At 38.1% G+C, this 72089-nt stretch overlaps 2 protein-coding genes across 5 annotated transcripts in view; both read right to left on the reverse strand.

The window, feature by feature from the left end:
* Positions 1-2626: 2626 nt before the first annotated feature.
* LOC149784844 (uncharacterized) lies at positions 2627-56385 on the reverse strand. Of its 3 annotated transcripts, XM_089931150.1 has the most exons (14): positions 56250-56361; positions 54592-54679; positions 28478-28861; positions 27324-27458; positions 26307-26498; positions 25941-26083; positions 19635-19809; positions 16534-16678; positions 13099-13263; positions 12739-12832; positions 10463-10657; positions 9721-9982; positions 5053-5211; positions 2628-3092 (listed from the first exon to the last, which is right to left on the reverse strand). In XM_089931150.1, exons 3-14 carry the CDS (start codon positions 28827-28829, stop codon positions 2788-2790), a joined length of 2322 nt encoding a protein of 773 aa, XP_089787276.1. In that variant the 5' UTR covers positions 28830-28861; positions 54592-54679; positions 56250-56361; the 3' UTR covers positions 2628-2787. The 3 variants fall into 3 exon arrangements, with proteins under 3 accessions (XP_089787277.1, XP_089787276.1, XP_089787275.1); XM_089931149.1 differs by lacking the exon at positions 54592-54679 and having other exon boundaries at positions 56250-56385; XM_089931151.1 differs by lacking the exons at positions 10463-10657; positions 54592-54679 and having other exon boundaries at positions 2627-3092; positions 56250-56385.
* A 12583-nt stretch (positions 56386-68968) lies between these two features.
* The window catches only part of LOC149784845 (putative methyltransferase-like protein 15 homolog), a 22959-nt gene continuing 19838 nt past the window's right edge, over positions 68969-72089 (reverse strand). For both annotated transcript variants that reach the window (XM_089978410.1, XM_089978409.1), the window contains exon 6: positions 68969-69426. In XM_089978410.1, the coding sequence (XP_089834536.1) occupies positions 68985-69426 (442 nt within the window). In that variant the 3' untranslated portion in view covers positions 68969-68984. The remainder of the gene's footprint in view (positions 69427-72089) is intronic.

The raw sequence follows: 72089 nt of genomic DNA on the forward strand, positions 1-72089 counted from the left end.
CAAAAAATCATTTCAGACAGCGTGGTTAAAAAAGTTTTCCCATGATCACAACCAATCAGTAAAGAGAATACTGCACAATAATTTCATGGGCTTATTTGGACCAAACAAAATCACATAAAGTGATATGTTCACCTGTTATAATATGAAATATATGAAACTGCACACACTATAGGTAAAGCGTACCGACTATGTGATAATTGCAGGTAAATAATTCCTTACTCTTTCCTCCTACGTATTTCGATATGTCTTCCCTTTCCGCGCTAAAGCCATTGTAGAGAAAAAAACAATTGCAGAAATCCACTCTAAATTGAGTGTGATGCAGTTATAAATGCGTAGTTTTCTCCAGGTGGCATTTTCCGCAAAATGACAATGTTGTGGCAGGGCAGTGGATTTATCTAACACACTGTGAGAAGTATGTCCCAATCGGAACATCTTTGATTTTCTTCGTCAATCCGAGAAAAAAACCTCAAATATTTTATTTCGTCGCCATTGTGAACTGCCTTCGGTTTACATGGCACAAAGAGTTGGATGTAGGAGGCAAAGTCGCAATCGGACTATTGTCGGCCTTTTATATCGAAACATGTATGGCATACTCTGTTGGAGGCGAATCAACAAAGCCATCAAATTTAAGTGAATCTTTGCAAATACATCTGAGGTTATTTCTCGACTTGACGGAAATGGCTGAGTAATAAATATTTCAGCTGGAGTATGTCCAATAGCGGCTAATTTGGAAACTCCCTGTCTCCCACAACTGTAACGATTATAATAATAATAATAATAATAATAATAATAGTAATAATAATAATAACTTTATTTTCTGAGGATAACACATTTCCTTCTAAATCAACCAGTCTTACATGTCCTCGATAACATATATTTAAAACTATAAATTCAACATAATGTACAAACACTACTCTGTTACAGTGTCTGATATATTCACATGTGATCATAAAATATCCACACATATACATACATAACATTAAACTGAAACATACATAGGTTGCTAGCTTCACATTGGCACGGTGCATGATGGTAAAATGAACTCAATTCATGTACCTATTTCAAGTGAGATGCATTAGTTAGCGAAGTAAAATGCTTTATTGCTCAAAGTAACCGATAGAAGGCGCTTTGGTCAAATTTTTTAGAAGCGAAACAGCTGACATTTTTCTCCATCTAAACATTTACATAAATATGAGTTCTGCAATCATTTAGGTTAAAATTCTTTTGTAAGCCAAGACAGATATCAAACAACAATTTGGAGATAGACGCCATTGCAGGAGGCGTGTCACAATCAGCCAAATAAACCGTTCTTTGTTAATGTGAAACATGCCGTAATCTTAACATCACGATGACGTATAACGTCACCTCATCGCATCACCCAATCTTGTCACATTTTTTTTAAAATTGGGACGGTCTCGCACTTTTGTTGCAAGAATGCTTCGGTTTTAACAGATCTCCCTAAGCCGATCGAATGCCATTTCTATTACCGTCTCATTCACCTGCAAAAAACTGCCAGTTGGAATTTACCTCCGGATTTTGCAGCCAATTTAAAAAGTCGAGGTTCAAGATATATGGCAAGAGGAAGAAGGACAAAAAATCTAGCTCTTCTCGATCTCTGTGGCCGTAGTTGATTAAAACAACAGAAAACCCTAAATGATTAACCTTCTGTATTACGAAGAAATAGCAAGTAGAAAATGCATTTTAATACAAGGAGAACATAAACACAGTGTTGCACCATAAATTCACATAAAACCTGTGACCCTGAGATTTAATCGCCATTTTGCAATAAGTTGTAACTTAATTGATAGGACTTTTAAAACAGACATACAGACTTAAACCAGGGAATGTTTAATAGCCCCAGTACAGACATACACAGACTTAAACCAGGGAATGTTTAATAGCCCCAGTACAGACATACACAGCCTTAAACCAGGGAATCTTTAATAGCCCCAGTACAGACATACACAGACTTAAACCAGGGAATCTTTAATAGCCCCAGTACAGACATACACAGACTTAAACCAGGGAATCTTTAATAGCCCCAGTACAGACATACACAGACTTAAACCAGGGAATCTTTAATAGCCCCAGTACAGACATACACAGACTTAAACCAGGGAATGTTTAATAGCGCCAGTACAGACATACACAGACTTAAACCAGGGAATCTTTAATAGCCCCAGTACAGACGTACACAGACTTAAACCAGGGAATGTTTAATAGCCCCAGTACAGACATACACAGACTTAAACCAGGGAATGTTTAATAGCCCCAGTAAAATGGTATAGAATCTTTTAAGGAAACTTTATTTGCGAGAATATCATTCACCCCATCATAACGTAATGAATATATCTATCTAATCTAGGGCATAGTAAACGCAATTACAAATTAAGCAAAACATATCTGCGAAAAATGTTATGTCGAAAATATGTTCCATTTTTATAATTCGCATTCAGTAAATGACCAGAAAGTTAACAGTACTATTTATTTACTAACATAATGTAATTAAAGCCCAACCTACCGTAGCTTATAGTTGACAAAAGGGCTTAAAAATATATAACAATGACCCATAATATATAACAGTGACCCATAAAATAAAACAGTGACCCATAATATATAACAGTGACCCATAATATATATTAGTGACCCATACTATATAACAGTTACCCATATTACATAACAGTGACCCATACTACATAACAGTGACCCATAAATATATAACAGTGACCCATAATATCATTATATTTAATATGTGACGAGATACATTGTATTTCATATGTGTTACTCTCATTCATAATACACGCTGTCACCTTTCGTTCCCATGTATCCGCCCCAAGTTTGTCTTTCGTTGGGAAGGAATTTTAATGTGGTTATCCGGTTTTCGTTTTGCAAATATTTCATCTTGTCGTGTATCGTGACGTTAATTGGAGTATACAGTTCATTTTGAATGGCGCTTTCCAGATTAATTTTAAAAATGTCCACATCAAACTTCATTTTGACGTATCGTGCTTTCTCGTCTCGCAGAATCCCTACTGAGACCAGATTTACAATGACATCAAGAGATCCATCACGATCCACATCTCCAATTGCTCCTAAAATAACGAAAAGAGATTTACTACTTCATTAATCGCATATTATCATTCCTACACAGTTTTAAAAAATGTTGCCGGTTTACGAATTTTTGTGTACTAGCTCGAAATATATAGGTCATTCTCCACTCATTCCATCATATAATATGTCAAGATATATTGAATGAGACTTCACTTACCCGTATCAAATACGTAAAACAAAATTAAATTCGAACTTTTCTCAGTTTAAATCATATATATATATATATATATATATATATATATATATATATATATATATATATATATATATATATATATATATATATATATATTGTTACGTTTAGGCTCTTACAAGACGTAACAAGAAAAGAGTGAAGACAAGAAGCTTTGTAAAATTTAACAAATAATTTATTTCCCTAGAAAAACAAAAAAACAAGGTAACAATGAGAAAAAGAACTTACCGTTCTACGAATCAAATCCAAAAATAATCCAAAAATAATCCATGAATTAAAAAAATAGAAGTTCTAGTAATAAAAAGTACCTAATGAAACTGAGTTCGGATCCCGATGAAATCCAAAATGGAAGGCGATGTGGTCAGGATCGTACTGATGTGTCAACAGTTCTTTGTTGAATCACAAAAAATAGTTTTTCAGTGCTTGCATTCTGTGTAAATTTATATAACTGTCCTTGTCCAAGAATTAATTTAGAACACATGTATTTCCAGCGGAAAATAATCTCTTGGATTCCAAATAATTTGAAGAAAACAAAACAATTAGCCCCCAAAACTGGTCACAACATGAAGAACTTTGACTTCTCCAGTGTTAAGGTGGCGCTCACCAGATAAAATGTACTTTTGAGAGAGTGACGTATGTAAGGTGAAGTAGTTCGCATTTAAAACATGCACAGTGGAGAGAACGTTTGCATACCTCTATGCTACATTAATGTAATGTGGATGATATTTCTTTGGATATTGTACTTTTGGAAATTTTACATGCTTTAAGCACACTGCTAACTAAAATGACTGCTCCCTTTTGTTAAAAAATCAGCCTGAATTAGTCTAAAGTACACTATACATAGCAGCTATTAAAATAGGGAAAATGAAATTTGCCAGACTAGACAATACCAGCTTCTGAAAGTGCAATGAATGAATTACCAAATATATTAAATGTAAAAAAAGTTATCGGCTCTTTTTTATACAATTGACCTCTGAAGTTCAGGAAGTGAAAATGACCAAGTAGAGCTAGCACTTTTTTGAAAGGTGCACATTTGAAGTAAGGCCAAGCTGTATACTCTATAACCCATAGTACACCCATCAATCATACACCAAAATAAAGGGAATTAAAGGTTCTTTGCATTATACCTAAGATATACGAGGTCTTTTTTAAATAGCCAGTATAACCAGTGAGGAAAGCCGGGGACATTCTTTTTCTTTAAATTCCTAACCCTATGCAAAATGCGAAACTGTATAGCGCCACCTAAAGCACAGAATGACAATTCTTTCTCAATACATCAATAATAAATCTAGCTACGGCGCAAAACATATGCCCGGATGTGGGTCAGTCCACTGGAAAAGCCAGAGTTTGAAACAATTGCTACAAGTTTATTTCATGTACTCCATTATTTACCTACAGTTGAATTTACAGAGTTATTTTGTATTCTTCTCAATGGCGGTACCTATGTTTCTCTCAGAAACGTACAAGCTACTATGTACCGCCCGGCTCTGCGTGTTTGCATTGTGTACGTGTGCGCAAAGTTATGCGACTATCTCCATGTTGTTTAAACTCTTTTAAGATCTGTAATTTTGATTTTGATTGGGATCTTATATGAATTACTTATCAAGCCGTAAAATCTTCATCTAAAGCCTCGAAATAAAACCGAGGGGAATCACTGTCAGGGGTACACGAGTGGAGGCAATATACTGTTTGAGCAAGGAGTGGAGGCACGATTGCAAGATAGTAACATAACGATTTTATGTATGTACCTGTTGTTCGTTCGTCCGGTTGAATAAGAATACAGAAAGGCTTATCATCAGCAGCTCGTTTACCGCGAGACCACGGCACCTCGTTTTCGGTCACAGTATAGTTGGTGCCATATGTTTTCATTGCTAACTCCATCATTTGATAGTCACTAGCGGTAAGCCCTGGAATAAAACAATATTTTAGTCTGATTCAAACTGAGATCTCTGATATAACGGAGATCTGACCGGCACATTTACGAGGGTATATTCTGTTGACCTTTAAATTCATCAATCAAACTACAGCTTTCATGGTTACGAAAGTGACAGTCGGACATATATTGGTTCACTCTTCATCGCCGCCTCTTCTATCTCGCGATTTACTTTCCAATTGCACTGGTCAACAGTGAAATCATTACTGACTTGAAAAGGCCCTAATCTGTAGTATTTTGGTGTGCCGAACACGAATATAACCGTGAAAAATTTGTATTGGCTCTCGTTTTGAAGATATTCATATACCTCATTTTCTATGTTTCACTGTGTAAATTTCTCCAGTAGGACTGCAGCAACATCCGGAATAATGATGTAACATTGCATAATACCATCATGCTCACATCATCCACAGTTGATTGCATCATTTTCTGATGCAATGCAATACTAATGCCATGCGGCTGCTGAAGTAAGTTGACGTCAGCAGTGTACTATACATGTGTAGGCCTATTATACTAATGCCAGGCGGATGCTGAAGCTGACGTAAGCAGTGTACTATATAAAGCCCAATCAGATAGGTTCAGCATTTAAAATATTTTAGACGTTGTGCGAGACAGTTCAAGCTACTGTTACATAAAACTTATTATTTTATCCATTTACGTACAATAAAGAACAGTAATGCCTCGAAAGTGTGTTAATACCGCGGACAATTTTTGCTATATTTGTGGGGAAGTGACATTTGCCAACCAGAAGAAAAGTATCAATTCTCAAGTGAAGAAGGCATATCATCTTTACTTCGGATGCAAGGTTGGTGACCAAGACAAGCCTTGGGCTCCGCATATATGCTGTGCTACATGTACAACACAGCTTTCACAGTGGTTGAATTGCAAAAGGTCATCAATGCCGTTTGCAGTCCCAATGGTGTGGAGAGAGCCAAGCAACCACCTAAATGACTGTTACTTCTGCTTGGTTCCTCCTCTTTCCGGCGGAATAACGAAGCGAAAGAAGTCGAGAATAGTCTACCCAAACATTCCGTCTGCATTGAGACCAGTTCCACATGGTGAGAGACTTCCTATTCCAGAACCTCCAGCAGAATATTCTCTTGATTCATCTGACGAAGACAAAGGTGAGTCGACCTGTTCTTCTCCTGGTCCATCAGCATGCAGTGATCCAGATTTTCACTGTGGTGCATCATCAACCCCACACAGAATAACACAGGAAGAACTAAATGACCTGATTCGTGATTTGGACTTATCAAAGAACAAGGCAGAATTGCTAGGATCAAGACTCCAACAATGGAATCTTCTAGAAGAAGATGTCACAATTACTGCATATCGAAAGCGCCACCAGCAATTGGAGCCTTTCTTCAGAAAGGAAAGTAATCTGATATTCTGTTCCGATATTGAGGGCCTCATGAATGCTTTAAAAATCACTCATGACCCACAAGAATGGAGACTATTTGTGGACTCTTCGAAACTGAGTCTCAAGGCTGTGCTTTTGCACAATGGAAACATTCTTCCATCTATTCCAGTAGCCTATGCTGTCCACATGAAAGAGACATACGATAACTTAAGGCAGCTACTGAATTCCATTGAGTATAACAAGTACAGCTGGCACCTCTGTGGTGATTTGAAGGTAGTTGCCCTTTTAATGGGACTGCAGCAAGGATATACAAAATACATGTGTTTCTTATGCGAGTGGGATAGCCGAGCAAGGGAAATGCACTACATGAGGAAGGAATGGACTCACAGGCAGAATGTAGCCATTGGAGAGAAGAATATCCAACACCCAGCTCTGGTTGAGGCTCAGAAAATCTTGCTACCACCCCTTCACATCAAACTAGGTTTGATGAAGAACTTCGTGAAAGCCATTGACCGGACTTTGCCAGCATTCCGATACCTGCATGAAAAATTCCCTCGACTCAGCGAAGCAAAGATTAAAGAGGGAGTTTTTGTGGGTCCTCAGATTCGAGAGCTTTTCAAAGATGACCGGTTCAACAACTTGCTGGAAGGTGACGCGAAACAAGCATGGAATGCTTTTCGCCTAGTTTCTACAAACTTCCTCGGAAATGTTAGGGCAGAAAACTATAAGGAACTAGTAGAAGACATGTTGATGAAGTATAAGAAACTTGGCTGCAATATGTCTCTAAAGATTCACTTCCTTCATTCCCATTTGGATTTCTTTCCTAGCAACTGTGGTATTGTTAGTGATGAACACGGCGAACGTTTTCATCAAGATATCGCAACAATGGAACAAAGATACCAGGGAAAATGGTCCACTACAATGCTGGCTGACTACTGCTGGACACTCCTCAGAGATGCTCCCGAACAGCTGTACAAGAGACAGGCGAAGAAATCTAAGATGTAGTCAATGACTTGATTTTTTATAGGTAGGCTATTACAGTTGACCTTTTACTATTGGAATGCATTTCGTTATGTAAACATTAATTTCTTGCAGATTACAAAAAAACTAGAGCCAATTTTGCAATTTGACTGTCATATTCGTGTTCAGCACATAAAAATTGATAAGAATTGACTAATTTTATTTCAGTAACATGACTTTTGTAAAAATTTGTTGTCCAGTGTTGTCGATATTATCCCAACGCTGACCAGCTCAGCAACCAAGCAAATATGTTAAGAGTCTTGGCCCCTTTTGTTGAGAGTCTTGGCCCCTTTTGTAAATTGTTCATGCTCATTGAAGCACTTCGGTTGTCAAATCTTAAGTTTCGGCGGTGGGTAGTTTTTGCACGTTGTCAAACTCGATAATTTCGGAGGTAAGAAAATCTTGCATGTAGTCCGCACGCTTGTAATGCCTAAATGGAACTGATCGCTTTTGAAAAACATCAGAACTTATGAAGTCAGATCGAATCAAACAATAACTCTCACAAAGACGAAATACAATCTAATATATTACTACAACTTGATGGACAGGAAATTCCAAAATTCATTTGAATAGTTTGAGGTCCCTGACAAATCTATTTAGCATAAGGAGTTATCGATTTAAATTAGATTGACATTATTCTTCTTTTTGTTTAAAATAAAGAAATACAAATTTTAATTGTACATATAAACCATTAATCTAATTCCTTGCTTTCATTGAATATTTAATTAATTTCTTCATTAGTTAATTTTATCTTTTGCTGGGGTGTTGGGGGAGAGAATGGGTCACTTTTCTTTTGTTTCCAAAGACAAACAGTTCTTTATGAAGGATTTGAATACGCGTGCCCTAAGAACACAAACATTGCATTTATTAGGACAGAATGTTTTTATGAAAAGTAATAAAACTAAAATTTTCTCTACATTGTATTAAAAGTAATTTTTGATTAAATTATATTGAAAGTAATTTTCTATTTAAGTATATTAAGATTAAAACCATTTATTTCGGTATTACAATTATATAATATTTAATAAAGATTGCGCCCTTATGAGCAAAGGCAAAACTCTCTATACATTTCACTTGCATCATAAGTCAGCAAAAACTACACTCGCTAAGTTGTGTAAGTTCCTGCATTGCGGAAGCCTAAAATTCCTGACTAAGCTATAAGCTCCACGCGCTGACGTGGTAGAATTGTCTACCTAATGACGTACATAGACACAGACGATAGTAGGTAAGAAACTATGAAGCCTCACTTCTGGCGACCGCGAGAACTAGACCTATCTCCATATTTGGCCATGTCCTAAGAAACTGATATAAAAAGCGTAAATCCACGGACACGCCAGTTCACTCGTCAGAAACCTCAAAGAAGCTTGTGTCGTTACAGTATCCCGTACATCCGCTCGCCAAATTCCCAAGATGTAGCCGTATTTACACCGTTATGAGTGGTACCCTCTTTCAAGAGAGCCCGGAACTCTCTCTCTCTCTCTCTCTCTCTCTCTCTCTCCATGGGCAAAGACCTTTCTTAACTGATGAATTCTCTTTCATAAAAGCTGATGGCTAAATAATTTTTTTAATAAAACATCTGTTCCTTTAAATAAATAATAAATTGTTCATAAAAAAAAAAATTTGAATTTTACATCCCCTATCAAACCCCATTAAAGTTCCTATTTCATCCGAAAATTAAACATGATGTCTTATCAATGGCAACGTTCTTCGCCTTTTCGTGTTAGCACAAATCTTCATAGGTAAATAATGGCCAGTAATTCGACTCGCTTCAGAAAAGAACGATGTTCCGACTGAAAGTGATATATAACATGCATACAATTTCGTATGGATGATGTCGCATTTAATATGTATATAACTTGGTAAATATTCGTGGTCTATCTATGTATAAAATCTACATGATTATATATATATATATATATATATATATATATATATATATATATATATATATATATATATATATATATATATATATATATATATATATATATATATATATATATACATACACACACACACACACACAAGGGAGAGACAGATTGACAATACAGATGTGTGCCACAAAAACAAAAAGAAAATCAATCAACAAAATATGCTACTTGCTATAATAGTATTTTTCGGAGCCTTGTTCCCAGAGTTTAACTGGGGATTTCATAACTGTCCGATCAATGGCGAAGAGGTCTGCGAGGAAAACTGTTTGATCTGATTCGCATTCGACATAGTTCTTGTCCATCGCAGTGTTAGCATCCCTCTTAAACCGGAAGTGACTTTCCGGAAGCAGAACACCCGCTTGGTCAATGTTGCCCCCGTTAATTTCAACATCTTCTAGATACGTCCTTCCATCTTCGGTTGATCGTTTGTTTATCTAGTAAAATATTAAAAATACAACAGGAAAAGTCGATAGAGAGAGCGTATATGGTCGTTCATTGCGCGATGTTATAGTTATGTGTCTCAGTGCGGCACGTGCGCGTTCTTAGCATATGTATACAAACTATACTAGTTGAATTGCACAAAATATAAATTTCATGCGTATTTTACAAGTTACAATTCGTTTATTCCGAGTTATTAGGCGGGCGAATTAGAAGAAACCAAATTAAATAGCATCATTTGATAAACAGCAATTCGGATTAGTCGCCTAAATTACAAAAAGTTAAATAACTTCTCGTGCAAGACAATTACTTGCCCTAAATATTATTTTTTGCAACAAATGGATGCATATGACCATCTGACCTATTCGTACTCAGAATAATATTCATTAGGTCGAGACGGTACAATTACCAAATCACAGGTTCTAAAAAATGTAACCGTTTGGTACTAATATTGATGGCAAAACCCTAAGATTTACAATTCTCTGTATGCCAGAAGCTCCATGAACGGCGCCAGTGTTTCGAGGATCGTATCCGTTTCTGCCCTGGGCCCGGAACAAGAAAACATCCCTGTTGCGTGATGATGTTCTGACAACGACGTCAGATGACACGTCATACTTGTGGGTAGTCAGATTCCAGAGCACACTTCCGTCTCGACCGTCGATTATAATAGTCTTTAGAAAAGAAAGAATCAGTGTTTTAAAACATGATCCTATGTAATCTTGCCAGCGCTGATGTGAGTGGATGAGCATGTAACGTTACCTGACCCCCCTCCCCCCACAGTACACTGTTTAAGACAGAGAATTTAAACGTGGCAATATAATTTCGGCGATTTGTAAACTGCAAGACGTACTGAAAAAAAATATTATATTGTTCCAAAGGGTCTGATCTTGGAGAGAGACATGTATATATGTACAACGCGTTGGTGCGTGGGATGCAGTGGGATACTTTAAAAACAATTGTGAAGATGTAGGTTTGCTGCAGACTTGTAAATAGTCTCTTTGCAACACTTAGTAGATGTATTTGACAAAGCTGATGTGATTGAAACATCTAGACTAAAATTATAATGTCGTCACTAAACATTTAGGTAGTTCTCATAACTACATGCGTATTTAATAAACATATGCAAAATGAAAATGGCACAAATACCAAACAGTTTTCTCTCGTTTCGAGCTAAACAAGCTCTTTCTCAGGGTAAGAAACAACTTACATTCACAAAGCAAACATTAGGCACGAACACAATTTGGTGCTTTTTGACTGTTTGTACAGCTAACTTGTTTGACAATTGTGCATTGCACAAAATACACGAAAGGATCATGTCCGAGGGAGCCATCTCAAAATGGATTTACATCACTAGCAACGTGGTGCTACCAAAATCAGATGATCGGAAGATACACAAAATAGAGGCATACATGCATACATACATGCATACATACATACATACATACATACATACATACATACGTGTGTGTGCGCGTGCACTTTGATCATTACATTTGGTTAATTGATTGACGAACTGTCTTTATATAAATATTTTCGCCACAATAACACACGCTATATTGTTTCATTAACCATTTGTCAGATTTGTATTTATAACTGTTTAAAATACATATTCATGGATATGCCTCTCCTCTCTCTCCATCTGTATGTCTGTCTCTCTCTCTCTCTCTCGCAATATATATATATATATATATATATATATATATATATATATATATATATATATATATATATATATATATATATATATATATAAAGAGGGGGGGTGAGGAAGATGGGAAACATATAGAGACAGAGGCAGAGAGGGGGTTGAGAGAGGGGAAAGAGGTCAGCGGCAACACCAAATGGTACAGCACCTCATGATGATATAATGTCTCTTTGCGTGTTGAAAATGCAGCCCCTTATGGTTGTATTATAAGTTCAAAGGGTTAGGGTTATGTTTGGGTGTTGAAAATGCATCCCCTTATGGTTGTACTGCAAGTTCAAAGGGTTAGGGTTAGGTTTGGGTGTTGAAAATGCAGCTTCTTATGGTTGTACTGCAAGTTCAAAGGGTTAGGTTTAGGGTTAGGGTTAGGTTTGGGTGTTGAAAATGCAGCCCTTTATGGTTGTACTGCAAGTTCAAAGGGTTAGGGTTAAGGTTAGGTTTGGGTGTTGAAAATGCAGCTCCTTATGGTTGTACTGCAAGTTCAAAGGGTTAGGGTTAGGGTTAGGTTTGGGTGTTGAAAATGCAGCCCTTTATGGTTGTACTGCAAGTTCAAAGGGTTAGGGTTAGGTTTGGGTGTTGAAAATGCAGTTCCTTATGGTTGTACTGCAAGTTCAAAGGGTTAGGGTTAGGGTTAGGTTTGGGTGTTGCAAATGCAGCCCTTTATGGTTGTACTGCACGTTCAAAGGTTAGGGTTAGGGTGAGGTTTGGGTGTTGAAAATGCAGCCCCTTATGGTTGTACTGCAAGTTCAAAGGGTTAGGGTTAGGGTTAGGTTTGGGTGTTGAAAATACAGCCCTTTATGGTTGTACTGCAAGTTCAAAGGGTTAGGGTTAGGTTTGGGTGTTGAAAATGCAACCCTTTATGGTTGTATTGCAAGTGCAAGGGTTAGGGTTAGGGTGAGGTTTGGGTGTTGAAAATTCAGCCCCTTATGGTTGTACTGCAAGTTCAAGGGGTTAGGGTTAGGGTTATGTTTGGGTGTTAAAAATGCAGCCCCTTATGGTTGTACTGCAAGTTCAAACAGATTCGTTGTGAAGTTTTCTTTTACAACTTACATCAGTTGTGTTGTAAAACGGCCACGCTCCCTTGCTCCAGTGCACCATGAAGTCTATCGTGTCATCTTCATTAAAATATCCTGGCGCAGGTGTACTAGATAATAATAATAATAATAATACTAATAATTACCTTTCAAACAAACAAATGAACAAACAAAGCAATTATTATGGTTTTTAAATCTAGATAGTTTGTGGTCTAATTCGGGTACTGAATGTTTCACAGATCTCCCCGCCCCGGCCTCTCTCTCTCTCTCTCTCTCTCTCTCTCTCTCTCTCTCTCTCAGACAACTAGACTGCATCATATTTGCTTTCGAAAATACTTAGAAGATGCCATTATTTGTATGAGCGATGAATCCGTACCTGTACGATTCTCTGCCCTGAAATTTGATTGACCACATGGGCTCCAGTGTCTCGCCGTTAATTAGCTCCAATGTACCGTCAAAGCAGGATATCAGAATGTCGCGCACGCCGTCTTTGTTGACGTCAACCAGTACTGGCGGCACCATGTTACCTTTCTCTTCACTCCTATGATGAGAAAAGAAATATCTTAAAAAAATGTTATTGATATTCAGTCATGAATCTCAAGATAACGCCATTCTTTCTGAGTGAATTGTGAAATAGGATTGACGCTGTTACATTGTTAACGACTATTATGAATTCCCTAAGATTGCCTTGTTTGGAAAATGTATGACGTAATTACTAGCCTAATGACATATCGTATTATAGGAATTACACGTTTGGTTCGTCTAATCCGGAGGGGGCCGTTGAAGCCAGATCCTGAAAGGCGAGGGTTTCAACGCAAGTTAACCGAAGGATTCTGCCAACGTTCATAGAGGGAGAAAACGAGAACAAAATATATAATCCTTACATTTGTTTTTTAAAAATCAAAATTTAAGATGCAATTTAAAGTTTTATAAGTCACGACGCCGATCCAGTTCCCTTCTTTTTTTCTGCTGCGTGACGACGTGTCTCGCTCCATATCAGCCGATGTTAAACAATAAGTACACGAGCGTTTTGTAACTGAGCCAAGTTCGGGATCAGTTAAGGAAAAATATAGAGAATCGTTCTCATTGCTGAGGAGTAAATCGACTACCAAATGTTTAAAAGGTAAATACGTGAAATTATACAGACTCGGAACCGTATTTTGAGCGATACACAGGTGAGATTATACATTGGTTACTAGAGGTGCATGATGTTACCAATATACCGGTCTACAGCCGTATTTTTTTTTCGGTGGTACGTACCACGGTACTTTTTCATAGTAATGGTACGTCGGTAGTTATTGTAACGGAGGAATGTACGGAAATTCCCAAGGAATCGTGTTAGGACCTTAATGACACCAACAGCGTGTTTCATTGTTCATGACAAAATAGTTTTTACAAAATTATCCTTTTTTTTACCAAATGGTTATATCTGTCAGACATTTATGGTGACAAATATAACTCTATTTAAGTTTCTTTAATCATATATTTGACACGTGTCACATATGTCGACGTGGTGGCCAAATGAATTGTGAAACAGATTCGGGGGAAAATCCAACTTTCAGAAAAATGTGGGATTAAAAAACCCAAGAAAAGTTAAACAAATAAACAAACACATGTTTTAGCTATTGACTAGCGTATGTGAATGTGTTAAGTATATGTATTCCTATATAAGACTGCGAATCATCCTGCGATTTTTAAGAGCTCACTTTTTTCTGTCTGAACTATATATCTTCTCATTTGTTCAATAAGTGTGTTTAATTATTTACTGACCCTCTCTGATAAATAACTTGCCGGGATGTTGGCATCCCACGAAACGTTTATCTGCTTATTATATCAATTGTTGTGGTTAAAAAATTGTAGGCTTCGGTATTAACGCTTCATGTTTTTATCAATAAGCTCTCTAATGAGCACAATGTCTTTCACATTAGCAGCTATCATGTAGGCTTCATCATCCCACTGAATTTACAGTTTTTAGGTTGCAACTTATACAACAATTAACATATACATTGCAAATTCATCTGTTGCAAGATACTGGCCATGACAGGGGCTATTATTTTCTTTTAAGCTGAAATGTTTTTTCTTCGTTTTTATCTCAAGATTATTAATATTTTTCCTAATAATATCATGGATATAATATGGTGCTATTTGACTATAAATCAGAGCAAAATTTTGTTACCGTTATGTACAGACAGAATTAAACCAAAAACGTGACTGGCTCCTGCCACAGAACATTGATTTGTTGGTCGTTATTACAATTGCGGTATACCGTGGTTCGTACGTTGATAAATACCGCGGTATAAAATGTGTGCGGTACCCAGCTCTGCGTTCATCAGTATTTCTACTGATTTAAGTGAGAGCATATTTCATTTCTCTATTAGGAAAATTTCTCTCCTGTGCATCTGGAGAAAGAAACATCATGTTTTTCAACCAATATACACACGAAACGGAATGCAGACGCATATTTTTTTGTGTGCGGCCCAAGAAAAAAGATACGTACAACAGCATACCACATGATGTGCGAAATATGATGTTGATAGATAGATACATTCATACAAATCATCTGTATATTTAATTTAATTTATATTTGATTTAATTTAATTGTTTCTTTGTTAGTTTAAAAAAAATTTTTATTTCATTACATGCTGTTGTACTATAACATTGTATGATGGACTAGACCTTGTCCAAAATTAAGTTCATTTCTGCTTGACCTGATTGATATTTTATTATTATTTCATTCTATGTAGACAGCTAACAATAGCTTCATTATACTCTATGTGTATGAGCTTATTATCAGGATTTTTATTCAGGTAAACAAGAAGGAGTAAATATGTTGATTTGGGTTTCCTAAGTGAATTTTACAGATTCTAATGTTGTAAATAAACAAGACTCGTTATATCATTCTATAAGGTTATTTTCCATTAGGTAACGTTGGTTTTTAAATAGAAAATGTTAATTGTGACCTGATGTCAAGTAGAGAACTATATGATCTTGTGATTATGTGGATTTGGTCATTTGTGCTTTAACATCTAGCACTTTTAAGTTGTATTATATGTTGTGACCAGGAGTTATGGGCTGGATTCATTTTTTGTTCAAATGATTGAATTCAAGTGATTATTTCACTCGGGAAGTACAAGACTGCTCTGATAAAATTCTTGGATAAAGACATTAAATGGAATTTATACTGAATTAAAACCTGGAATTATATTTATGTGATTCAAGAAACGGCTATTGACACATCAGCACTCCTTAAACTATAACAGACACGTCATCGTCTTCAGTTTTGGATCTTTTCGGGACTTGCACTGAGTTTAATTCAGGACTTTATATTATTAGGACTCACAATACCTTAAGTTCTCTTTTCTCATTTTCACTTTGTATTCTAGGGAAATAAATATATTTGTTAAATTGTATAAAGCTTGATGTCTTTCACTCTTTCTGTTACTTATTTTAAGAGCATAGAGTCGTAACACATCAAATAGTGCACGCATTTTATGTAAGAAAACCAACCTAGTGACCAATAGCTTATTACCGGAATTTATTAATAATATATCGACTTAGCTTGTGACAATATTGAGGCTTTTATCACTCAGTGGAATATTTGTGTAAAATTAGTACGCTAAACATGAGGGGGATTAGAAGAAAAAAAGATTTATAAATGGTTTCCTCTGAGTTATATGATCACAAAAACTAGACAGAAAATTAACCATACTTACATGTCCAGTTGCAGTAACAAATAACCGGTGAGTGATATCGGACCCATGGAGGCCTTTTGTTTGTATAATACTAATACAGCATGAGAAACAGCCTTTACCTGAAAATTTCAATCTCTCCATTCGTGCTTGGTTCTTTGAATCCCCACGAGGTGTAATGTCCTTTCAGGTTTGGCACCGGCTCTGTTTGGTGCTTGTTGTTCACATAACGGTAGAAATCCGGGATGGATATGGCTAGGAGTTGGCCTGGCAAGAAAAATGTGACATAAAAATATCCAGATACTTTCGTAGAGAGGTTAATGATTTGACCTAAGGTGTGACATAAAAATATCCAGATACTTTCGTTGAGAGGTTTATGATTTGACCTAAGGTGTGACATAAAAATATCCAGATACTTTCGTAGAGAGGTTCATGATTTGACCTAAGGTGTGACATAAAAATATCCAGATACTTTCGTAGAGAGGTTCATGATTTGACCTAAGGTGTGACATAAAATATATCCAGATACTTTCGTAGTGAGGTTCATGATTTGATCTAAGGTGTGTCATAACAAATATCCAGATGCTTTCGAGGAGAGGTTCATGATTTGACCTAAGGTGTGACATAAAAAATATCCAGATACTTTCGTAGAGAGGTTCATGATTTGATCTAAGGTGTGACATAAAAATATCGAGATACTTTCGTAGAGAGGTTCACCTAAGGCTCAGATCTTTAATAGCGATTCTGATATTCGGTTAATGTTCCATATCTCTTTTTTAAGTTGAATCAGTAGTTAAGCAGATAGGAAGAAAAATGAAACTCAGGCTAATAACATTAAATAAAAAATCGTACTTTTAGCGTTGTCTTTTCAAGTACTGTTCTGAAGAGGGTCTTATTTGAAAGATTTTAGTTCGTTTTGATCAAAGCCTGCATCAAGGTCATATTTACAAAACAAACGATAACAGAGCTTTGAAAATTTGGACATTGAACCGTGAAATAGAATGAACTCAAGAGTCATACAATGAAGACCTTCACCATGACTAGAGCCATACAATGAAGACCTTCACCGTGACTAGAGCCATACAATGAAGACCTTCACCGTGACTAGTCATACAATGAAGACCTTCATCGTGACTAGATCATACAATGAAGACCTTCATCGTGACTAGAGCCATACAATGAAGACCTTCACCGTGACTAGAGCCATACAATGAAGACCTTCACCGTGACTAGAGCCATACAATGAAGACCTTCACCGTGACTAGAACCATACAATGAAGACCTTCACCGTGACTAGAGCCATACAATGAAAACCTTCACCGTGACTAGAGCCATACAATGAAGACCTTCACCGTGACTAGAACCATACAATGAAGACCTTCACCGTGACTAAAGCCATACAATGAAGACCTTCACCGTGACTAGAGTCATACAATGAAGACCTTCACCGTGACTAAAGCCCTACAATGAAGACCTTAACCGTGACTAGAACCATACAATGAAGACCTTCAGCGTGACTAGAGCCACACAATGAAGACCTTCACCGTGACTAGAGTCATACAATGAAGACCTTCACCGTGACTAGAGTCATACAATGAAGACCTTCACCGTGACTAAAGCCATACAATGAAGACCTTCACCGCGACTACAGTCATACAATGAAGACCTTCACCGTAACTACAGTCATACAATGAAGACCTTCACCGTAACTACAGTCATACAATGAAGACCTTCACCGTGACTAAAGCCATACAATGAAGACCTTCACCGCGACTAGAGTCATACAATGAAGACCTTCACCGTAACTACAGTCATACAATGAAGACCTTCACCATGACTAGAGTCATACAATGAAGACCTTCACCGTAACTACAGTCATACAATGAAGACCTTCACCGTGACTAGAGCCATAAAATGAAGACCTTCACCGTGACTAGAGTCATACAATGAAGACCTTCACCGTGACTATTGACTAGTCAGCAGTAGAAGAGAAAAGTAAGACAACACACCGTAACCACTCGAAAATCATTCATCTTATTTTCATGTACCAGTTTCTGTAATAGCCTGCTCGGATGTGGTTTTTACTATGACGGAGGATAGCTTTTGGACAGAACAAGAAACTCAGGGATTCATCAAGATTTATCGTTCTGAAACAGAGCTATATGTATATGCTATGTATATGCTGCAATCTGCCGTATAACTCGTACAGTGTGCACACGTTCAGGTTACAGTACACAATTTTTACAAACTTACACTTTCTGGCATGTATGTCGCCTGGTGTTAAATCTTTGCGGTGAATACTGTCACAGACTGGGACTTTTAATCCAATAACATCTAAAACAAGATATCGATCATTGTATATGCTGATTTTATCGTATTTTTAAGTCAGATTTATAATGCTACGCTTTAAATCCAGCTTGGGAACTTGCACACATACTTTTTTAAAATAGCCTAAATTTGGGATTTGTGCCTTGACGCTGTTCTGACAAACGAATTCCACCACTACACTCGTATGGAGATTGAAATATTTTAATTAACCTTTTTTAATCAGAACCCTAAATATAATTGGCTACCTACTGAATGCCTAAATAAAACTAGTTACCTACTGAATGCCTAAATAAAAATGGTTACCTACTGAATGCCTAAATAAAACTAGTTGCCTACTGAATGCCTAAATAAAACTGGTTACCTACTGAATGCCTAAATAAAACTGGTGGCCTACTGAATGCCTGAATAAAACTGGTTACCTACTGAATGCCTAAATAAAACTGGTGACCTACTGAATGCCTAAATAAAACTGGTTACCTACTGAATGCCTAAATAAAACTGGTTGCCTACTGAATGCCTAAATAAAACCGATCAGCATGAGCATTCCTGGATTCTTCGTTAAAACTAAATATCATAAGATTTTATAGGTCAACTGTCTAAAGTTGCTTTCTAAAAAAAAAATTAAACCCTGTGAAAAATATGAAAGTTGGGAGTGAAACCTGAAACCTTTATAGGCACATAAAGAGGATGGTGATTATTTTGAAGTCGCCTGACAGTTGAGCAGACGGATACGGGTTCGTTTCTCACATTTGGGTCGGTCCGGACAAGCTACCACGATCTTTCCTTGGGCAATTTACTTTATTTGTCGCGGCAAGGTATAGCCTTCGGAAGTGTTGACGTGCCGTAAAAACATCATAAACAAAGATTAGATTGTTTAAAAACGTATTAACATTACCCCCGACGGTTTCGCCACCACTCCCATAAAGGATATACTGGGACCCATCCCTCCGCTGATGGATAATAGGGGACATGTATGTTTCCTTCTCCTCAGGCATGTCAAGATGCCGTCCGATTACTTTTCCTGTGGCCCCGGATATCATCATTAGCCGGCCGGCGTGGCGGGTATGGATCTGTAGGTAATAATAGAAAAATAAGATACTTAAAACACCAAAAATAAATAAATTACCCATTCGGAATTTGACTACAAACGAAAAAAATGTACATTTATTTATTTATTTATTTATTTATTTATTTATTTGGTTGTTTTTCATGTATTCGCTTGATTTTCGACGAGGCAATGGTGATTGAATAATTCTTCTGATTCGCTCAAAGAAGCCCACATTTGAGCGCGCGAGTGTTTTGAATATTAAAGTATTTGCAACCTACACCGCCACTACCCATTGCAATTTTAAAAACGAAATATAAAAATGCACAAAATACTTAGTTATTTCATTCATTATTTTACAAAATGATTGTCGCCAAGGGGCCCCCAACATTGTCGACTTGTTCACGTTTCAATCAAAACGGCAGTTTTGAGTGAAAACAACCAGCCTACTCGATTTCACTTTCCGTTTGTTGGAAAATCAGTTTTCAACAAGTGACGTTACTTACACACACACACACACACACACTCTCTCTCTCTCTCTCTAATGAATACAATAAAAAGGGCAAGTAGCTTAACATTATATAAATGGGTTAAGTCTTGTAACTCCCAAAGTTAATGAAATTTACGGAAATTTGGAGCTTATCGAAAGTGATGAACTACGTCACTCTTGTTGTGGGAAAACATTGATTCCCCCAGGTGAATATGGCAGCCGTTTTGCTGTAGAAACTCCCGTTACGATTGCAACTCTAAAAGGATGACAGTTGTAATGAGCTTTGGGCGACAATCAGGTTAAAAAAATTTAAATTGATGATTCAAATAACTAAATTTTCTTCTCTATCCATTCTGCTTTTTGTTTCTTCAAAATTGGTTGGTGAGCACAAGCTATCGGGGGCTGGGGCGAATACAGTGACAATAGTTATGTGTTGTTTTACCGGGGTAAACTGTGTATATGGAATGTTATGACCGTCTATAACCCTATAAAGGTTAGTCCGGAGCCTCATTACGTACACCCCAGGAAACTTACCCATAATGCATTATGACCTCATACACTTTTTAAGTCGATACTCGTACTCCTTTGCTATAGTACGTTACAAATCTATTAGCATGCGTTATTGGCTACGCGAACGATTCTTTACAAAACAGTGCAATCAACTGGCAACGAACATTGCAAAACTAGTTTCTAAGTAGCCTAAGCACTTTAGACACTGTGTGCTTTTTAAGGCTTTAACAAAACAGAAACAAGACAAACAATAAACACAAAAAGCGTTGAATTTACAAAAGTTTACGTAACTATTTCTACTGTAATAAAAGCTTGAAAATGTTTGATGTTTCGACTAGTTGGCTTCAACTTGACTGATGATGTTGTACACTAGTTTATATCGACCTAAGAATGGTTGAGCCACAGCGTAACCGTAAGTTATATCCCAGATTATATATATAACAGTATCCTTCTGTGCTTGCAGCATTACTACACTGGGTTATATCGATCTTTTCGATCATGTTGAGAAAATTCTCCAGTATTAGTGTTCCACACATGTCGATATATATTTTTTATTTGCTACAGAATCAAAACTGATACCAGAATCTTCAACGAGCGTTTTAAAGACCGAAGCAGATAGAATTGCGACACCAAGAGCAGCATCAGATCTGATAATATCGGCTTCCGCACAAGCACCAACGGAAATAGCGCCATCAGAAAAATCTAAGTCGACAAAAGGAGGAACGATAACTACATCGTTTTATAATGATACAAGAACTGCATCAAACGCTGATAATATGCAAAGCATCCACATACAATGACGTCAAAGCATTAGATATTGCACTGTTCCATATTTTTTCCATAATGTTTGAGTAGAAACTCTAGGTGAGTTAGTGACTAATAACCAAAATGAAAGAATTATTTGATTGAAAATGTGCTGTCTGTAAAAATTGATGATTTCATTTGCGTGTGGTTGTCTTTTTCTAGTCTTCTTGATTTAGGATGCTTGATATCAATGTTCTAAGGCGGCGTATCCAGTAAGATTCCTTTTCTTTCCTTGTTTCGGAGCTCCATTAAGGGTTGTGAGTAGCTAGTGCTACTAAAAGTGTGGCCAGTGGAAGAGAAGTCTTTTGCAACTGACTTCGGTCCAGTTTCTTTGTTATCCAATCAGATCAGTGAAGACTGATCCTTTTGTGTAGTTTTTCAGATTCTCTGACACACTGAAGGCCACAGAATTTACATGTGATGAGGTAAATTACATTCTCTGTTTTGTGTGTTCTGTTAGGACCATGTGTGTTAAAAGTTTCGTTCGTTGCTGTGCTAGAAAATGTGCTGGTCTCTATCATATGTTGACAGGATTTGCACCTTTTATCGCTACATGGGTCAGATTTGCGAGGGTTGTCTTGGCTTCAGACTATCGTTTGTTTCGCTTTGAATAAGATGAATTTAGTTTTTTTTTTTCTTCTTCTGGTATGCGGTAGGCTACTACTGGTTTGTTGGGGGGGTGGGGTAACTTTAGTGTGTCACAAGATTCCACGATGGGCCAGTGTTTCTGGGTGATTTTGCCTACTTTGGGGTTGTCTGGATTGTAGGTCAGGATAAAAAGGTATCCGATCAACTTTTTCTCTTTCTCTATATTTTAGTTGGTCGTTGCCATGCAATTTGTTTGTTGAGCGTTTGTATTGCCTCCGCTCTCAGGTCTGTGTCGTTACCTTTGTTCATAAAATGTTGAGATCTTTTTAGGAATGTTTCATTGCCGGTGCAGATTATGCCTGGCTGTGTGGGATATAGAGAAGATACTGGTGTTTATTAGTTGGTTTGAGTAGATGTGTATATGGAGTTTGTTTCCTACCAGTCTAGTTGTTGTGTCCAGGGAAACGTGGTTTGAAATGGAACCTTATTCCGTGAAGTTTATTAAAGGGTGGAAGTTGTTTGCTTTTGCTATTAAAATATCTAGATATTGTCTTCCATGTTGCCACTTCATTTATATAGCATCGATGAAGCGTAACCCACTGGTATGGTGTAAGTTCCACCGAAGCAAAAACTTGACCCTGCAGTCTTCACATTAAACATATTAGCATACGAGGGGGTCATTTTGTAGCCATTGCAGTTCCATTGTTTTGGAGTAAGCTTTCTTCATTGAATACAAAGCTACTGAGTTTTAGGACAAGCTACATAAGTTTAACCAGGAAGTGAGTGGGCGGATTGCCTACATTTCTTGTTTCCCATGCTTCTTTACACACGTGAGTTGGAGTTTCGATGGGACTAACGTGGATATGTGAGAAAGCTTACCACTACCTTCCTTTGGGTCGGTGGTTCTCCCCGTTGTGTTCCGTGTTTTTCCTCCACGAGATATATATGTTTTTGTGTGCTGATTGCTATGACTGGTTTATTTTGGACAAAATAATTTGTTAGATTTTCAGATGACTCGGTGGTTGACCAGTGTTACTCGCCGATTTTCCTTGCTGGAAACCAATGTGGAAGGACAGGCAGGGCGACTGGTATCGTTTCAATATTTTCTTTTGTGTGTTTGATATCATGCTTGGAAGAGCTTCCTGAACAAAGACTACACGCATTTCTGAGCAAGGACCTGCCTAACAAGATTATACCAGCGGTAAAAATATGCTCTTTCAGTCATGAGAGAAATCTGTTTTATATCTCTTCTTAGTGGGTAGGTAGGCAGAAGAGAAAATGGACCTTTTCTCGTATAAACACAAACAGAATGAAATATGCCCATGTAAATCTTGAGAGAAAAACAGTTTGGTCTTTGAACTTAAGAGAGTAAGTTTGCAAAAGCGAGACTGGACATTCTCTCTCGTATGAAACCCACACAACATAACACTTTGAGGGAGACTACAGTTAAATCTCGTCCTTCCAGGGAGTAGTTATTCAGGGTGCAGACTGAACCTTCTCTAGGTAATAAAATAAAACTATATATAACAAGAAAACCATAATCATTCACACAAATGAATTTAACACATAATAACACGACACAAGAAACAAGTATCTGTACTATTTCCTTTCAGTGTGTTAATCATAGATTATTGATATTTCAGAAAAGACTTGCAGATTGAAGATCTTTGATGGTTGTTTTTTACTCCTTGCATTGATACAGTATCTCTTTTCAGAACAAACCTGTAATGTCTAGGTTATCGTTAATGGATAAGAAAAACATAAATAAAAAATGCCATGTTTTCCATCGCGTCCGCGAAAGACGCTTTTTCAATCCGTGTCAGATAACTTGGCTAAACAGTAATAAAACAAATTCATGTCCTCCATCGAGTGCGCGCCTAAAACATTTTAATTTCGATTTAAAATGAAGTTCAGTAACAAGAAGATAGACATATAGTGCCCACAATTACTGCTAATAAGAAACCAAGACACTAAGATTTGGTACTTCAATATAACAACGATAGAGGTGATAAATAAAATGAAGCTGTATTGGATTCATTATAAATTTAAACAACCTAAGCATGTTTCCCATCAAGTTCGCGCGAAGAACGAGTTCAATCCGTTTTAGACTACCAAGCTCAAGAATAAACTTCAGATAATACAAAATCAAGAATGTTTTCCATCACGTCCGCGCTTGGAATAATTTCAATCCGTCGATTGAAACAAGACGGAAGACAGTAGTACTCAAATAACACAAGAAAATAAGAAAATAAAAAAAAATAAAGACCAGTAATAATAAAAAATAAACCACCCACCCACCCACAAAGAACCAAAAAACATACCACACACGCATGCATTAACAACATACCTCACATAACTTAGACTTTCTGGTCATTTTTGTTGTAGTGTTTTAGTATTCTCTTTCTCTCCCGGAAAAGTTATATCCATAAACTATAGACTTTAAAAGAAATATTAGATGAGCCCGTCCCGTGTAACAGTACAGGAGTGAAATAGCACACGACATATACAGCATCACACCAGCGGACAATAGTAGCATGTCTAATAGCTCATCATGGCAAATGTCACTATTTGATCATAACAGAGGGAAAGGTAAGGAAACCGGTCCAACAGCTTCATGCCTGGAGTGAAGGGAGAACGAACTTAGAAACATAATGTTAGACTTGCCAGATAACTAGAAAGAGTCAAAAACAATCTAAATCCCCAAATTATTTTTCCTTTTTTTAAGGTAGAATACCATAACTCGAAAAGTGAGGACAGTGAAAACGCACATCAAAACCTTTGACGGGGCATTCCAAAAGTTCCAGCCAGTTCTGTGTGCTGGAATGGGGCTGCCTGCGGGATGTCCATAAATAAGGTCCAAGTACCTTGCTGATCGATTAATGGCTATTTTTATTTGACGAAGTTTTTTTCCGTTGTTTTGTACCTGGTCTGTTTGGATCATATTTGCAGGTTATATACTTCTGTTATGTCACGCAGCGAATAGCTACGTCAGTTTTGATTGGTTATAAGGGCTTTTTACCAATATGATCTCGTCCAGGTTGAAACCACCAAGTATAAATAACTTTTTTAGTACGCTACTATATAGCGGAAGTGCATACGCTCCAAACAAGACACGAAGCAAAGGAGAAGCTTCGAATTAAAATGACTATTAAAAAATCAGTAAGGTACCGAAATCGTACACGGGAAAAAATGTTTGTAGCTACTCGGTACGGTGATATCATATGGAAAGATGCTGAGCACGCGAACGGTATCAGAATATCAGCGAGAGTAAAGATTTCGAATCCGCGCGACTTAGTCACTTAGGAGATGAAGAGCGTGTGCTATCAATAATTTTCCCTTTCTTTTCACTGACACAAGCGATTGTTTTCAATAATTTTCCCTTTCTTTTCACTGACACAAGCGAGTGTTTTCAATAATTTCCCCTTTCTTTTCATTGACACAAGCGATTGTTTTCAATAATTTTCCCTTTCTTTTCACTGACACAAGCGATTGTTTTCAATAATTTTCCCTTTCTTTTCACTGACACAAGCGAGTGTTTTCAATAATTTTCCCTTTCTTTTCACTGACACAAGCGATTGTTTTCAATAATTTTCCTTTTCTTTTCACTGATACAAGCGAGTGTTTTCAATAATCTTCCCTTTCTTTTCACTGACACAAGTGAGTGTTATCAATAATTTTCCCTTTCTTTTCATTGACACAAGCGAGTGTTATCAATAATTTTCCCTTTCTTTTCATTGACACAAGCGACTACCCGTGCTTTATACCTCTGCTTTAATCGTTGGATCGCCGCCGTGTGAAATCACAATATCGTTCACTCCGTCCTCGTCCATGTCTGGGATGACAGCCGGAAAGTAGATGTTCCACCCACGATTCAAATGCTTCGTATCGGCCACCCAGAGAACGTCACCTACAAATTTTGGGGAAGAGATTTTGCCATGATTTTATCTACTTAAAGAGTCATCCAGTAATTCGATTGCTAATGGTTATTTAGAAATATATTAAGTGAGCCCATTTGTTCTGAAACAGTACAATACATAATTAATGACATTCTAGCTTCAGCAATCCCTCACTTAAGCTGGACCATAATACCATTCCATATAAAGAATCTGGTAAAAATCTATTAAGTTTACCGTTTCTTATATTCACTAGTCTCATGTCCGCCAGACGCCCACTGGCGATGCACTCATCAACGCCATCTTTGTTGGCGTCTACACCATGGCAGTTCAGACCAAATATCTCCGCATAAGCATCGGCCTTCCAGAGCAGTTTGCCATCGTATCCCCTAAATGCAACTATGGAACCAGCACAGGGAGTTGTCAGCCCTAAATAAAACACATACAAGAAACAAAATATGAGCATATTTGATTATACCAAAGTTGTAGTGCACTTTCTGAAAATTAATTCTCTAACAGTGAAAGCTAGTTCAACAAATATGAGACTGTCTGGAAACATCAACTTAGCTAGTTTCTAAAGCTCCCAAAGTCATAAAGCACTGTTTTGGATTAAGGTTATCGTCATAAAAGTGCAATTATGATCGTATTTTGTATCACAACATACATGGCTTATTTATGTGATGTTAGGAGACCATACTAAGTTTTAGTCTTGACTTTGCGATTCTGAGATCAGTTTTTGTTCACCGACATTGTTTATGGGGCCAGATGTCTCTAAAGATCAAGACTTTCAAATCGTAAATAAAGACAACAAAGTGATGTATCACGAAAAGATTGGCATAACCACAAAATTAGTTCAGGATATGAAGTCTAATTCGGCTCTTTATATATATAATATAGATCCCTTAATTTAGATTCAGCTTACCAATCTATTCATTCAGCTTCATATAAATATATACCTAGACTCTTCGACGTACAATCTTGCGCTATGTATCTTTTGAACTAGTTGGTTGTTCAAACCAGATATAAACTTGTTTAAACAATATTTAAGTGGTTCAGACATGTGCCTCGTTCAAAATATTTTTAAGCTCGTTCAAACGCGTCTTTATTTATCTAATTAGTTTAAAAATGCGCTCAAACGAGATTTAAAATAGGTAAAAACTCTTTACAAACTCGTTCAAACGCTATTCTTTTTCATGTCCTAAGCGGACATCCGTATATTTTCTGGACAGATCATGTTTTAAGTAATGCATCTACCTTGCTTCTTGCAAAAATTGTCCATACTCTCTTCTGTAAGCATTTGGCTTACATCCTTTCCCATCGCTAGACCGATGATTATGTCTTGAACGCCGTCACCATCAGCGTCAATAAGACGTATACAAGATTCCGTCCCTAAGGAGAGAAAAATGTTTTGTTAGAGGAAGGTAGGAATTTTCTTGTTATATGTCTTGTATCAAATAATATTTATATATGGAAGAATCAATGAACAGTATCAATTCGCTGGAAACAAGCGTTATTTCTTATTTAGTAATTTCCTTTTGTTTCATTGGTAATATAAACTGTTTCTTCTTGTTATTGTTGTTGGGGGTGTTTGCCACGAAAAGATTTTACCATTTTTCTAGCTCTTGAAATTTTGAGATCATCATTTTGTAAGCAGTGCATTTTCTCCATAAATAGAATCTCATTCAAGATCGTGGAGATACTACCTAAATGTTGTTGGTTTTGCTACGTTGGTTTTGTAGTGTTGTACTGTGCTTCGCTATGTTAAGTTGTAGTGTTGTACTGTGCTTCGCTATGTTAAGTTTTGCTTCCTTTGTTCTTTATGAGATAGCTGAAGTCAGTAGATATGGTTTTGTCTGATCCAGAATAATTTTAATTACATAATTCTGAGAAGCAAACGAATTACTATATAGTTACGACGAATTTGCCTATAGTCAAATTAGATTCCACGGAGAATTTGCCTATAATCAAATTAGATTCCACAGGGAATTTGCCTATAATCAAATTAGATTCCACGGAGAATTTGCCTATAATCAAATAAGATTCCACGGGGAATTTGCCTATAATCAAATTAGATTCCACTGGAATTTGCCTATAATAATCAAATTAGATTCCACGGGGAATTTGCCAAATTAGATTCCACGGGGAATTTGTTTTACATTCATTCTTATTAAATATGTGACACATCCTTGACGTAAAGTATTTTCGAGGTGAAGAAACCTGACACCAAAAAGGAAATCACCGACGTTAGATTGGCAACAAGTTACCCTTACACGATCAAGAGCCTAGAATCAAACCACGAGACATTAGAGATGCAAAGCATGCGCGCTATTACTGCTTTATATGGGTCCCAATGGTAGAGCTATTCTTGAAAAGATTATAACATTTTATACCGATAATAAAGCTCTTACCCCAGTCTGTCATTTTCACGCGCCAGTTAGCCGATGTTTTATGCATGATAATGGTCTCATTTTTAAGACCAAAAAGTTTTAGTGGATTCCATGATGTCAAGACACCGATTATATATCCCACACCGAAGCATAACAGCACGACTGCAAACAGCAATGCCGCACGTGGACCAGTGCAAAACGAGTCATTTCTTCCATTTTTGCGGTTTTTGTGGAACCTGTACTTTGTCCCTTTTGGCCCTCTCTTGTCTCCTATAAGATTTGCAGTATCTTTTGACATAACATGTACATCCGGGGTGTTTGCATACTTAGTGGTGTCTTGTTCTTCCCAATCATCATCGCTGTCACTTCCCATAGGTAGAAGATGCTGGTATTTCGTACCGTTAGCTGATCAAGAAAGGGAAAAATACAAAAAAAGACTAGAATTCATTTAAATAATTCGCAGATTTTTTCACATTTTTAATAAAACCCTTGTCAAGTGCAGGCTTTTTCATTGTCATCGAAGTATTACAACCGGTAGCAGTTATTGTTCTTAATGTTTTGGTGGTATGTATGGTGGGGTGGAGATGTGGGTGGAGGTGAATCACTAAGTTTAACATCTGATTATTTTGCACCTTTGGTAGCTCAGTCGTGCATTATGTTAGGATAATTTCATCAAAGGTATTCACAATTTCTGCTCTGTCACTTTAGTTTGTTCGGTACATTTACTCAGTCAACGAGGTATATCTTACAGAAAGATTGGCTGTGAGGGCACCTGTTGAGAAGTATTAAGGATACTGTAACTGGTTGTATATATAGCCCGTATCCCTTGTGATCAATAAAGTGTGTATATATGTGCGGGTGCTATTTTAAAACTAGGGAAGCCTCCCTGGACACAAATTTTACATGGCATGTTTTGTTCTACCAGATTTGATTAACATTTTCTTAACAGTTTGGAAAATGTCAGAAGTATGTTTTTCTTGGGTTGCTGTGAAAGAGAGGGCAGAAACAATTGTATATTTGCATTAGAGTGGTACATTTTTTTAATGTAGACTATATGTCAAATCTGGAGACATTGTTTTACCTCGTGTTAAGTCCGCTAATTCGGTAATTTGTTTGTCGCTAAGAAGGTCATAGTTATCAAACATAATTTATCAACCTAATCACGTCATGGGTCAAACATAAACACATCGTTGCCGTAGTTATTGACCAGCATGCCAGTGCCATAGTGTAGTGTTAATGAAGGCCTTTTGTCCTTTTTTTATATATAAAAAACACGCTCCCTCTTTTTTTCCAACGAAGAAAATTGATCTGAGAGTTACCAACTTCATTTCTCGCAGTTAGAATAAAGCAAAGCATCATTGATTTGAAACAAACAAACAGACAAAACGCTGCTGAAATAAAACAAGCGTAATATTAGGAGTTGCTCGCCTCTTAATTTACACTAGTGTCAAGATAATGTGACTGGATGGGACATGATGCCACGTGTCTGCGGTATGATGCCCCAGTACTAGACATCACAATAAACTGCCACACTGCAGATATCGCAGCGAAATGACTGAAAAATTGTTAAAGCTACGTTAAAAATCCAAATCACACACACACCAACTTCATTGTTTGCAGTAAAAATAATGCAAAACATATCATTCAATTCAAACAATAAATAATAAACAAAAATAAACACTGCTGAAATAAAACATATTAGGAATTGCTGGCCTCCTAATTTATATCAGTTAATAGTGTAGTCCAAGTTCAGTAAGAAAATTCCCAGAAGAGAATGAGTGGAGTGAAGGGGAAAAAAGGTGGGCAGAGCAAGACATCTTTACATTTAGTAGGCAGACAGAATTGTTACGAAATGTTATGATCTATTATATGAAGTAAAATAAAAAAATAGTATAACGGCCGTTTCTTAGTCAAACGTTTGTTTAAACTGATTTGGTGATTTATCCCCAAAAAAATGCTTATTTTGTTTCTGGCAGTGTTCACGGCAATGCTGGTTTCTATTTCCTCGTGATAAATCCAGAGAAAGGTTTTGCAAACAGAATATCCATTCTGATGTTACTTTCATTTCAATACTGAAACAAACAGCATTACGTTAAACCTGTCTGAAAGTGTGTGGTAAGAACGTGAAATATACAGTCTACATAATCCAATAGGGTTGGTACAAATAATAGTAGTATATGGGGACACTTTACGGATAATGGGAATTAGCATTAAAAACACCCTTGGGACACTTTACGGATAATGGAAATTTAACATGGAGAAAAATCGTGGGACACTTTACGGACAAGGGGAATTAACATGGGAATAAATCGTGGGACACTTTACGGACAAGGGGAATTTAACATGGGAATAAATCGTGGGTCACTCTACGGACAAGGGGAATTTAACATGGGATTTTTTTTAAAAAAATTTTAAAAAATTTTTTTAAAAAAGGGGTAGGCAATGGAAAGGCTATCTCTTTTCGAGAAATATGGGGGCCCTGAAAAGGGCCTTTGGGTTTTTTCTTCTTCTTTTAACTTCTTAACTTCTTCCACCATCCTCTTATTTTGTCCATCATTCCTTTCTTCTTTTTCTTTTCTGTTTCCGGCAACCAGTCCGGGTGACCCATGGCTCGGAACTTCTCTTGGATTTTCATCCAGTTTGCATTTAGTTTCTCTAGTTCTTCCTTTTTCTTTCTATTTTCTTCTTCTTTTCTTTCCTTTGACCACTTTTCTTTGATCTTCTTGACCTCTTCGGTCAGCACATTCCTCATTACTTCTTCCGCTTTCTTAAGCTTGTCTAAGCCCCACTTCACAAAAGACCAATCTGTCCATTCCACAATGTCTTCTAAAAAACACCTTACACTTGTCACATAAACTATCGCTTCTTTCAACTTACCCACTTTCACATACGGTGGGTTAATTAAACCTCTGATTCTCTTCTCCTCATCCTCTATCATTTCTTTTACTATATCGATGGCTAAGTGGAGGCTGGTTACTTGTCTTGAGACGAAGTCTTTTGTCACTGCATGCCTCCATTCCTGTTCAAGCCTTTCTGCTACATTCAATCCATCCACCATCCAATACCAACTTCCCATAAGGTTGTTGTACAAAGCTGAAGCTGCTGGCATCTTCTTGTTTGCTTATTCCGTAGAATGGGCTCCAATGGCAAACACTGTTAGTTTTATACTTAAAGCGCGAACGTGAAGGAAAACATCCCCCTAAAAACATAAAATTGATATTACCTAGATCATGACCAAACAAAGCGCGTACGTGAAGGAAAACATCCCCCTACTTTCTCATTTCATATAATAAAACCCTAACTTTACTCTTCACATACGCTTAGAAACCCATAATCTACTATTCACACAAACATACCTGAGCTCTTACAAACACAAACACACAAACACACAAACTCATACCCTCACACTATCTTAAAAAAGAGTTAGTGTTTATTTTCACACTACTCTACCTACTCACATTGGCAAATTAATAGTTATTTCTTTTCTAGACTATTGGGTAGCCCTGAAAAGGGCTGTTTTTTTAAACTCCAGATGAACCTATCTAATGGTTGCACCTTCCTGGCCTGGCGCCGCACACGCATCTTCTTCCCCAGTCTTCTTTCACCTTTCTTCTGGGGAGCGCAGAGGGAGGATGATTCGCTTCAGCACCCCAATCCTCTGTTTCAGGAATATTAAACGACATCATCTCTTCTCTTTTCTTTTCCTCCTCTTCCCTCTGTCTTCTCTCCTCTTCTTCCTTCTTTATTCTTGCTTCTTCTACTATAGCCTCCGCTGATAGTTCGTTTACTATCCGCCTGGCATATTCCAGGTGCATCTGGAGTTCTAACAGTTTCACTATTCTGCTAGTCATTCTTCTGGCTGTGTTGATCAATCAACAAGGGTAGCTGGACTGCCGAACGAGTTTCAATTTATACTGAAAGCGCGAACGTGAAGGAAAACATCCCCCTAAAAACATAAAATTCATCTTACCTAGATCATGACCAAAAAACAACAACGCGCGGACCTAAAAGAAACACTCGCTCACTTTTTTATGCTACTCATCACTTCAATAGACTATCCACATACGCAAAACAATCCAATCTAACCCCAAATATACACCTCAAACAGTCCAAAAAACAAACATCATTTTAATCTACTATCCACACCAACCTACTTTATCACTTACAAACACAATCACACTAACACATACCCTCAAAATTTTTAAGAAAGAGTTAGTGTTTATTTTCACACTACTCTACCTACACACATTGGCAAATCGATGGTTATTTCTTTTCTAGAGTATTGGGTAGCCCTGAAAAGGGCTGTTTTTTTGTTTTGCTATGGCATTCATTTTTTAGTTTCTAAGAATGCGATGTCCTCTGAGGATAGACTTTCTGGCAATAGGTCTGCTTCTTCGGAAAGAGAAGAAGAACTCTTTGGTGTCGATACGGCAATCGACAAAGCCTCTGTCAGGTTCAGGTTGCTGCTGCTGTTGTTGTTGTTGTTGTTGCTGTTGCTGCTGTCTCTGAAGTCTGTACTTCTCTGTCCATTCTTCTTTCTCCCTGTTCATTTCTTCTCTGAAGAGCTCTTCTATCAGGTCTTCAGTGATTTTTAACATTCTCACATTCTCTATTTCTTCTGGCTTCGGTATCAGACTGTGTCTGACCCTATGCAAATTCACGTAGGCTTCGTTGAGCTTAGCTAGTTTGGAGCACATCTTCGTAGGAGGATGAGTCGACAATGGATGGTTAGACTGGAAACAACCCCCGGTTCTTAAAGTCAAAGCGCGGACGTGAAGGAAAACATCCCCCACACGGTTTTCTAGTCGCAACGTTCAGTGAGTGTCATGAGAGGGATAGTAAGAAATGAAAGAGCATCAATCCAACATTCTTATAGCTAAACAAAAGACAAAGACATTTTTTTCAAAACACAACATTTTTTATTCAAAAATCACTTAACACTAAACAACAACATTTCTAACATTTTTTAACAATAATCCAACACTATAACATCAAACAATTTTTTTCAAATCACAAACATTTTTTTCTCAATGGACAATCTACTTTAAACAGGGCTGACAACGTTGTGAATGAAATTGTGATTTCCACTGTTGGAAATCATTAGGCCATTGATGGACACTACGTTTCCTAGCTTGAGACAAAAGATAAGCATAATGGTCACAAAACCATCGATCTACTTTCACATCGTTTCTAGCAGAAGAACGAGGATCGAAATGAGTCACTAAATGTTCTAAGGAATAGCCTAGGCTTCGATGATGCAGAAAATACACACAGTACTGTCCACACACCAAGGAATCTGTGCCTTGTAATTTCACATTATTGAATCGGGTGGTTTGAGCATTTCTTCTCATAAAGTCGATGATATCGTCTTCCAAAGGGGGCAATCCGTACGAATCGAAATATTCCACACAGCCTTCTTGAGGAAAGTAGACGGCTACCCAGTGGGTTCCTGGGAGATGACTGTCGTCCGTGTTGATCACGTAAGCTTGATGGTCTTTAGGTTTGCGATGAGGGAGTTCATCTTTAGCACAGACGACAGGATTCCAAGAAGACGTATACGAACTGTGGTTCAAAAGGTAATAAAGTTCCCAGGTATCCATTGTTTTGTGTTTGTTTTCTTCTTCACAGGTAATAATAAGTCGTCAATTCGATCCTGACTTTTTGCTTGAAAATGTCTGACGAATAAACGGTTATTCGTTCTGTTTCCTCACTCTGATTCAGGAGAGCTTCGATACGATGGATCTCTTGAGTGGTTAATGGTGGACAAGAATGTTCACGCAAGTCTTTATACCACTGGTGCAACACGTCTTTGTTCGAGATGAGACTCCAAGCTTCGTCCAGATACTCGTCCAATTTTTCTTCTTGACTTAACATCAGGCATTTATCGTGTTGAATTTGACTGGGATGATCGTTTTGACATCCATAGCAGTTTTTCTTGATCAATTCTGTTATTTTGTCGACCAAGTGTTTGGCAAAACAGGAGACTAAATGGGCTTCTTGTTCTGGCCATCTTGACTTCATCATGATCACTTCTTCTTCTTTTTCCAGGGTCTCCTCACATTTCATGTCCAAAGTTTCTTCACTAGGTAAAGAGGAATAACAGTCTTCCATGGCTTCTAATAGTCTAGAATGACTTCTCTCAAACTGTTGATTTCTATTGTATTATCGAATTCTGCATACAGGAGGACGTTCACCGTCTCTGGTAGAGCACTCGAAAACTGAAGTTCCACACGAATCTGGCCAGATTTTATAGGGTGGAAATGTCCCTCATCGCTGCCTTGGTCTGGAGTGAAATCAAAAGCCCACAAAGCATAACCTCCTGCATAATCGTCGTACGTAATACCGTGACTGGTGTTGGTTCCTAACTGGCCGGTGGCTTCGTACAGGGACAAGTACGATCTCAAATAATTCTTTGCGGCACCAAAGTTAGGCTCGAAAGGTCGGGTACACAAGGTCTTGCCGTCGCGACTGACTTCGATCTTGGATACATTGTAATGTTGAAACTCAAAAGGATTTTGATCGTGAACTCCATTGAAGGCTGAATTCCTGACGATACCAACAATCAAACGTTTGGGTAACTGTCCTTGGAACAGATGATCTTCGATCATAGATCGCTGTCCAGTGGGAATGGTGAACGTTTTCACTTCTACACGTCGTATCGGGTACTTGGCGGTCGTTCTGCTTAACGTCTGACTGATGTCGTTACCTACTTTAGGTAACACTTCCACACGACGCACGTAAAGTCGGGCTTCTTGAATGATAGTTTTGTATTCATTGGCATGGGCCATCAAATGGAAAGCGGCACTGCTACGATTCAGTCTCAGACGGATATCCACCCCGTTCAGCAAATACTTTTCTTGTAACCACATGTCCAAATGCAAACGATCCATCAGTTCTAAACTTCGCCCTTGCAGAATTTTCTGTCGTCGAGCCATATATCCCGCATTGTGAGGATTGTCATCTTCTGGTGCAATAGCTAGGTCGGTAAACGTGGTTGTACCCGCTGTGTCAGGTTTCCATACCACGCAAGCATCCAGATGAGTGTTCTTGGCTTCTTTTCCGTACGTCAAGAGATTTTCCAGGTAGGCGCGATAAGGGTAAGTATCCATGCTGCTGCTGACCAGTTTGTTATTCAAGTACAAGTCCACTTCGCTGAACAAGGAATGCATGAAATTGTTGACAGGAGCTACTCTAGCAACGTCTGCAGGATTAGTGTTGTCCGTTTTGCTCACTTTCACTTTCAAATACAGGTAACTGCTATTCAGATCGATGTAATCTTCGGGTTGTCCTTTGATTTCAAACTCGATGGGAGCTGATTCCGTCAAAGAGGAGACGGGATGAAATTCCACCCACTGAGATTCTTGCATCGTCATCATGGTAGGGGGCATGGCAAACAGATCCAGTTCCGTCTTGGAACAAGCGCAAGATTCTCGGTGCATCATTTTTTTCTGTGTCTCAATAATCGAAAACGTCTAAGTCTCGAACGGTTCTTCTTTTCTTGGCCTTTCTAGCTTGAAGTCTAGTGAAAGGGTGTTTTCTTCGTCGTCTCTTTCTGCCTTGTCCTTGCTGAATGCCTGACTCGGTAGCGTGCAGGGCATTTATAGGTGTGTCTCGTCGGCCTAAAATGTCTTTGCCCGTTTGCAGCAAGACATTTTTGCCTGCCCTCATGAAGGCTTCTTTAGGGTTTTGTTTGTCGATGATGACATTTTGGAGAAATTCTTTGCCTTGCGTCAGTGCCGCATCTTTCAAGGCGTGCAATCCGCGTGTCACCATCGGTTTCAACACCGGGGCCACCGAACGAAAGGCCGATTTTAACATATCTCCTAAACCGTGTCCTCGCTGTCGTGCAACCCCTCGGTACACTGGATACATGACTTACTTACGATTCGTGAGAAAACCGTTTTCGAAAATGGAGTTTCACTGTGACTTTTCCTTTGGTGAATGGAATATTTTGTCCCAAATCTCCTTTTATAGTAATGTTGACCGTGTCCAAATACGACTTGCTGACCGGCAAATAGTGAGGATGGACAAATTCGCGGTGGACGTGGTAAGTGTTTCCACCTTCCTCGTCAGCGTTTGCGGCAGAATCCACTTTGAAAGGAATGACACGCAGTAACGGCACGGAGGTGTGTCCCACCACGTTGTATTCCACCACATCGGAATACACGAACATCAAATTCAGTCCTTGGTTCAGTTCTACCGGGGTACGAAAATACTTGGCAAAAGAATCGTTGTCAGAAATGACTGATAATTCGGGTTTTGTTTTTTGTTCTCCTCTCTTCCTCAGCTCCATGTCACCGCCCAACATGTCAAACAATTCAGGACAAAATAAGAAAGACATGATTTTATCCCCCTCAGGAAATTTTATCAGGAAGCGACGAGCTGTTTTGTGGTACTCCAGGGTGACACTTTTTTGGGCAGCCACCAAAGCTTTCAGAAACACGCCATTAAACTTGGTGGCTATGGTGTTGACCAAATGTTGACCACTAAAATAATAACCTGGGGGAATGAACAAGTGATAGTCGGTCCACTTTGGATTTTCTTTGTTAGGGTTTTTCATGTTATATTTGCTATGGGTATCCATCCACTTTTGCACTTGATCGTCATGAACTTGAACCGTAAAATAATTTTGATTGGGAAGGACATTGAGGACTTGGGTCGGGTGAATCATTTCTACTAAAGCCACTTCCCAATGGGCTTCGTGATCTAAGGGGATGGCTTGAGGTAATTTGGCCGTGTAACAGCACAACGTGTTGTGGGGAAACACCTCCATGGAACTGTCACTGGGTAAGGTTAAGTAAAATTGGTTTTGGTGACTCATAATTCCAGAGTTCTGTGGCTGTCCGAGGGAATATTAGTGGATGTCAGAGGTGTGTCTCCGCCCAAAATGGGGTTCTGGTTGTGGTTGTTGGAGTGGTGACTGGCACTGGCACTGGACACAACGTTCCCGTTCGAGGAGAATTTCAGGGAGGGATTGGGAAGCAGGTAACCGATACAACTGCTCAATAAAATGGTCCACAATTGTTTGTCTCCTTGTTGCAAACTCAAATTGGCGATGGCTGCCCCGATGACACAATACACCACGAAGATTTGGCAGAAAAAGACGATTTGCGTTTTAGGCACACGTTCTCCACACCACACCCACAAGGGTTGTTTTTGTAAATCTTGCACAGAAGAACTAGGGGAAGAAGGAGTGGTCGACGTAGCTGCGTCTGCTGTGTGAAAGGGCATGATGGTCACTTCTTCTTTTTATAGTCGATGACTTGCGAAGCGTCGATCCAAGAATCGAAACTGGGTGGATATCCTTTCCAACGTACTTTGACTTCTTTGACACGTCGTTTGCCCACTTTACGGGTTCTGCGTTCGAGAATGCTTTCGATGTCGTACACGTCGTCTTCTTTTTTGGTGACACGTTGTAACTCGGGCAAATAAAACGTTCCTTTGAGCACTTCTCCGTTCATGTCTTCCAATTTATAGACGGCAGGATGACGGCCATGCACTCGTCCAGTGACGCGAAACAATTCGGTCGTCCAGTTAGGTAAGTAACCTTTGTCGAAAGTGCGTTTGGTTTTGCCAATGCGCACCCAATCTCCTACGGCCAACTCTCCACTTTTCTTGGGGACAGCCCTCGTCGGGGACGTACCGAACAGGCGCTCGAACACCAGCACTTCGTTGTCGGGAGTCACGTCTTGCGGGGCACGTCCGATGCTTCGATGGTAAGATTGGTTGTACGCTTGCACCAGGTGCGGTAAGATGTCGATGTACTTCAGAGTGTGGTGATGCGTAAAATATTTCCACATGCGTTCTTTCAAAGTGCGTTGAAAACGTTCCACGATGCTGGCTTTGGTTTCGGGATTCTCGGTGGTAAAAAAATGAATGTCACGTTTCTTTAATTCTTTTTGGAAAGCTTGGTTCAGAAATTCGGTGCCTTTGTCCGTTTGCCATCGAAGAGGGCGACGACCGCTTTGTTTCAACACCCGTTGCAGGGCTCGCACTAACTCGCTGCTCGATTTGGAAGTCAAAGGCACGACCCAGGCAAATTTGGAAAAGACGTTGATGACACAAAACAAATATTTGTAGCCGCGATTGTAGCTGGCCAAATGAGAGACATCGGCTAAATCGGCTTGCCATTGATGATCGATGCCTTCCACTCGGGTGCGACTTCTGGCAAACTTGCGTCGAATGGGTTTGTGTAAAGTGTAGGTAGCTTGTTCTTGTAACCATCGTTGTACTTGAGGTAAACGGAGACTTTTCAGTCGCGTTTTGGCAGCACGATACAATTTTTGAACTCCTGCGTAACCTGCAGGATGCGAGGGATCGTAGTAAATGCTGGCTAAGACTTTTTCCATTTTTTGTGTTGGTTGGTGTGTTAATAAGTCACCCACTCTTCGGTGATGCTACTTTGGGTGGGTCGAAAGGGTGGTTTGGAAACGGATTTACGTGTCCGATGGGCTACGGGAGTAGAAGTCGAAGGTAGTGGTGGTGGTGGTGGTGGTGGAGGTGGCAATGGAATGGCTTTGGTTTTCTTTTCTTTTTTCGCTTCTGGTTTCCCTTCTTTCTTTTTCACTTCTGTCGAAGGAGGTGTGGACATCATCTTTTTAACCCAAGCTTTCATTTCTTCTCGTTGGGGTGTGGGGGACGGGGTCAATAAGGATGCTGCAATCTTACTCGAAATGGGAGCTGCTGACGGTGTTTGAAACACTTCGCGCGTCTCTTCTTCCTCAGGTCTTCGTGGGGTAGCATCTCTGGTGACGGTTGGGGATGACAGTAGTGGTGGTGGTGGTGGTAATGATGATGATGGTGCTGGACTTTTCATCAAGGTCTTAAAATCTTTCAGAGTGGGTAAAGCTGTTTCGTCTAAAGCTTTCTGGTGAAAGAGTTGCAGTCTTTGCAAGAGTTGACCGTACTTTTGCGATTTTTCTGTTTCGGACAAATCTTGGCGATCCATCAAGGATTGCAATTCGTGTTGTAACTGGGACATCTCGCTCAAATTGGGATTGGGAGGTAAATGCGGGGTGCGTTGTTCTTGCCACCGATGGTATTCCATCCATCGTTTGTAAGGCACTAAAGCTAGTTTTCGTCCTTCCATGGGGTTGTCAGCGGTCGATTCTGAGATCTTGGGACTTCCGAGGGCCTTTTTATCTTGCTCCCACCAGTCCTCCCAACATGGTTCCCAAGACTCCTTTCAGTATGGGGCCTAACAAGAGAGGCAAAATGCCTCCACGTTGGACCAACATCTTCTTTTTTTGATGAATGGGAATTTTCTTTTGAACCATTTTCCGAAGAACGTGACGATGTTTGCCTAAGCATTGTTTCTGGTGTTTGGACAAAGGGATCGTGCCTTTCAAAACGTTCAAACAACATTCGCACACGGTATCGATGACCTCTTTGGAGGCCGTTTGAATGAGTTTTTTTCGTAGGGGTGGAGAAGCTTTGGACAGGACAGATAACATGTCCCCATGTTTGGCTAAACGTGGTGGCAGTCCTTTCCTTTTCTTTCCTTGGGGTTTTCTGGAGGGTGACATCTTTGAGTCTTTAGGAGCACCAAAAAACACTGATATCCTACTCGGTCACAGGCCTTTTTTATACTGGAACGCGTCGCCACTGATTGTCTTTACGTCGTATCAGTTTGAGGACAGGCATGACACGTCGTGCAGGGGTACGTAACGGACTAAATCGAGCCAGTTCTTGCTTGGACAAATCCAGTAAACTTTGTAACATGCCCGATCTTTCTTGAACTTTGATTTTGGGAGAAGGTACTTTGTGAGCAGCAGCCACTGCTGCTAAATGGGAAGGTCCTGCCACTGGGGAAGCTCTTTTGGGGGTCATCAACGGAGAAGTTCTTGGTGTGATCAACGTCTCCAAGTACTCTTCAGTTCCTGGTGACATCAACGGAGAAGTGGACAAACGTGAGGCTGCCGGAGACGTTGTGGCAGGTCGTGGCTTGCGAGTGTAAGGTTGCGTCCTGGCCGAAGTGCCTCTCTTGCGACTAGTTTTCTTCTGTGGACTTTTCTTTTTTTGAGGACTTTTTCTCTGTTTCTTTTTCTGGGGGCTTCTTTTCTTTTTCCGGGGTGATGGTGGTGGTGTCTGGTAAGAGGAGGGTCCTGCCACTGGAGAAGTTATTCTTCTTGGGGACTTGGTCTTTTTCTTTTTCTTCTTGGGGCTTCGTTGGACTTTTGTCTTGGGGATAACTTTGGGGGCATTAGGATCCCATCTTAAGAGTGAGCGAATGATGACCCCTCCTAGAGTACCGCTCCCTCCAGGTTTCAAAATGATTTGTTTTTTGGTTTGAGTGTCGATGCGGGGATCGGCCAGTTGGACCAAAGCGACTTTGTTTCGATCGAAAAAGCGTTGGGTTTGATGAGGAATCTGAATGATTCCTTGGAGTAATTGACGTGCCGTCACCGTGAACCATCGTAAGACTTCTTTGAGACTAGCTTCTAAGACACGGGCTCGTGTTTGTGGATCTTTTTCTCGACTGATGCCATACAAGGCACGAATCAATTTGACGGGAAGATGAGACTGAAGGGACGTCATGTTCACACTGTGTGAGACAGACGAAAAAGGGTCTGAGGTTTTTATAGATTTTTTTCATGGGAGTGAAATGAAGTCGAGGACGGAGACGTGTACAGGACAGGCCCTCCGTCTTGGCACCAGTGGTGAAACAAGTGGGTACGAAATCGCAAATCCTCGGGGGTCGTAGGTTTCAAATCGACGAGTAAATAGGCGTGTGGAGTTTGAGTGGCATCGTCGTACGCCTGAGTCAGCCAAGGCGTTCCTAACTGTTTGGCTAAGACTTGCACTTGCGATTTATCTCGAGGGCTTTTAAACAAGACCACGTAATGCGCATTGAGACTGATGGTGCGATGGGCTTTACTTTGTTGAAACAAATTTTGGGTGATGTAAATGACACTGGCATTACGGTGATGCCCTTTGCGCGTGAACCACAATTTAATTTCTTCTTCGTCTTCTCCTAACATGTCGTCGAAAATGACCAAATGGGTTAGACGGGAGTCAGAGACGATGCCGTCGTCTTCTTTAGGAATGCCTTCCACAAACACGATGGAATCGCCTTGACTTTCTCGCAAGAAGCTGTACGCCGATTGCCACTCTTTGTAACACCACACGATCCGTTGAGGTGGCCGATCGATCAAATGATGTTTATGTTCGATCAAACGTTTGACGAATTCGGTTTTGCCCGAACCGCTAGGTCCAGCAATGAGCATGTTAAAGGGATGGCGAAGATACAAAGCCTCCCAACTGGCACGATCTAAGTGTTCGTCGATGACTTTGACAGTAGAGGAAGAGGGAGCAGAGACAGCAGAGGTAGCCATGGTGTGAGAAATGTCACTTGTGACACGAAAACAAACAAGACAAGAGTTTATATACTTTTTCAGAACACGTTTATTGAATGTTTTTTTTTTTTCAAACATGAATACGAAAGACAAAAATACATAAAAGCCAAAGGCTTAAGTACAAGGATAAAAGGCACATGATAACGATGAACGTGGAATAAACACAAGTGTCTGTACAACAATCACATCTTTTGGGTAATGTTCTAACCAGTTCAACAGGGGGTAAGGTCACACAAGTGTCCTCCCGAAAGGGTCTTTCAGGTCTGTCCACGACAGTCCTGTCCCGGGTGACGGGTTCTTCTGGCACCGTCACTAACACGGGTTGAAAAGTAACTTTTTTCCTTGAACAACTCTCGTGCATACTGGGCCACTTCTTGGGTCCAAGCCTCAAAATCCCATTCTTTCCAGGCACGGACATCTGTCCAATGGGGATGTAAGTCACAAGCTACACACACATCGTCATACACGTCTTGGGTAGCTAAAAGTTGACGAATCTTTTTTTCCCGTAGAGGTCGAGAAGTATCCAGATGAAAACGCAAGGCTTTGAGCAAGAGGAGTTTTTCGTGACCATTTAAGGCCATGGAGGTGGTAAGTACTGATCGTAAAGAGTCCACAAAGAATCGGCTGGTAAACGAAATCCCAGAAAACAAGTCACTAAGACACACACCACTTGTCGTCCAAAATTGAATGGATACAGTTCTTGTAATAATTGATGGTAATGATCCACGGTTTGAATATGGTCATTGAGTTCCTTCCACGGAATCTGTTGGATGACATGTGACATAAACCGTGGCATGGCAGCCTCTTTTTATATTCTCTTTTTTTCGGATGCAATAGACGTACTTTCTAGCCAGAGATCTTCGTTCTCCAGTAGGGAATCTAAATCTTGCATACTGTAACCGAAACGTCAGAGTTCGTTTAGGTGTTTCCTCTTCCTCTAAGTAGATTCCACGTAAAATATGTTGGTAATCCTTTAACTTGTCTTCCTCAATGTATTGCTGTAGGTGAATCTCGAAGTAACCATAATCATGAACATGTCGATCATTAGCGACCTCAAAGTGTTGAACAATGTCTGACCATTGAAAGAATTTCTGACGAATCAGTTCTTTTATACCATTCAAGTACCAGTGGTTAAAGATCTGGTGACGTATCGGATGCAATTGTTCTTTACGTTTCACTTGTATTTTCACCAGCTCTCGGTAAATGCGTTCTCTCAACTCCACAGGCAAAGCACGAATGTTCTCTTGTAAAGTATCCATGAATAGGTCATACTAAATCCTCTTTGGTCTGACACAAGAAATGTACTCTTTGCACAAACATGGTTTCACTTCAGTGTCGAATTTAAATCGTTGAGTCACTAATCTACACATTACAATTCGTTCAGAAGTTTCCTCTTTCACCAAGTTGACATTGTGTGAAAGATGTTGGTAATTCGTTAACTCTTCCTCTGGAATTCGATGCAGTACGTTTACAATGATGTAACTACAATCGTCCATACCAAACCAATCCTTTTTAAAACTAGAGGATCGTTGATCAATGTCTGTCCGATGGAACACTTTCAATTGAATCAATCCTTGTATAGCCTTCAGGTACCAGTGGTTCAAACACCGGTGACGTATCGGATGCAATTGTTCTTTACGTTTCACTTGTATTTTGACCAGTTCTCGATAAATGTGTTCTCTCAACTCCACAGGCAAAGCACGAATGTTCTCTTGTAAAGTATCCATGAACAGATGATTATGGTAAGAAGTTACTTCAATGTCTCGGTCCCACTAAAGGTAAGTAATGACAATTCGGTGACCATCGAGCATGTTCTACGTAGGCCGAATCTTGCGGTTCCCAGTGGTGAAGTGACACACCGCAACTGAAGCACTTGACTTTATCTCCTTCGCCCAAGTAGAAAAATCCGGCTCTGGCTAATTCTTCGGGGGTCGGTCCTCCCAGATACTTTGGCCATTTTCCTTTGAACGATTGAAGACGATTTTCAAAGTCGCAGTATTCCGACAAACGCACAGGAAACGAATATTCGTTTTTCACAGGTTCGTTTCGATGAGGGTTGAGTGAAATGGGTAGGAGTTTGCTCAGGGCTGGATGACATCCGTAGGGAGGTAAACGTGAAGGTCGACATTCCCCTTTAAAACGAAACCCAGTAAAATGTCCAAGAGGACGAGCAGCATCGCTTTCGCATCCCACAGGTTTGACACGCACAGCATCACTTTCCATGACAGGGGTAGGGGCACTAAAGTTCCCATGATGCTTTACGGCATCGCTCAGGTCACAAGGTACAGCATCGGTCCCATCGCAAGGCTCACAATCGCACTCGTCTGCAAACTCCGTTACGCAATTACAATGGTAACCACATGGACAATCGCAGTTTCCTTCCGGACATTTTCCGTCGCAATGCATGGGTCTTATCCATCCAGTATTAGTCACACTAGAGGAAGATACAACTTTTTTACAATCCCCAAACTGAAACGATGTCTTTTTCAAAGTATTCATCTTGTTCGCTCGGTCTTGGTAGTCACAATGAACTATCGATCTTGACCATAGCCCCTTTTTTATACTAGTCTCAATGCAGTCTCCAACTTGTACATCTTTCCTTTTTTACGTTTTTTATGTCTTGTTTCGGAAGGTACCGTCTCTAAGGTACCGTCAACATTGTACCGTAGTGTGATGGGTGGAAAGGCCATAGAAAGGTAAGGGCAGTGCGGAGACCATCGAGTATGTTCCAGAATAGCTGAATCTTTATAGATACATAGATCCATTCGTAACTTCAGTCCGCAAGCGAAACACTGTACCTCGTATCCCAATCCTGACTCAGGTCCCAAGTAGATAAATCCTGTTCTAGCTAAAACATGCGAAGAAGGTAATCCTTCCCTATCCGTAGGCCATTTCTGAAACGTGTCCAATCGACGGGCACAATCACAATAGTCAGGTAAGAAGACTGGAAAATGGTAGGGTTTGAACTTGGAGTTCTCATCGGGTTTCTCACTCGATTCTTGCTGTGGCGAAGTCATCTTTCTCGTAACTATCCTCTTACAACCAATGTTTTATACCAACGTGTCCATACGGTAAGGTGAAATGATTGGGAAGTCGCACTCGCTTCTGGTATACGATTTGATAGACTTTTTCCAAGGGTCGACTGACGATGTGGTGAGTAGGTAAACGTGCAATCTTGTTCGGTTGATAGGTGGTCACTTTAAAGTTTCCATCCTCTCCCGATTGCAAGGCTTCTTTCAATACCCCAAAGTTGACCACTCGACTGGTACGATAATTCAGAGTCAGTCCTTTCACTTTGCACGTCGTGTGCACTTCTCCTTGTTTGTCCCGGTATTCGTAGCCGTAATTTTTGGGACCGCCACTGACGAAACTTAGAATCTTGTCGTCGGGATGCTCGTCTGTCCAGGCTCCTAAACGGTCTCCTTCGATGTTAGGGTGATGTTGAATCGGGTGATGGATGTAAATGCAACTATCCGTGTCAAAGTACAGGACGCGTTCTTCTAACAGTTCTAAAGCTTCGTACAATTTTAAGCGAGCATGGGCTGTCACGTAAGCCGCAATGATGACATTTCCAAAAGGGTCGTCTTGTACAAAGTCCAGATCTTCTTCGTAATTGACCAAGATCAAATTCTCTCGAACGACGTCCACGTGTTTCATGTATTTGGTTTTGTCGTGAATCATCTGGAAGTAGCGGGAAGGTTCTGTCAAATATTCCGTCTTGGGTAAACACGGTCGTTGTGCCATTTTACCCCACAAGCAATTTAACATCACTTTGGCAAACGATCGCCTGCCTTCGTTTTTCTCGATGTGGTCTAAAGAGATGCCTTCTTGTTCGTAGTATTTCTCTTTGAATTGTATTTGGTCTTCGGGAGTGTGACACCAGGAAGGATAGCCGCTGGCTTCTTGCTTCAGTTTCAAAAAGGCATCCACGTAGTCGGCGAAAATGCCTTTCTGAGTAGGGTCACCCTTGTGGTATTGTTGTGTCTTGGGAAAGTGGCAAATTTCGTACACTTCTAACAGTTGGTATCCCATGTCCATAGCTTTGAACAATTCTACGCTGACCCAGGTTCCCGTCAAGGCCCGTTCTTCCTGGCTGTGCTGACAAGGTTGGTCTTGGTTGCACGTTTCGGCACAAGTACGGCACAAGGGAAACATCAATTTGCCTTGACAATGGTGAGGTAAGACGGGATGGTAGAGGTTCGTGGGAGGCAAAACTTTGCACTTGATCAAGCCTTCGTATTGTCGAATGTTTTTCAGGTCGATGTGTTCCGTCAGCAATTGTGGGTGCCCTACGGGAAAACGACAATATTTGCACACGTAGGGATACAGCGAACACACGTCCAAGTATTTGATTTCTTCTCCTTTCTCTTCGTCGGCTTGGTACAGCAAACAGGTGGCATTGGTCCTTCCTCCGTACAAACTATCCCTCGGGTTCAGCGGGTCCACGAACTGGTAACTTTCCACGAGGCGTTTAAACTCGGGATCGGTTTTCATACGGTGATCGTACTCGTGTTCCCACATTTCCACCACTCGGTATCCTTGCTGTTCCAACTTTAGGCGCCGCTGACAAGTGTCCTGGTACAAGTCTTCCATGGTTCGTTGCAAAAACTGATTTTTAGTGCCACGGTCAGGGTAACAGACGGGACATCCGTGAAATAAGCAACCGTTAAACTCGTACACGATCTTGGGGTTTTCTAAGTCCCAGCCATCGACCGAATACGTTCCGATGGTCTTTTCGCCCCCTCCGTTGCGGGCATGCTGAATCCACTTGTCTTCCTTGTCGCACAAGTAATGTAACCAACGTAGGGCTTTGACCGAGTATTGACGTTTGACAAAGTGGGTCGTTTGAGGACTGATGACAGCCACGGTCTTTTCAGGCATGAATCGTTGTCGATACACTAAGGAACACGCTTTGGCAATGGTGCAAGCTTCTTTCAAAGGATCGACCCCTCCGTGTTCCATGAACAGTTCTCGAAATTTTCCACAGCAACGTCGTAAAATGTCCACGTCGGAACGACAATACTTTAGCATTTCTTCCTGAAAGTCGAAAGGGTCCGAGGCGTGAGCCTGGTACCAAGCGTAGAAAGCTTCTCGTTGTTCGGTACGCATGTTGTCCGGGTCGTAATAGTGAGCTTCAGGTAAATGGGGTAGAACGGCGTGTTGATTGGCTTCCGTATTGAAAAAGTGTGGAAAGTACCCTTTAGCCATTTCTATCATTCCAAACGTTTTAGGCATTCGACTCAAAGGCATGGCCAAGTAACTCATCGAATCTTTAAACTGCACTTGTCCCACTTGCATGAAAATGATTTTGGCTCCGTTCAAAGTCACTTTAGGACGCTCGGTGCCTTGTTCCGTATAGTACCTCAAAAGAAACTGTCCATCGTATCCGGAGAAATTGTGAGCCATCACAGTGGCATGACGATGACAATCTCGGTAACGTTCGATGTCCTCTTGGCTCCACGTCTTGTCGATGGGGTCTAAGACCCATTGGGCAAAATCGGCTAACGTGTTGGGTCCCCGAAAGATTTTTTCACGCCCTCCGGGTATCTTGCTGCAGTGAGGGCAATGACTGAAGATAGGTTCTTGAATGCACTTCTCGCACGCTCGATGAGCCACGCAGAAATTAGGAATGTGAATGCCGGTTTCTTGCATGCATTCGAAATCGAAAAAGATGAAATTGCCTTTCTTCTTGTGACCGTCCTCTTTCTCAGGTGGGGGATGGTATTTTTGCACGTAACATTGGTGTTCCAAGTCCACGATGTGGTGACAAATGTGACATTTTTTCTTTCCTCGACATACGTGTGCCTTGACACTATTGGTACGTATGCCTTGTCCACACGCGGGGCACAATCTTAGCAGTTGACAAGCGCATTTCTTCTGTGAACCTTGCGTTTTCAGATGTTGTTGGTAACAGGTAGGGCTGACAAACGTGCGCAGACAAGTGGAACAAGGCACTGGTTCTTCGCTCAGACAGGGTGAAGAGGCCAAACATCCTGTGCATTTCGATCCACAATGCTTGTGTTGCTCTCGATTGTCATAACCACGGTCACATTTCTCACAGTAATAACCGTATTTCAGGAATCCGGTGATACTGGTAATGGTATCGAAATGTTCATCGTGATGATAAAGATGAATGTATTTTCCGTCCTTAAAGTCTTGGCCTCGAAACAACAGAGGTCCGCGTACTTCTTGAGGGTGCACTTTCAAGGTGTAGCGTGGAGCTAGGGTATCTTGCAATTTTTGCATCTCAGGAATGCCACAGAGTGTGTCTTTGGACAGTCCGGCTTGTTGTAACAGGAGTTCTGCTTCGTTTCGTTGTTTGGCTAGATGGGAACGTTGAATAGTGTCCCAGGTTCTTTTCCATTCTACCGTGTCGTTCTTGTCGGCATAGGTTCGTCCCACCACGATGGCACGGGCTAAACACATCTGGTCATGAGGGTTGTTAATTCGGACGAGACTCTTTTTGGTGTTGCGAAGGTCGTCCACCAATAACATCTTTTTGCGTCCTGTCCCTTGAGGAGGAGAGACGTGGGTCATGTCCAGTGTGGCTTTACCATCGGTGATGTCAAAATGATCATTAGATTGTTGTACGTGTTGAATCTTGTCCATGACTTTGGAAGCAGTCAATTCTGCAGGGGTGCTAAACTCGATCCAAACAGGGGATTTCAAACCGTCGTGTTGTATGGAAAGTCTCAAACGATCGTCTTCTTTGGGTTGACATTGTCGCTTGAGTGCGGTGAGCAAAGAATCCCACACCTCGGTGATGAACACTTCTGCTTTCTCTAACGGCACTTCGGACTTGAAATCTTTAAACTTCACCGTGTATTTGTAAGCCGTGGTTCTAAATTTTCTAGAGGAGCGCTTTTCCGTCTCTCGAATGGAATAGTACTTTTCAGGGTTGACAAAGGGTGGTGAACTTGGTTTAGAGGGTTCGGATTCTGGTTCACTCATGTCCTCTTCAAAATCACTGGCATGAATTTGTGCCAAGATTTCAGCCCTGGTACGAGGCGATAGATCACGTTTCTGCCTCTTACTTTCTTCTTCTTCTTCTTTCTTCTCGAATGAATGGGATCGTTTCATCTTGAAAGCAAAAAGTCAAATGACTCAAGTTCAAACACCATAAACTACTTTATAGTCCTGGCAGACCAGCGTATATAAAAGGGTGTGTGTCTTGTCCTTTCACTATTCATTTCACTCTCAAGCCGAGCACAACGATGGAAGAGACTGACCAGATGGAACGTTTCGTCAGAGCTTTGCGAGGGGTCATTAGAAAATTCTCTTCAGACCAGCCTACGGACTACTCTCCTTCCTTTAGAGATAAAAGTCAAGATACTTGCTATATCTGTCAGAAGAAAGGGCATTGGTCTTCAGAGTGTCCAGACCGTCAAAAAAGAAAAAAAACAGGGACTAAAAGAGACAAAAGTGAAGATACCTGTTATTATTGTCAAGAAAAAGGACATTGGTCTCCAGATTGCCCAAAAAAGAAACAAGAGGAGTCAGAAGAAAAGAGGAATTCTTCAGAAGAAGAGAGGGATTCTTCAGAGGAAGAGAGGGATTCTTCTGAGGAAGAAAGAAGACAGGTGAAGAAAAAGAAACAGGAGAAAAAAAGAAGAAGGGAAGAAAGCGAGGAGGAAGAAGAAGAGGAAAAGAGTGTGACGGTGAAGAAATTCAAAAAACAGAGAGACTAAAAAAGGAGAAAAGAAGAAATTAATGAACTTTTCCTTATTAAAGTGTTGTGTTATAAATTGTGAATTGGATTGTAAAAAAATGGAGAAAAGAATAAATGAATGATATAAGGTAAGTGTCTTTGAGTTGTGATTTTAAAATAAGAAGCTACACTCACGCACTCATACACAGACACGTACTATAAGGGTAACATGGGTGAGTTTTTTAGATATTGGCAAATTGAAATTGTATTTCTTTTCGAGATATGTGAGTGGCCCTGAAAAGGGCCTTTTTTCTTCATGGTGTAGGGGTGAGTTTAAGCAATCAATTTTAACTGCCTTAAGCCTTTGCCACGGCCAAGGCCTACTTCTGGACTGCGTAATGTTGATGATGATGATAATGATTGGGTTGAAATCACTAAGGGTGGTACGGTAGGCTTAGTCACAGGGTTGACGTGTTTAGCTCGGGAAGGTCGTATTCTCTTCGGTCGTGATAAAGAAGTCTGATACATTTGTTTCAGACTTCTTAACTCCGCTAAAATGTCCAACAGTACCGTGACCGTTTGATTTTCACCCTCTTGTTTCTTTGCTGCTACTTCTTCTTGCTGTTGTTTTTTTCTTACCTCTTCTTCTTCTTGTTGCTGTTGCTGTAGGAGAAAAGCCTGTTCCGCTTCCTTTTGTCGTTGTATAAATTTCTCCAATTCTTCTTTCTGTCTCTGTCTAAAATTCTCCACTTGCGGTAATGAAGAAAGTAACGAAGGTTCCGGAACAAATTCTTGCGAGGAGAGAAAATCCACAAAATCCCAATTCACCTCTTCTGAAAGTAAGTCCGGGTTCCCTTGGGCAGTCTCCCCTGCTGGTGCACCCCACTGGATCGTTTTCTGAGTTTCCGTCATGTTGAATCACTGTCGCATAGATTGACTGCACACAAGCGCTAGCGAATCTATATTGACTACGTGACGTCACAGACTGCTCTCTTCGGATTGGATGCGGGCTGACTGAATTCTGTAACGCGTGTTCGGATTGGTGAATGAACTCAATCCGTTTCAATCCTTCCTCCGCCTATAAATAAGCGCCGTTCAATGCATTGATTCACCTGTTCTCGTCGCTTCAAGATGTGGACTACAGTTGAGTCATCCACCCTTGTGTCTTCCATGATGTTTCGGACAGACTTGCTCATGTATGTCCGATCGAAGTGGACCGTTGTCCACAGGACAAACACCAGCCTGTGGATACGTAGGATCTACGTCGAAAGACAAGGATGCCTGAAAAGAGTGCTGATGTACGGACCAACAGTAAGACGCAGCCTAAGGACAAGAAGAAGACCAATGCGGTGCCATTTATGTTAATGAATACATTAACATAAAACCCAAAGGCCCTTTTCAGGGCCAGCCATATTTCTCGAAAAGAGATAGTCTTTGAATTGCCTACCCCTTTTTTAAATTTAAATTTAAATTTAAATTTTAAAAAAACTTTTTAAAAAAAATCCCATGTTAAATTTCCCTTGTCCGTAGAGTGACCCACGATTTATTCCCATGTTAAATTCCCCTTGTCCGTAAAGTGTCCCACGATTTATTCCCATGTTAATTCCCCTTGTCCGTAAAGTGTCCCACGATTTTTCTCCATGTTAAATTTCCATTATCCGTAAAGTGTCCCAAGGGTGTTTTTAATGCTAATTCCCATTATCCGTAAAGTGTCCCCATATACTACTAATAATCATTTAATTGGTTGATCGACCGATATTTGTAATATAAATGATTATTGATGTAAGAGTTAGGTTATTTCAGTTATTTAATAGGATAGTATAACTCTACTAAAATTACACTTTTATGCTGAATTTAATTTGCTTAATTGCAACAACAGGAGCTTGACGCGACAAGAGTAATCTATTACCATGTATGATCCAGAACAGGAGTGGATTTTATTTAGTTCTGACTTGGCTCTGACATGTTGTATATATATATGGTGGATACTTACGAGGCTTTTCGTTAATTCAAATTTCACAGGTGATCAGGGTGGCCTAGTTCTCTAAGGCGTTTGCTTTGCAAAGCATTCACACATCTTATCTATGTCCGAATGAGTTCTAGTGGCAGTCCGACCAACGCATGTATATGAGAAAGCATACTGGTAGCTTCCAGTGCGTAGGTTGTTGTTTCCCGATTTTCCTCTATAAATATACTGGCCACCCGGTGAGTTCTGCAAGATGGCTTTAAACCCCACCATACCAAGAATTCCAATTTCACATGTAGAATCAAATTGTTGGTGTTGAAAGTTCCATTTTCTATTTCGAAATTTGAGATTCTGTGTATTGAATTACACAGCGGTGGTTGAAAGTTCCATTTCCTAGGTGGAGAATTTCAATTTCACATGTATAATCATATTTGTTGTGTTCACTGACACTTTATTCTTTTTGTCTCTAAATGTGAAGATAAGATACTAACCACACGTATTTTAGAAATCATGATATGTCAAGCATTGGTTATATTAGGAGTACAAATATGTATTACAAGTTTTAAACACACTTAATTACTACATCTTTCTCAAGACTTAAGCAAAGAAAAGTTCTCATTGTTTCCACAATGTGTAGAGATTCAAACTGCCACAGATTTCAAGTTTCCTATTGAATGTCCTTGCAAAGTTAATGGTTATCACCAAAAATCAAGAACCAATTAATTTTGTTTTGAAAAGAAAATTACTGAATAAGCATCGTGTCTTTGTTACATTAAAATCAATGGCTTCTCGGGCTCTTTATGTATTGTGCTTTATTGTTGTAAAAAGGGGATCACAGTAATTTTCTGGCATGCTTGTAGAAAACGTTTATACTTTGTAGCACACTTCTAGCAAACAGTTATACTTTGTAGCACACTTCTAGCAAACATTTATACTTTGTAGCACACTTCTAGCAAACAGTTATACTTTGTAGCACGCTTGTAGCAAACATTTATACTTTGTAGCACACTTCTAGTAAACATTTATACTTTGTAGCACACTTCTATCAAACATGTATACTTTGTAGCACACTTATAGCAAAGAATTATACTTTGTAGCACGCTTCTAGCAAACATTTATACTTTGTAGCAAGAAAAAGAATGAACAGATAAAATAAGGGCATGACATTCATCCTCCAAGAAAGGCTCTTTAAACGATATCACGATTAAAAAGGTATCTTTATGATTAGGTGTCTTTATGGCAGAGTTATGTTTATAGAAAGAACAGCAAGACTGAGGAGACGGATAATTGGATTAAACAATGATGTTACATTTTCGGCTATTATTTGTTTATAATTAAATATATGCATATATTTGTACATTAGGTGCTTCGGGCACGTGTTGTTCTTTTATCTGATTGAAGTCATGTACACTTCCCCAACTAATTCACAGGATCTAGACTGTAAAATACCAATAGTCAGATAGGAAGCAGACCTGTCTCCGTAAAAGTAGAAGCATGGATTCAAGGCAAATAGAATATCCCAGAAACGATATGAACTGGAAACTAAGTGTATTTTTAGACATAGGAAATGCAACTTTCAAGACAGACAAGTTGATTCAACATGTGAAATTTGAATTGACCTACAACATTGAAATTAACGTTGTGTGATTAAAAAGTTAACATCTATAAACTCCATAGGAAATGGAACGTTTAACAGAAACAATTGGATTGATTAAACGTATCAAACTGGTGTTCTCGACATGCAATACTGGAATTTCAACTACCGCTGTGAAATTAAACAGACAAATTTGATAAACTCTACATGTGAGACACTAAAAAAAATTCGATTCAACATGTGAAACAGGAATTCTCGTTATATGTCATTAAAATTTCGAATTCTACCTTCTCGTTGGACTCACTTCGCCTCATAGATCTTTGCAGAGAGAAGCTTTGGAAAACCGTATTTTAAGAAATCATATAATGAAAATGTTCATAGTTCCTTCTTTACCGATTATAGGTCCAAATCAAATAAAGTATGGTTTGGAATTGAGTGTAGGGGTATTTATAAGCGTTAGGTGGACCAATCATCAATATATCTGAAAACTGTGAAAACAACGGATATGTTACTTATGTTTAAAAAAGAAAATTTATAAGAAATGTACAAGAAAGGCAAAGAATTTTTTAAGAAAAATAAAAATGTGACTTCTGCTAAAAGTGTTTCGCCCGAACAATTTTTTCCAATATATTAATACTTTGGAAAATGAAAACAAATAATTTTCTACGAGATGTGTAGGAACATGATTTGCTATATGAAGAACTAGAATAAAAAAAAAACAGAGGAAATTGCAAAGCAATCAATATCTAAAAGCTTTGAAAAACATGTCAATGATTCTCTTTTGAATGAATATTTCAAAAACGGAAAAGAGATAACATATATGTAAAGCATGTAATGCATTATTCAGTAGTGGTCATTTTTCTATGCAACGGGTAGAGGAAAAATTGTACCTATTTTTAAGTCTGGTGACGCTTGTAATACAGGAAATTATGTTACTAAGTTGCTTCTCAAAATTATATACCAACATTTTCAACGAAAGACTGTGAACTGGTTGGAGGAAAATGACAAACTATAGGATGCACAATTTGGTTCAAGAAATGAGTGGGAACTACTGACACTATTTTTGTTTTACATTGCTCTATTAATAAGTATTTGAGTCGGGTAAAAGGTTTAATACGATTTTTTGGTTGATTTTATAAAGTCATTTGATAGTGTTTACAGAGGTTGTTTGTGGTTGAAGGTTTTTAGACAAGGTGTAACTGGCAAAATGTTAAATGTACAGTGTACTTATATCACGTGTTTTACATTGTGGTATTCGTAGTTCCTTTTTGAGTATGGAATAGGTTTGATACAAGGTGAACTGTTATCACCGATACTATTTTCATTATTTATTGAAACATATTTATATGGAAACAGTATTACACTGTTTGCTGACGATTTAGTTTTATTTTTAGAAAAATTGTGGGTTTACAATTGCGCATAGATAAATGACTACTTCTGTAATAAATGGAATCGAAATATTATTCTTGTTAAAAGTAAACTTATGGCTTTAGAAAAAGTGGTCCATTAAGAATACGAAGCAAGGAATATAGCTGGGAGCAATAATGATATGGTTGAAAATTTGAATCATACCTTGGTCTTGTTTTCACGAGCAGTGGAAAGTTCTCTACAGCGCAACAAACAATGGATGATAAAGCGCTACAGGAACAGATAGTGCTTACTGGTAATTTAAAAAATATTATTTTTAATTATAATGAATGTTTGAAACATTTTTATATATTTTTTCCAGTTTTGAATTACATAGAGATATAGGGTTTTCACCAGTGTGACGCCATTGAATATGTATAACTAAATTTTTTAAAATAGTTGTAAAATAAAACAATATATATATATATATATATATATATATATATATATATATATATATATATATATATATATATATATATATATATATATATATATATATATTTCTGACGTGGGTGTGTACTGTGAACATGAAATAATCCCACTTAAAATTTTAAGTTTAAGTTAGATAAATTTTGGTTTATAATTTAAAATATTACAAATAGTATACTGCTTATAAGCAGCTAGATATTGAAAATGAATCAAATAATAGTATATAATAGGTTACACTCCTAAAATACACTCTCAACAAATTTGGTTTTGGTGAAGTGTGATTGTCTCCTGATTTTGTATATTGCTTTAAGTTTATGCATAGAGGAAATATCCACAACAGGCAGCCACGGGCGACAAAGGAGCGTAGCGGATTAACGCCCATGGCTTGCAACGATAGCTGATTAATGCCATAACGCTAACTAGAGCTTGTCGAAGTCACATTCAGTTAGAAAATTCCTCTGGCCAACCAAGAATATTGATAAACTCCTGGGTCAGGTGTAATATGGCTACAGACCACTCCTGTGGTTAGAACGTCCGCCTCATATGCGGGAGGTCATGGGTTCGATCTTCAGCCGAGTCATATCAAAGACTTCTATAAATAGTACTAGCAACTGCCTCACTGGCGTTCAGAATTAAGAGATTAGTGTTATGACTGGTCGGCCTGGTGTAAGGAAAAAAAGACTGATGGGACATGATGCTACATGTCGGCAGCATGATGCACAAATGCTGAACATCAATATAAACTGTCACACTGCAGACATCGTAGCGATATGACTGAAACATTGTCAAAGCTTTGTTAAAAAATCTGTCTCACACAGACACACACACACGCACACACACACACTAAGATGGCTACTCAGAGTGCAAACTACATCGTTACAAAAGCCAAACAAAAATCTAATACCATCCACTATATTCATCAATCTACGGCAATGCAAGAATAAAAATAATAAAAACACATGTATGACAATAAACAAATAGAGCATCAATTATATTTATAAAACATTTTTGCTAGAAAAAGAATATAATTTATGCCTTCTTGTGGGCTTACATATCTGTTTCGGTGAAATAAGATGTTCCGTATCATTCATATATATATATATATATATATATATATATATATATATATATATATATATATATATATATATATATATATATATATATATATATATATATATATATATGTGTGTGTGTGTGTGTGTGTGTGTGTGTGTGTGTGTGTGTGTGTGTTAGCGTTTTTTGACAATAGAGGTGTGTGTGTGTGTATGCATTAGCCCTCAACTATATCACTTGCCCGAATGTAAATTTATTATCCTGCATTAAATTATCTCTGTGAATAATACCGTACAAATACCATTATATTTTAATTCATCTCTAATTCATCTTACCTTCCATTATCTTGTATTAATACTATCTGTATCACCAATAGTTGCATTAAAATCGTTTCACTTTTAGGTGGCTGGGGTTCGGCACGGTGGAAATTTATGCTCTTGGTGGACGTGATGGTAGCCAGGTAGGAAAGGAAGTACATGTGTATACGGTCTTATCATGATATAAGATGGACTTCATAGATAAGGAATATTGACTTTGGTGACAGTGAGTTCAGCAAGATACACAAATCTGCAACCTTTAGTCTGATAGAATCTAATGCCCAATTTAGCGTTTATTGTTCTCGTGAAATAATAATAATAATAATAATAATAATAATAATAATAATGATAATAATAATAATAATGATAATAATAATAATAATACTTTATTCAGTAATTTATGCCATCGGCCCATATTACAAAATACAATACAAATAAAGATAATGTGTGCCATGTTTTATAGTATTTAAATGTGGTGTTCAAAATGAATATACTTATATAATTTCCTACAAATAATCAGTGCATAAAATTATAAAGGTGTCACTACTAATAAGTATATAATTCCCCGTTAATATGAGTTATCAAAGATTGTTTAAGATGAAAAACTGAATTGATAAAGTAAGGTAGTTTTAAAAAAAAATAATTACTATATTACAAAGACTCATACGACTTTTCTTCAGACGGAAAGAGATATTACACGTCATTAAAGTATTTCTTTCTTAAATGATCATAAGCGGGACAATCACAAACAAAATGGAATTCATCTTCTACCGAATAAACACCATTTTTCCGGCACAATTCACCGTACTTATTATTTCTCTCAGGTCTACCTGTCTTCATATTCAGCATATGCATTGAGCACCTAAATTTATCAAGTAACTTCGTTAAAAAAAAAATGATAATCAAAACGATAGGTATTTTTCCGGTTTTAATTTAGTTTTATACACTTTATAATATACACATTTATGTGAATTGTTAATATCCCTTTTACAGTTTTTTGAATGAATGAATGAATGAATGAATGAATGAATGAATAATAATAATAATTATAGAGTCCTTGTCGAAGGCTATTACAGTACGGAATCAAACAAGGCAAACAATAAACACAAAAGAAGGAACTGAATTCACGAAATTTTAAACGATTTATACGGCTAATGGAGTGTTGATATTTTAGATGTCGAAACTTATTATGCATTTTATCATTGAAGTTAAAACCAATAAGGCTCGACATTTAACTGAGTCGATTTTGTAATTGATTTCGACAAAGTAGCAATGGGAGCAAAAGCACAGAGGCGAATTATAAATTAGTCGCCATCATTTTACACTTGTCCCTGATCAATTCCAGATAAAGGTTATCTCTTGTTGGACACAATCCACTTAAAAGCCCTGTTATTAGCCATATAATAGATGCTCTCTCTCTCTCTCTCTCTCTCTCTCTCTCTCTCTCTCAACCAAAGAACTATTTGAGTTTTTAGTTTATGTCGGTTTATTATGGATTTGGCATTTCACTTTTTTTCATTCAAGCATTCTATCGGTCATTCATAGTTTGTTCAGAACTCATGTCCACAAAACATTCAGAGTGCATTCAGTATATAAATACGGTAAAGATAAGACTAATTCAGTGTAATCGCCGTGCTTTTATCTGGATTCCAAGTGGCACTGTCTGTTTGGTATGTGCCCTACAGAAGGTGCCACGAAGTACAACGAGGTCAACTGTACTTGCCTCATGATCTCGTGCACCAATGGAAATATAAATTTTCTTCGTGGCGAAGGAACTTGACCAATTTAATTTAGATCCGATGATCACACGGGGTTTTTCTTTATTCAAGGAGTGAAACAAAGAAAATGTCACGCATTACGATAACTCTTATATGATCCGGCATATATTTTAAAAGGAAGGATAGATAGAAAAGATAGCTTAAAAAGACAGTAAAAGGGAAAAAAGAAGAAAATTTGAAAGAAAGAAAGTAAAATTAATCATAAAATATGAACATCCTACGAATGCTGGACGTAAAGCCGATAAACCTGTTTACCAAATTGTCTGGTATCCATGTTCCATTTAAAACTACAATAGTTAGTCGATGCTGAGGTTAAAATAATTATCCAGATTTTCCTAAATCTTAAAACAGTCGAAACATATTCTTTTCCTTTTTTGAGACTTCTCATATATTCTATATTTTTCGGAATTTTTTATGAAAAGGCAAAAAAAATGCTTTGTTCGACAAAAGCGGTGTGGTTAATTTGTGGAGAAAAAAGAAAAACAATTTTTGTTTATCTTGTCGTTAGGTACTAGACAATTTCCAAATATATCAGAAAAAAAATATTATCATCAGAATTCTTCGTCATATTTTGACATTTATTACATGTTTCCTACGTTTCAAGTGGTCTTGCTTTTTATTGTCTGCTAAAAGCAGAGAAAATGGTGAATTGCATGTCTGTCCGTTCGTCGGTCCTTCCGTTTCCAGATTATTGCTTTAAAGCCGATTGAGACAACAACCATATGATTGGCATAGTATAGAAATAAATTTGGAGTATGTGCATTTGTTTATAACGCACCCGTTTTACGGATTTCTTTCACGTTTGTGATTATGGGAAGTCGGTCCTGGGGAGTTATTCCCCAGATCAGCCAATTACTAGGAGCAAACGCCACGGAGTGAAGTTTTAGTGAGTTTATATGATGCCATGGTTTACTTTTGGCAGATTAAGGTCAGAGCCGCGTGAGTGTCCCTGTCGTTCAATAGTCCATATTAAAATCTAGTTCTGTGCATTGATTGTGTGACTCCAGGGACTGGTAAATTACATAATGGAATAAACGAAAGGGACTTTTCCTTCGTCGGCAGGCGCCATTTATTGTTGCCATGGTGGTAAATGTGATTAAAAATTACAGGCGAAATGTGGCTTAAAACCGTAATTTGACTGGCCTAAGGTGGCGTAGTAAAAATAGTTCCCTGTATTAGGTGGTTAAGAAGTATAGTTTTACGGCGTGAAATGCTGACGGTACGTTACGGACAGTTAATGAAGAGAAACCATGGAGATGTGCGCTTGATATGCTATTGGGAAGTTGTGAGATCTGTAGTCTTGTATTAATTAGAGTAAAATTATTATTGAATGGAAAAGTTGGACTTTCCAGTTTACAACAGTAATTGTATAGAGGTCTTTGGAATTAAATGGAAAATTACGAGATCTGTAGTCTTGTATTAATTAGAGTAAAATTATTATTGAATGGAAAAGTTGGACTTTCCAGTTTACAACAGTAATTGTATAGAGGTCTTTGGAATTAACCGGAAACTTACGACTTCTAGCGGAATCGCGCCGGAGTTTGACATCGCTCGGTCTAGAAAAAGTAACCCGTGTGATTGTTACAATAATATACTACCACCACAAGGTGTTTTAAGTCCTATCTTAAAGGTCAATGTCACAGGTCAGTATGTTTCGTCAACTTTCCCTCTACGTTCCAAGTTTACAAATGTTTAAGATAAATGGGGAAAAAATTAATACTTATACATGCAACTAGAAGACGTGTCGTCTACCACATTGGAAAACCGCTCTTCAAGTTACAAGGCAAAATTTAAGGCTTTACTTCACACTTATCTAAATTCTTAGGTTTCGGTATTAATATTGTAAAAATTAAAATAGTATGGTTTGGAAGTGAGGAGTGACTGAGGCAGAATTTACCAACATGTTTGAGATATAATGAGTTCATACCAGAAGCGACGTTTTCCACCAATTTAGAGCCAACGGTACCAGTAAACTATGGTAACAAAATTAAATAAATAAACAATAATAAATAAATAGTCTTAAAAATCCACAACTACTTTTGTTTGAATTACATTTGTTTAAATGTTTGAAATCTGCACAAATTATCTTTATTACAGTTACTTTCACCATCACACAAACCCTATTCACAATTTATAATGAAATTGTTAACATTCTGTGGAATTGTTCTGTTAAAAAAAAATTTTTTAAAAAATACGGCATCAATAGTTAGTAACTGCGGAAGCCTGAAAATGTTGACATAAATGCTTTTAGAATCCCGAAAGATCCCATGGATAAGACAAATGATAAGCACATCTTCATCAACGGAAATATATCTTGAATGCATCATGTCATGATATAGCCATTTAAATTTATCCGGAATAGAGTTCCGCTCGATAGTATTTCTGGAATGGCACTTTCCTGCAGGTATGTCGCTTATATGAGGCTATCACTTTGCGATGAAAATTGCTATTTTTCCATTTCATTTGCTAACAGTACAGAAGTTGATTCAGTAGATTTTAAAAGTCAACTTAATCTGTACCCTGTTAAAGAAAGCTTGTGAAATATAAAAAATGCTTTCTATGAAAAGGAATCTGATATTACTTATATTTGCGATGTCCCGGTTTGACAAACGTTTTTTCCTACACATACACTCGTGTCGAGACTGAATATCTTCATTTGCAAACCTCTTGACGAAATTGGAAGAAAATCGGACCAGCTAAACTTTTTTAATTTCATCTCAAACAATTGATCTTAAGATAATAAGATGGCCTACTGACAAACATTCAGTATTTGGCAAAACAATGTTTCAGTTTCAGTGACATGGTTTATTACAAAAGATTTTTTTTATTCTTAAAATGGAAAATTATGAAATTGCATCAATATTACTACAGTAAGCAATATTTATATTTGTATGTCACGTTTGTATAGTAATAGCCTATGAATTGTATTCATGTAAATCATGAAAATCAGTCTTAGAGCGGCTTGAAAACATGTTGAGGTAAAAGGAAATTTATTTCAAGAGATGCTACTGTGTCTAAAATGCAGTCTTTTTGTAACTGAGATTAACTGACTTTGTGCTGCCGTAGAAGTAAGAGAATTAAAAATGTATACCAAAATCGGAAATACTACTGTTTAGAAGTATACTGTTGTACATTATAATTTTAAAGTTCTCTTCTGTTCGTCAGATGGAATTTTAATTGGTGTTGTATGTTGATGTAAATATGTAATGCATGACTAATACATCGGAAAATAAATATCTAAAACAATTGTTTTGTGTTTCTTTGTTACTAATTACAATTTTCATTCACCACCACTTCTTCAGCTCAATGGCTGAAAGTAAAGATTCACTTCAATATTTGGCACAAATAATCGAGACGAAGAAGCATTATTTTTTAGACGAACGAACATTAAAGTGTATATTTTGCAAATTGGTTTTCATTGCTTCCTATAAAAGAAAAATGTTACACACAACAAAGACAAAAAAGTCTGGGAGTTCTCCACCCATATTCTAGATACTTTCATTTTTTGTGTTCAATTTCCATTTCCTTTCTTTCTCCTTCTACTTATGGCTGGGACATGGTTTCTATGTACTTTTGTGCACAGAAACACGAACACACGTGGTAATTATCATCATTTATGCCCATGCAGAGCTGATCATGCAGGCGACATTACGTCTTTATCCATCCAATTTTCGTCTGGATTTCGGGAAAAGGAATAAATCTAATGTCTCCAGTTAGACAAACGTGATAGAGACTTAAGAACTGCAAAAGCCCTATTGACTCCATTTCATCATAATCGATCTAAAATTCGACGACCCATTGCAAAATTGGCAAATATTTACGATAACCAACTCATTATCGCAAAATCGGCTTTGCCGGAGGAAAATGCCTGACGTAAACCACGCCTAAGTTAATCTCATTGATTTGTCATTTGCTCTGACCGCAAAGTTTAGCGTTAGAATGTTGTGGTAACCGCTCCAGTGGCCTAAGTGATAAGAGCATCCTCCTCCAATGCGGAAAGTCGCGGGTTCCAACCTCAGCCGAATCACATCAAAGACTTATAAAAAAAAAGATACTAGCAGCTGCCTAGCTTGGCGCTCATCATTAAGAGGTTAGTGTAAGGACTGGACGGTCTGCTGTTGGGATGATGTGACTGGGTGGGACATGATGCTATATGTCTGCGGCATAATGCCCCAGTGCTATACATCATTATAAACTGCCACACTGCAGACATCGTAGCGATATGACTGAACACTTGTTAAAAGCTACGTTAATAATCTCAATCACGGAGAGAAAGACAGACAAACAGACAGAGGTTGAATTCATACTGAGCTTGATACTTGCAGCATTTGAGCCAATATAAGCATTCATTGGGTCTTTGTTAAATAAACATGTCAGGACAAGTATTTTCTGTAAACACTTAACAACATGTCAGGACAAGTATTTTCTGTAAACACTTAACAACATCTGTCAGTACAAGTATTTTCTGTAAACACTTAACAACATATGTCAGGACAAGTATTTTCTCTAAACACTTAACAACATATGTCAGGACAAGTATTTTCTGTAAATATTTAACAACATCTGTCAGGACAAGTATTTTCTGTAAACACTTAACAAAATACGAAACTGTTGAGTTGAACCTCTGTGCTTAACTAAACTTTATTCAGAACTAGTCGAAAGAACTCAGTTCCGGAAAAATACATTATTCAATAACGCAAATTAATAAAGGTGAAACAAGAATAGAAAGTCCAATTTCGAAACTCTTTTTCGGTCGCGCATATTTCAATTTCTGGTTTCGTTCATTTCTATTTGGTGACGAATTCGAAGGAAACATGTTTGTGCAAAAATATGATTTGATACGCTTGTACCGTGTGCGTTTGAGGTGGCGTTATAGAAAAAAAAAACTGGTTTAGAAGGACAAATCCGTTTCCTAGATTTACGAATGTCCTGTAATACGTTTTGGCTTCACTTGGTGACGTCGGTTTTCATCATCAAAATTGTGTGATCCTTTAGCCATACTGCAAAAGATATGTAGGACAATAAAGATAACACCGGTCATGCATAAACAACGACAGCAAATTGTATTTGCACGGGCAGAGTGGGAATTGACTAACGAAAGCGCTAATCCATCCAACAACGTAACTATAATCTGAACTATTTATCAGGCAGAATATTTAAAAAAATCAAAGCAGATTTAATAAATATATTTTTAGTCACGTGTGGAATAGAAATATCGATTCGAACTTCTGTGCCGTGGAGTATGTTTCGTGTTATCTGAATTTTTAACGTAGCCTTAGCAATTTTAATCATATCGCTACGATGTTGCAGTTTATAGCAATGTGGCATCATGATCCAACCAATCACATTATCCTGACGCCAGGCCGACCAGTCCTAACACTAACCTCTTAATGCTGAGCGCCAAGTATCATTGTTATAACTCTTTGGTACTACTCGGCCGGAGTTCGAACCCGCTATCTCCTGCATCCGAGGCAGACGCCCTAACCACTCAAGCCGCGGTCTTAATGCAGTATATTTGATTACTTTTCGTGCATGGCAAAGATGTGATAGAGCATTACCTACTCTATATTTTTTGTCCTATTTTCGATGCAGGTTACTTCCAAGATCTTTGCTTTGAGGGTATTATTATACAATTTTTTTAGAAAGATTCTGTAAACAACGTAAAAAATGTAGAGATATTACCATATTGAGTGTAATACACAAATTGTTCAATGGAATTTTTAATAAGAGACTCATTAATTGGCGGAGGATCGTGAGTCATTTGTCATAGAGTAGGCTGGTTTTACGAAAAATATGTCAGCAAGTGATAACAGTTTATCATTACATGGATTGAAAATTCAAATAACTCGGGTAAAAATTGTTTTGTACTTTTGTTTATTTTGTTGAAGCGTTTGCTTTTACTGTAGAGATTTTAAATAAAGAAAAAAGAGATATATACTTTATATACTGAATCAGGAACAATGATGGGAACACAGTCCATCCCACTAGAACCAAAAGAGTTGTACATGTTTCAATATTCTGAAAGATCATTATCACTTTGTATTAGTATGCCAATGTTACTTGCCTCAAAGAAGTATAAATTCTTATTTTTGTTAAGGTCATATAATGATTATTATTAAATTAATAAATTCCACAAAATATAAGGTTTGAAATTTGATAAATTATATCTATAGAGCACTAAATAAACATAATACTATTAAGGAATACTTTTTAAAACAACATGCAATTAATATTTTTTTACTATTTATTATATTTCATGCATAATGGTCTTATGATACTGCCTAAGGAAGCACTTCGAATAGTGCTTATATATTCATTATACTTTTATAGTTTTCACACTGAAACTTACAAAATCCTTCCTGAGACCAAAAAATGCAATCGAGTTAAGTCAAGGAAACCTGATGAACTTGACAAATCAGCATAGGCAGGGTAATTTTCAATCCACCCCCATTATTACAGTATTTGGAGTGCATCCAATTTTTACGTCACTTAGTGACGTCAGGTTTTCATCCAAATTTGTATATGTGTCCTATGCGCCCACTGCAAACTGCAGTTAGGCCAATGCAAAAATAACGACAAAAAGTTCCACATGCACAGGCAGACTGGATGCTAATTAACGATAGTGCTAATCTCTCTCACACACATAAAATCACCCAAGTTTTTATTCAGAGGAAAAGGATAAAAGAAAAATAAGTCTGTTATATCAAAATAAGTCACCTGTTTAGAGAATGGAAAAATGCAGCATGCTCTAAATTTATATCTTTGTACTGTAGATATAAAAGCGTTTTCAAGTACAATGTGAATAAAGTGACTGATGACTATTTGAGTACAAAGTGACTGATGACTATTTGAGTATAAAAGTGACTGATGATTATTTATTACCATTAATCTCGTGGCATTGCATCTGACTAAATGGTGCGTTGACCTTGTAAAGTAACTTTATAGAACTTTGATTAACCGTTAACAGAGGTGCTGACGAAGTGGAGGGAAACGTTTGTTCTGCCACATATAAAAGAAAGAAAAAAGGTATTTGAAACTTGCAAGGTAAATGTAATTTGTAAACTTAATGCAAGGTAAATGTAATTTGTAAACTTAATGCAAGGTAAATGTAATTTGTAAACTTAATGCCATTCTCCATGTCATACGTCACCTCATCATCATCATTATTCATCATCATTGTCATCAACAAGAACAACAAAAACATCAACCCTAAAAACATCTCAAATATCAACAACAAAAAAATAATAAGCACCCCTCTTCATAGATCTCTCACCTGCCACTAATGTTTATTCTTAGATGTTGTATGGGTGGTCCGATTTGACAAATGATACGTTATAAGAGTTTTGTCGCATTTGCAGTATTTAAATTACAATCATTGACATACCATATTATTAGATATTTAAAACAAATAAAGACATATGCCCTTTGATTCCTGCAGGTAAGAAAATTACTTTTAGAAGACAATTTAAAATAGGCAAAAGTTCCAGCAAATAATTTCAATTCATTTTCAAGAACGTTAGTATGTGCACTTATTATATGATGCTGATAATATGAATTTATTATTTATGAGAGAGGTAACAAGATTAGCCAATCAGATTCAAGCTTACTTAATCTATGTGCACAGATCTTCCTCATAATCAAACCGATTTTGCATCTTGATAATATAAGAACATATGACACAACTCAGGTACACACAAAAACTCTATCTTCAGTCATAGACAAAGAAGCACACAACTCAAACTAAATATACATAACACAAGCAATGTTGATATAAGGATGATACTGCATGAACAGATGATGAATGACACATAATGGATGCAGTACCTTTACCATAAAATCACTTGACCTTGTGAGCTAAAAATTGTTTCCTTTATATAATTGACTTTAAATGCACGTTTCTTAAACTTTGTAGTATAAATGACTACATTTATTAACTGATACATTTCCAGAGATTTCCATTTTATGATTGAAATAAGCTACCATGTAAAAGATAAAATTCATATCGAAAACTGTTATGTATATTTGATTTAATATAATTGTTTGTAAGTTTTAAAATCTTTTTATTTTTTACTTCATTACATGTTAATTAATGTAATTTAGTTTACTGGAATTTGATACTTTCCAGAAATTAGTTTGACCCAACTGTTTAGTCAAAAACACTGACATAAATAGATTTTGTTTTCTTTTTGCTGACCTAGTTCCTGGCCTTGATTGTGAGTCAAGTAAACAACTTCTTTTTTATATTTATTTTTATTGCGGGATACATAGAGTGAGACAGAGGCTGTACTGAAATATGTGACCTAAGAAATGTATATAGCTTCTAAACTGTTCTGGAATGTGATCACGTGACCCTCATACTGGTATCTATTTTGTGCCTTATTTGACTGTATAACCTTTGTCTATGGAGACATTAGTCAGTTGGGCTTCTAAACACTGGGACATAAGGTTTTTTGTTTTTTTCTGTTGTGACCAGTTGAGTTATATTTTAAATTTTCTTCAAACTATTTGGATTCAAAAAGATTAATTCGTTTATTTAAGTGCTCATACAGAATTCTTGGACAAAGACATTTCTTGAAATTTTATTCGGAAATTCAAACACCAGAATATTGTTTGTGGAACAACAAAGAACTGAAGACACAACAGCACAATACTAGCTATAGCATAGGTCATTGCCTTCCATTTTGGATTTTTTGCTGGGACTCAAACTTGAATTCATTTGAACATTTTATTACTAGGACTTCTAAAATTTAATTCGTGAATTATTCTTGGATTATTTTTGGATTTAATTCTTAAAACCGTAAGTTCTAGTGTTTTTAATTTTTACACTGTTTCTTCCAGAGAAATAATTTATTTTTCCTAAAGAGAGAGAGAAAAAAAAAAGCAAGAGAGAGAGAGAGAGAGAAAGAAGGGGCAGAAAAGAAAAATTAAATAGGCCAAAGCATGGAGATAAGGGTCTGAATTACATACATAAGGGCAGGTTAACTTCCTAAACGGAAAAATAAAGTAGCTCCAAAAATGATATTGCCACTCTGAAAATAAAAGTGGTATCGACACTGTGGCAATATCATTTAGCTGTTACTGATATATTTTAATGTCTCACAATGAAATGTATAATAAAAGTATATATTCCAGGTTTGATCAAAACTGGATCAGAGATATGGCCTCCAGAGTGGAAACAAGGTTAACCAATCCAATGAAAGATCATTTTATTGATATGCATTGTCCTTACTCATCACAGAACATGTCCTAGACCTGGATAATACAAAACCATTTTCCAAGTTTGATTGAAATCAGATCAGAAATATGGACTTGTTGATGGACGCATGATGTGATTCACAATGCACAAAGAACACATGGTCATACCATAATCTCACGTGGCCTTACAATCAGGTGACCTAACAAACAATAACTGATCAAAATTGGCTTGTGCAGTTCATACATGAACTTTCAAATTTCAGGAGTATTGTAGGTATATCAAACAGGTTTTGCATATTAATGTTAGCAAGTCAATTCGTTATGTGACAGCAGATCGGGGTGTGTGCAGTTTGCAGCTGGACTTGACTTATAAGTGAGTATATGCAGTAGGTGAATGTGTGCAAATCAAGCGAGTATATGCAGTAGGTGATTGTGTGTAAATTAAATGAGTATATGCAGTAGGTGAATGTAAATCAAGCGAGTATATGCAGTAGGTGAATGTAAATCAAGCGAGTATATGCAGTAGATGAATATGTGTAAATCAAGCGAGTATATGCAGTAGGTGAATGTAAATCAAGCGAGTATATGCAGTAGGTGAATGTAAATCAAGCAAGTATATGCAGTAGGTGAATATGTGTAAATCAAGCGAGTATATGCAGTAGGTGAATGTAAATCAAGCGAGTATATGCAGTAGGTGAATATGTGTAAATCAAGCGAGTATATGCAGTAGGTGAATGTAAATCAAGCGAGTATATGCAGTAGGTGAATGTAAATCAAGCGAGTATATGCAGTAGGTGAATATGTGTAAATCAAGCGAGTATATGCAGTAGGTGAATGTAAATCAAGCGAGTATATGCAGTTGGTGAATGTAAATCAAGCAAGTATATGCAGTAGGTGAATGTGTGTAAATCAAGCGAGTATATGCAGTAGGTGAATATGTGTAAATCAAGCGAGTATATGCAGTAGGTGAATGTAAATCAAGCGAGTATATGCAGTAGGTGAATATGTGTAAATCAAGCGAGTATATGCAGTAGGTGAATGTAAATCAAGTGAGTATATGCAGTAGGTGAATATGTGTAAATCAAGCGAGTATATGCAGTGGGTGAATATGTGTAAATAAAGTGAGTATATGCAGTGGGTGAATATGTGTAAATAAAGAGAGTATATGCAGTAGGTGAATGTGTGTAAATCAAGCGAGTATATGCAGTAGGTGAATATGTGCAAATCAAGCGAGTATATGCAGTAGATGAATGTAAATCAAGTGAGTATATGCAGTAGGTGAATATGTGTAAATCAAGCGAGTATATGCAGTAGGTGAATGTAAATCAAGCGAGTATATGCAGTAGGTGAATATGTGTAAATCAAGCGAGTATATGCAGTAGGTGAATGTAAATCAAGCGAGTATATGCAGTAGGTGAATATGTGTAAATCAAGCGAGTATATGCAGTAGGTGAATATGTGTGAATCAAGCGAGTATATGCAGTGGGTGAATATGTGTAAATAAAGTGAGTATATGCAGTGGGTGAATATGTGTAAATAAAGTGAGTATATGCAGTGGGTGAATATGTGTGAATCAAGCGAGTATATGCAGTGGGTGAATATGTGTAAATAAAGTGAGTATATGCAGTAGGTGAATATGTGTAAATCAATGTGTAGTAGATACATTTACTGGCAACACAAACTATAGTTAGAGGCAGGTCATTACATTTTTCCTATGTGTAACGTCTTCGTTACAGAAACAATAAAAAACTAAATTTACAGCAATGCACTAAAACAAGCTTTATTGTGCTTTTCTTTCCAATTTTTCACATTTTCTTGCAGCCCTTAATTTTGCTGACCTTGACCTTGGGTTTTCTATGACTTCTTTTTCTCCAGGAATTATGACCTTTTTACCGATGGACTCCCAGTCTTTATACATGATTTCAGCTATCTCTTCCACTGGGTGAATAATGTTGGAATTACAATGATTTCTGTAATAATCATGGATAGAAATATTCTTTTTTAAGTCAAGATCAATTCCATGAAATTTACGTTTCACAATTCTATCTTCTAGGGAATGAAATGAGATTACAACACAAATTCCTCCTGGTTTTAGATACTTATGAGCAAGTTCCAGTCCACAGTTGAACTCATTTAATTCGTTATTCACGAAAATCCTCATTGCTTGAAATGTTTTGGTTGCAACATGAGCATGGCGCATTAGCTTGTCTCTTCTATATTCTCTGAAAATACATGTACAGGTACAAATTTATATATATATATATTGTATATTCTCACATAAGTATCAGATCCAATTGCAAATAATATTTATGTCAGGTCTAAGTCTATCACTCTTAATAAACTACACAGACCAAATATGCCTGCCCATCATGTGATGGCAGATCTGGGTCTATGTTGTTTGTTCTACCAATCACTCTTAATAAACTACACAGACCAAATATGCCTGCCCATCATGTGATGGCAGATCTGGGTCTATGTTGTTTGTTCTACCAATCACTCTTAACAAACTACACAGACCAAATATGCCTGCCCATTATGTGATGGCAGATCTGGGTCTATGTTGTTTGTTCTACCAATCACTCTTAATAAACTACACAGACCAAATATGCCTGCCCATCAAGTGATGGCAGATCTGGGTCTATGTTGTTTGTTCTACCAATCACTCTTAATAAACTACACAGACCAAATATGCCTGCCCATTATTTGATGGCAGATCTGGGTCTATGTTGTTTGTTCTACCAATCACTCTTAATAAACTATACAGACCAAATATGCCTGCCCATCATGTGATGGCAGATCTGGGTCTATGTTGTTTGTTCTACCAATCACTCTTAATAAACTACACAGACCCAAATATGCCTGACCATTATGTGATGGCAGATCTGGGTCTATGTTGTTTGTTCTACCAATCACTCTTAATAAACTACACAGACCAAATATGCCTGCCCATCATGTGATGGCAGATCTGGGTCTATGTTGTTTGTTCTACCAATCACTCTTAATAAACTACACAGACCAAATATGCCTGCCCATTATTTGATGGCAGATCTGGGTCTATGTTGTTTGTTCTACCAATCACTCTTAATAAACTACACAGACCCAAATATGCCTGACCATTATGTGATGGCAGATCTGGGTCTATGTTGTTTGTTCTACCAATCACTCTTAATAAACTACACAGACCCAAATATGCCTGCCTATCATGTGATGGCAGATCTGGGTCTATGTTGTTTGTTCTACCAATCACTCTTAATAAACTACACAGACCAAATATGCCTGCCCATCAAGTGATGGCAGATCTGGGTCTATGTTGTTTGTTCTACCAATCACTCTTAATGAACTACACACACCCAAATATGCCTGCCCATCAAGTGATGGCAGATCTGGGTCTATGTTTGTTCTACCAATCACTCTTAATAAACTACACAGACCCAAATATGCCTGCCCATCATGTGATGGCAGATCTGGGTCTATGTTGTTTGTTCTACCAATCACTCTTAATAAACTACACAGACCAAATATGCCTGCCCATTATGTGATGGCAGATCTGGGTCTATGTTGTTTGTTCTACCAATCACTCTTAATGAACTACACAGACCCAAATATGCCTGCCCATCATGTGATGGCAGATCTGGGTCTATGTTGTTTGTTCTACCAATCACTCTTAATGAACTACACAGACCCAAATATGCCTGCCCATCATGTGATGGCAGATCTGGGTCTATGTTGTTTGTTCTACCAATCACTCTTAATAAACTACACAGACCAAATATGCCTGCCCATTATGTGATGGCAGATCTGGGTCTAGGTTGTTTGTTCTACCAATCACTCTTAATAAACTACACAGACCAAATATGCCTGCCCATTATGTGATGGCAGATCTGGGTCTATATTGTTTGTTCTACCAATCACTCTTAATAAACTACACAGACCAAATATGCCTGCCCATTATGTGATGGCAGATCTGGGTCTATGTTGTTTGTTCTACCAATCACTCTTAATGAACTACACAGACCCAAATATGCCTGCCCATCATGTGATGGCAGATCTGGGTCTATGTTGTTTGTTCTACCAATCACTCTTAATAAACTACACAGACCAAATATGCCTGCCCATTATGTGATGGCAGATCTGGGTCTATGTTGTTTGTTCTACCAATCACTCTTAATGAACTACACAGACCCAAATATGCCTGCCCATCATGTGATGGCAGATCTGGGTCTATGTTGTTTGTTCTACCAATCACTCTTAATAAACTACACAGACCAAATATGCCTGCCCATTATGTGATGGCAGATCTGGGTCTAGGTTGTTTGTTCTACCAATCACTCTTAATAAACTACACAGACCAAATATGCCTGCCCATTATGTGATGGCAGATCTGGGTCTATATTGTTTGTTCTACCAATCACTCTTAATAAACTACACAGACCAAATATGCCTGCCCATTATGTGATGGCAGATCTGGGTCTATGTTGTTTGCAGTGGGATCTGACTTATATTGAAGTATATATAGTAATCTGGTGGTTTACCATTAATAAAAATGTAGCACAATGCAATATAATGGCAAGCTTGAGTCCAGATCCCACATTCGGGGCACAATATCTGTCAGATGTTGTTTTTACAGGATCATAAAAATGACCCAAATTATAAGCAAGGCACCTTATACTAGGGCATTTAATTATTGTCACACAACAATATAATTGGTTCTTAGAAGCCAAAAAATATATAAATAAATAAAAATAAAATATAAAGTAATAGAATAGGGCAAATATGTAACAATCATTAAAGAAAGAAGTACACTGAGGGGTTTAGTAGTGAGAGAACACTGTACTAATGGAAGCATAATAGCAAAAGACTACATCCTCATTAAAGGATGGTCAGC

The sequence above is a fragment of the Sinohyriopsis cumingii genome, chromosome 13 (assembly GCF_028554795.1).
Source record: "Sinohyriopsis cumingii isolate HCF-2022 chromosome 13, ASM2855479v2, whole genome shotgun sequence".
In the NCBI taxonomy this organism is placed as follows: Eukaryota; Metazoa; Mollusca; class Bivalvia; order Unionida; family Unionidae; genus Sinohyriopsis; species Sinohyriopsis cumingii.

Excerpts from the sequence above, each read along its gene's own strand:
- LOC149784844 (XM_089931149.1), bottom strand. Across the intron at positions 26,084-26,306 it reads ACTAGTGAATATAAGAAACG|GTGACGTTCTCTGGGTGGCC; the intron begins GTAAACTTAATA and ends CAAAATTTGTAG. Across the intron at positions 9,983-10,462 it reads CTTCTGGCATACAGAGAATT|ATAAACAAACGATCAACCGA; the intron begins GTAAATCTTAGG and ends ATATTTTACTAG.